Source organism: Oncorhynchus masou, chromosome 21, assembly GCF_036934945.1.
Source record: "Oncorhynchus masou masou isolate Uvic2021 chromosome 21, UVic_Omas_1.1, whole genome shotgun sequence".
In the NCBI taxonomy this organism is placed as follows: domain Eukaryota; kingdom Metazoa; phylum Chordata; class Actinopteri; order Salmoniformes; family Salmonidae; genus Oncorhynchus; species Oncorhynchus masou.
This window is the reverse complement of record NC_088232.1, coordinates 22,430,380-22,502,468: the sequence shown is the minus strand read 5'-3', so window position 1 is coordinate 22,502,468 and position 72,089 is coordinate 22,430,380.

Genomic DNA, 72,089 nt, shown 5'->3' with positions numbered 1-72,089 from the left:
TTATGAGATGCTGGGCTGTACAAAGGACTGAGCCTGCCAGCTGGCCCAATCTGGCTGTTTGGACTCCCCCCCCTCTACTCAACCCCCTCTATAATGCCAGCCAGCCCCCCCCCCCCCAGTCAATACACACACACACACACACACACACACACACACACACACACACACACACACACACACACACACACACACACACACACACACACACACACACACACACACACACACACACACACACACACACACACACAGACTTATTTATACAGCATATTTCAGACATGGAATGCATCACAATAATGCTTTTTTACAGGAAAAAAGAACGAAAACAATGAAATTAAAGCTGAAATATTTACTAAACAAAAAACATAAGATAAAAAACTAAAGAATGACAAAAACTGAACAACTAAAAAGCACCTTAAGGAAAAGCAAAGCTAAACAGATGTTTTAAGATCTCTTTTAAATATGTCCACAGTTTCGGCCTGCCTCAGGTTCTCTGGCAGGGTATTCCAGAGGCTGGGGGCATAATGAGTAAAGGCTGCCTCTCCATGCCTCTTGGTCCTAGGCTTCAGGATAGTTAAAAGGCCAGAGGACCTGAGGGACCTACTGGGTACAGAACTTAAAAGCATGTCTGACATGTATTGGGGTGCACTATCGTGGATTGATTTACAAACCAATTGAAGATTCTTAAAATAAATTCTAAAACTCACAGCAGACAGGTGAGTGCAGAGACCTTAAAACCGATGTAATGTGTTCTCTCCATCTGGTCTTGGTCAATACCCATGTTGCAGCATTCTGTATGTTTTCCAGTTGACCAATGGCTTTCCTGGATAGAGCAGACAGGTGAGCATTACAATAGTCAATTACAATAGTCAAGCCTGCTTATAATAAAATCATGGGTGAGCCTCTCTGTATCAGCCTGAGGGAGAAACGGCCGCACCTTGGCAATGTTCCTCAGGTGCTAAAAAGCTATTTTGGTGACATTCCTAACGTGTGATACGAAACTGAGTTCAGAATCTAAAAAATCACCTAGGTTTTTTGTTTTATCTTTATTGCCCGTGAATTAAAATGTGCGGCTAGATTCTCTCGCTGTGCTTTGGCTCCAACAATAAGTACCTTGGTCTTGTCATGATTTAGCTGGAGGAAGGTTGTGAGCTATCCAAGTATTTATCATCACTAATACAGTCCAATTATCTATCTGCGGCGCTAAAATCCTCTAGTGACACAGAAATGCTGTGGTTTCTGATAACGCTGCCAAGGGGTAACGTCTATAGGAATATACTGTAAATTAACCTTGTCAATGAGACACAATGGGAAGATTCTTCCTTCTCGCTAAAAGCACACACAAGCACAGAGAGAGATAGCCTTGGGCCTTTCCAGTGACGTGACATGGTCACCTGGCCAATGCGCGCCTACTTCATCTGAAGGAGGAAGACTGAGCAGTGTTTGTCTGCGCGCGTCTTTGTGTGCACGTGTATCTCTTTCCGTGTGTTTGTCTGTGTGTGAGAAAGAGAGATGGAAAGAGGGAGAAGAGAGGAGGGATTTTCACCAACCAGCCTCCCTCCCTCCCTCCCTCCAGCCCCCTGGTGAGAAAACAAATTGGTCTCTGTTCCTGTTCACATCAATTGATGTTCTATTAGAACCAGATGGCCTTGATAGGCACAAACCTGTCTTGCAGAAAATACATACACAATGTCCATCTCCTTTCATTCTCTCTCTCTTTCTCTCTCTTTACTCACGGGGGCCATTTTGCCATAGGCTGATGGCAAGCGCCCAAAAAGTATGACTTTAGATCTTCTAGGACGGGTCTTCTTTTACTCCCGTCAAGGTTTTTTTTTCTCTCTCTCATCCTATTGCTCTCTTTCAAAGTCATATTTCTGTCTGTCCCTTTCTATTATACACACATAGCCATATGCGCACACACACACACACACACCGCACGCATGCCCACACACACACACACACACACACACACACACACACACACACACACACACACACACACACACACACACACACACACACACACACACACACACACACCGCACGCACGCCCACACGCACGCCCACACAAACGCACGCCCACACACACACGCACACACACACACACACACACACACACACACACACACACACACACACACACACACACACACACACACACACACACACACACACACACACACACACACACACACACACACACACCGCACGCACGCCCCCACACACACACGCACACGCACACGCACACGCACACGCACACACCCTATTCCCCATCTAGTGCACTACTTTTGACCAAAGCTTAACGGGACCTGGTTAAAAGTATAGTGAACTAAATAGGAAATTGAATGCCATTGAAGACGCATCCCTATAGCTATGAGAAGGAGCGAGCTATCGTCCAGAGGTATTTGCCAGTGACTAGACAGAGACACCTGTGATGTGAGTAGAGCAGCAGTGGATTATACACCATACAACTAATCCTCTTCAGAGACCTAGAGCAGCACTGCCCCCTCATGATTCTGAGCCTGCTTGGCAGGGTTGGTCCTGCAAAGCCAAAGCCCCCGAAAGAGAGAGCATAGTATACAAGGAAATTCTCAAACTGTTAATGAGAACCTTGACGACCTTGTACCTAGCCGGTGAGGATTCCGGTGGGGTGCCCCCACCTAGGCAGTGGCAGTGCTAGCAACACTAGCTGTAGTAACCCATAGGGAGGGGGTCATACTCGGACATTCAGAGAGGGGGCATATTATTGTGGCCCTGGTGGCACAAAATCAAAAGTCTGACTGCATGGAGATGCTTGGGAACATGGTCAATACGGGGGACCGTGTTCTGGGTGTTTCAGGGGAAAGGGATCTGACCTCCATCATCTAGGATGTTTTTTTGCACTGTTTTTCAGGCCTTCTCATACAGCTGCAGCTGTATATGCATTCGTAAATCAAGACCTTTCTTGTATTGGGCTCTGGAATGGTGCAACTGTTGAGAATGTGAGCCTATGGTTGTGGGGTTGAGTGTGTATGAGTGTGTATGAGTGTGTGGGTGTGTGTGTATCCCACAACTGTAAAAGAAGTTGGGGACAATATAGGATGATTCCCAATAATTGTTTGCTAAAATAATAATTGCTTGTAATAATGTAATTTTGGTAATGGCGAGACTGGTGAGAGGTTAATCATTTGCATAAATTGCCTACATTACTACAAATAATAATAGCTAATTATGGAAAATAAGATAAACAGGATTTTAAAAATATGTATATATATATATTTTGATGGTTATATATAGTACAAATAGAGGTGAGGGTGATGGAAATGCATTTGGTGGTCGATCTACTTCTGTTCTGTGAGTGGTACTGTGTGCTCTTTTTTTGAAGGTTGGATCCCAGTCTCTTCAGGGCTCTGGGAAATGGGGGGTCGGGGGTGGTCTGCCAGGCATTGGGATGGCAACCCGACTCGGGATGAGGAGGGCTTTTAGCGGGTGGAATAGTGGGGACCAACGGGAGGTTTACTTAGTAGCAAGGCAAATATCACGGTACAGCAATAGAGACACTCAATCATCATGCTACTTTTTGATGGTACGTTTCCAAACATATATTTTGATACAGTGCCTTCCAAAAGTATTCGGCCCCCTTGAACTTTGCGACCTTTTGCCACATTTCAGGCTTTAAACATAAAGATATAAAACTGTATTTTTTTTGTGAAGAATCAACAACAAGTGGGACACAATCATGAAGTGGAACGACATTTATTGGATATTTCACACTTTTTTAACAAATCAAACACTGAAAAATTGGGCGTGCAAAATTATTCAGCCCCCTTAAGTTAATACTTTGTCGCGCCACCTTTTGCTGCGATTACAGCTGTAAGTCGCTTGGGGTATGTCTCTATCAGTTTTGCACATCGAGAGACTGAAATTATTTCCCATTCCTCCTTGCAAAACAGCTCGAGCTCAGTGAGGTTGGATGGAGAGCATTTGTGAACAGCAGTTTTCAGTTCTTTCCACAGATTCTCGATTGGATTCAGGTCTGGACTTTGACTTGGCCATTCTAACACCTGGATATATTTATTTTTGAACCATTCCTTTGAAGATTTTGCTTTATGTTTTGGATCATTGTCTTGTTCGAAGACAAATCTCCGTCCCAGTCTCAGGTCTTTTGCAGACTCCTTCAGGTTTTCTTCCAGAATGGTCCTGTATTTGGCTCCATCCATCTTCCCATCAATTTTAACAATCTTCCCTGTCCCTGCTGAAGAAAAGCAGGCCCAAACCATGATGCTGCCACCACCATGTTTGACAGTGGGGATGGTGTGTTCATTGTGATGAGCTGTGTTGCTTTTACGCCAAACATAACGTTTTGCATTGTTGCCAAAAAGTTCAATTTTGGTTTCATCTGACCAGAGCACCTTCTTCCACATGTTTGGTGTGTCTCCCAGGTGGCTTGTGGCAAACTTTAAACAACACTTTTTATGGATATCTTTAAGAAATGCCTTTCTTCTTGCCACTCTTCCATAAAGGCCAGATTTGTGCAATATACGACTGATTGTTGTCCTATGGACAGAGTCTCCCACCTCAGCTGTAGATCTCTGCAGTTCATCCAGAGTGATCATGGGCCTCTTGGCTGCATCTCTGATCAGTCTTCTCCTTGTATGAGCTGAAAGTTTAGAGGGACGGCCAGGTCTTGGTAGATTTGCAGTGGTCTGATACTCCTTCCATTATAATATTATCGCTTGCACAGTGCTCCTTGGTATGTTTAAAGCTTGGGAAATCTTTTTGTATCCAAATCCGGCTTTAAACTTCTTCACAACAGTATTTCGGACCTGCCTGGTGTGTTCCTTGTTCTTCATGATGCTCTCTGCGCTTTTAACGGACCTCTGAGACTATCACAGTGCAGGTGCATTTATACGGAGACTTGATTACACACAGGTGGATTGTATTTATCATCATTAGTCATTTAGGTCAACATTGGATCATTCAGAGATCCTCACTGAACTTCTAGAGAGAGTTTGCTGCACTGAAAGTAAAGGGGCTGAATAATTTTGCACGCCCATTTTTTCAGTTTTTGATTTGTTAAAAAAGTTTGAAATATCCAATAAATGTCGTTCCACGTCATGATTGTGTCCCACTTGTTGTTGATTCTTCACAAAAAATACAGTTTTATATCTTTATGTTTGAAGCCTGAAATGTGGCAAAAGGTCGCAAAGTTCAAGGGGTGCCGAATACTTTTGCAAGGCACTGTAAATAGAATTGAAAGTTGTGTCTCATTATAAGTTTATTTTATTTTACCTTTATTTAACATGCATGTCAGTTAAGAACAAATTCTTATTTTCAATGACGGCCTAGGAACAGTGGGTTAACTGCCTGTTCAGGGGCAGTACGACAGATTTGACCCATCTGTAGAGGATGCCTGGTTGTTCTTTAAAAGTGCTTTCCTCACCATCTTAACAAACCTCTAAACGAGCTTCAATACCGTACAACACTCCTTCCGTGGCCTCCAACTGCTCTTAAATGCTAGTAAAACGAAAGCATGCTCTTCAACCGATTGCTGCCCGCACCCGCCCGTCCGACTAGCATCACTGGACGGTTCTGACTTATGTGGACAACTATAAATAACAAGGTGTCTGGCTAGACTGTAAACTCTCCTTCCAGACTGATATTAAGCATATCCAATCCAAAATTATATCTATAATCAGCTTATTTCACAACAAAGCCTACTTCACTCATGCTGCCAAATATATCCTCGTAAAACTGGCTATCCTACCGATCCCTGACTTCCGCAATGTGATTTACAAAATAGCCTCCAACACTCTACTCAGCAAATTGGATGCAATCTATCACAGTGCCATCCCTTTTGTCACCAAAGCCCCATATACTACCCACCACTGCGACCTGTATGCTCTCCCACTACATATTCGTCGCCAAACCCACTGGCTCCAGGTCATCTATAAGTCTTTGCTAGGTAAAGCCCCGCCTTATCTCAGCTCACTGGTCACCATAGCAACACCCACCCGTAGCACGCGCTCCAGCACGTATATTTCACTGGTCATCCCCAAAGCCAACACCTCTTTGGCCATCTTTCCTTCCAGTTCTCTGCTGCCAATGACTGGAAAGAATTGCAAAAATCACTGAAGTTGTAGTCTTATATCTCCCTCACTAACTTTAAGCATCAGCTGTCAGTGCAGCTCACAGATCACTGCACCTGTACATAGCCCATCTGTAAATAGCCCATCCAACCACCTACCTCCTCCCCGTATTTGTTTTTGTCTTCCTACTCTTTTGCAATACCGGTATTCCGACTTGCACATCTTGATCTGCACATCCATCACTCCAGTGTTAATTCCTAAATTGTATTAATTCGCCTCTATGGCCTATTTATTTTCTTACCTCCTTACTTCATTTGCACACACTGTATACAGATGTTCTATTATGTTATTGACTGTACATATGTTTATCCCATATTTAACTCTGTGTTGTTGTTTTACTCACACTGCTTTGCTTTATCTTGGCCAGGTCGCAGTTGTAAATAAAGGTGACATTTTTTTGACTGAAACAGGACCCAAATGGTACTGCTCTGGCCCCCCAATGGTGGAACAAACTCCCTCACGACGCCAGGACAGCAGAGTCAATCACCACCTTCCGGAGACACCTGAAACCCCACCTCTTCGCGGAATACCTAGGATAGGATAAGTAATCCTTCTCACCCCCCCCCTTAAATGATTCAGATGCACTATTGTAAAGTGGCTGTTCCACTGGATGTCAGAAGGTGAATTCACCAATTTGTAAGTCGCTCTGGATAAGAGCGTCTGCTAAATGACTTAAATGTAAATGTAAATGTATAAAGATCCAGTCCATTTAAAAAATTGGAGGCCTCTTGCACTTCAGTGTTGTGGTGCAAAAAAAATAGCTAAATGCTTGGCGCATAGAATTATAAAAGTATTATCAGATATTATTCATACTACTCAGACAGTTTTTTTTTACATGGACGATAAATTGGAGATAATATAAGAAAAGTTCTGTAAACAATAGATTACTATGAAATATCGGGAACACAAGGCCTGGTTTTCATAGATGAACCTATTGACTGGTAGCCTATTGACTAGTAGTTTATTGACTGGTTGTGTATTGACTGGTAGTTTATTGACTGGTAGTGTATTGACTGGTAGCCTATTGACTAGTAGTTTATTGACTGGTAGACTATTGCCTAGTAGTTTATTGACTGGTAGTGTATTGACTGGTAGTTTATTGACTGGTAGCCTATTGACTAGTAGCCTATTGACTAGTAGTTTATTGACTGGTAGACTATTGCCTAGTAGTTTATTGACTGGTAGTGTATTGACTGGTAACGTATTGACTGGTAACCTATTGACTGGTAGTCTATTGACTGGCAGTTTATTGACTGGTAACCTATTGACGGTTAGCTCATTAACTGGTAGCTCATTGGCTGGTAGCCTATTGACTAGTAGCCTATTGACTGGTAGCTTATTGCCTGATAGTTTATTGACAGGTAGCCTATTGACTAGTAACCTATTGAATGGTAGCCTATTGACTAGTAGTTTATTGACTGGTAGTTTATTGACTGGTAACCTATTGACTGGTAGTTTATTGCCTGATAGTTTATTGACTGGTAGTTTATTGACTAGTTGTTTATTCACTGGTAGCTTACTGACTAGTAGTTTATTGACTGGTAGCCTATTGACAAGTAGTTTATTGACTGGTAGCCTATTGACTGGAAGTTTATTGACTGGTAGCCTATTGACTGATAGCCTATTGACTAGTAGTTTATTGACTGGTAACCTATTGACTGGTAACCTATTGACTGGTATTTTATTGACTGGTAGTTTATTGACTGGTAGCCTATTGACTACTTGTTTATTGACTGGTAGTTTATTGACTGGTAACCTATTGACTGGCAGCCTATTGACTGGTTGCGTATTGACTGGTAGGCTATTGACTGGCAGCCTATCGACTGGTAGCTTATTGACTGGTATCTCATTGACTGGAAGCCTATTGACTGGCAGCCTATTGACTGGTAGCCTATTGACTAGTAGTTTATTGACTGGTAGTTTATTGACTAGTAGCTTATTGACTGGTAGCCTATTGACTGGTAGCCTATTGACTAGTAGTTTATTGACTGGTAGCTTATTGGCTGGAAGTTTATTGACTGGTAGTTTATTGACTGGTAACCTATTGACTGGTAGTTTTTTGACTGGTAGTTTATTGAATGGTAGCCTATTGACTGGTAGCCTATTGACTAGTAGTTTATTGACTGGTAGTTTATTGACTGGTAGTCTATTGACTATTAGTTGATTGACTGTTAGTTTATTGACTGGTAGCCTATTGAGTGGTGGTCTATTGACTGGTAGTTTATTGACTGGTAGCCATTTGACTAGTAGTTTATTGACTAGTAGCTTATTGACTGGTAGCCTATTGAATAGTAGTTTATTGACTGGTAGCTTATTGACTGGTAGTTTATTGACTAGTAACCTATTGACTGGTAGCCTATTTACTAGTAGTTTATTGACTGGTAGCTTATTGACTGGTAGTTTATTGACTGGTAGTTTATTGACTGGTAGCCTATTGACTAGTTGTTTATTGACTGGTAGTCTATTGACTAGTAGTTTATTGACTGGTAGCCTATTGACTGGTAGTCTATTGACTGGTAGTTTATTGACTGGTAGCCTATTGACTGGTAGCCTATTGACTAGTAGTTTATTGACTAGTAGCTTATTGACTGGTAGCCTATTGAATAGTAGTTTATTGACTGGTAGCTTATTGACTGGTAGTTTATTGACTGGTAACCTATTGACTAGTAGTTTATTGATTGGAAGCTTATTGACTGGTAGTTTATTGACTGGTAGTTTATTGACTGGTAGTTTATTGACTGGTAGTTTATTGACTGGTAGTCTATTGACTATTAGTTGATTGACTGTTAGTTTATTGACTGGTAGCCTATTGACTGGTAGTCTATTGACTTGTAGTTTATTGACTGGCAGCCTATTGACTGGTAGCCTATTGACTAGTAGTTTATTGACTGGTAGCTTATTGGCAGGAAGTTTATTGACTGGTAGTTTATTGACTGGTAGTCTATTGACTGGTAGCCTATTGACTAGTAGTTTATTGACTGGTAGTTTATTGACTGGTAGCCTATTGACTGGTAGCCTATTGACTGGTAGCCTATTGACTGGTAGCTCATTGACTGGTAGCTCATTGACTGGTAGCCTATTTACTGGCAGCCTATTGACTGGTAGCTTATTGACTGGTAGATTATAGACTAGTTACCTATTGACTGGAAGCCTATTGACTAGTAGTTTATTGACGGGTAGTTTATTGACTGGTAACCTATTGACTGGTAGCTCATTGACTGGTAACCTATTGACTGGTAGCCTATTGACTGGTAGCCTATTGACTGGTAGCCTCTTGACTCGTAGGTAATTGACTAGTAGTTTATTGACTGGTAACCTAATGACTGGTACTTTATTGACTGGTAGTTTATTGACTGGTAGTTTATTGAATGGTAGCATATTGACTGGTAGCCTATTGACTAGTAGTGTATTGACTGGTAAGCTATTGACTGGTAGCCTATTTACTAGTAGTTTATTGACTGGTAGCTTATTGACTGGTAGTTTATTGACTGGTAGTTTATTGACTGGTAGTTTATTGAATGGTAGCATATTGACTGGTAGCCTATTGACTAGTAGTGTATTGACTGGTAAGCTATTGACTGGTAGCCTATTTACTAGTAGTTTATTGACTGGTAGCTTATTGACTGGCAGCTTATTGACTGGTAGCCTATTGACTAGTAACCTATTGACTGGTAGCCTATTGACTAGTAGTTTATTGACTAGTAGCTTATTGACTGGTATTTTTTTGACTGGTAGTTTATTGACTGGTAGCTTATTGACTGGTAGCCTATTGACTAGTCATTTATTGACTGGTAGTTTATTGACTGGTAGCCTATTGACTGGTAGTCTATTGACTGGTAGTTTATTGACTGTTAGCCTATTGACTGGTAGCCTATTGACTAGTAGTTTATTGACTAGTAGCTTATTGACTGGTAGCCTATTGAATAGTAGTTTATTGACTGGTAGCTTATTGACTGGTAGTTTATTGACTGGTAACCTATTGACTGGTAGCCTATTTACTAGTAGCTTATTGACTGGTAGCTGATTGACTGGTAACCTATTGACTGGTAGTTTATTGACTGGTAGTTTTTTGACTGGTATCCTATTGACTGGTAACCTATTGACTGGTAGTTTATTGACTGGTATTCTATTGACTGGTAGCCTATTGACTGGTAGTCTATTGACTGGTAGTTTATTGACTGGTAGTTTATTGACTGGTAGTTTCTTGACTGGAAGCTTATTGACTGGTAGCCTATTGACTCGTAGTTTATTGACTGGTAACCTATTGACTGGTATTTTATTGACTGGTAGCCTATTGACTAGCATTTTATTGACTGGTAACCTATTGACTGGTATTTTATTGACTGGTAGTTTATTGACTGGCAGCCTATTGACTGGTTGCGTGTTGACTGGTAGGCTATTGACTGGCAGACTATCGACTGGTAGCTTATTGACTGGTATCTCATTGACTGGAAGCCTATTGACTGGCAGCCTATTGACTGGTAGCCTATTGACTAGTAGTTTATTGACTGGTAGTTTATTGACTAGTAGCTTATTGACTGGTAGCCTATTGACTGGTAGCCTAGTTACTTGTAGTTTATTGACTGGTAGCTTATTGACTAGTAGTTTATTGACTTGTAGCTTATTCACTGGTAGTTTATTGATGGGTAGCTCATTGACTGGTAGCCTATTGACTGGTAGCCTCTTGACTCATAGTTTATTGACTGGTAACCTATTGACTGATAACCTATTGACTGGTACTTTATTGACTGGTAGTTTATTGACTGGTAGCCTATTGACTGGTAGCCTATTGACTAGTAGTTTATTGACTGGTAGTTTACTGACTGGTAACCTATTGACTAGTAGTTCATTGACTGGTAGCTTATTGACTGGTAGTTTTTTGACTGGTAACCTATTGACTGGTAACCTGTTGAGTGGTAGTTTATTGACTGGTAGTTTATTGACTGGTAGTTTTTTGACTGGTATCCTATTGACTGGTAACCTATTGACTGGTAGTTTATTGACTGGTATTCTATTGACTGGTAGCCTATTGACTGTTAGTATATTGACAGGTAGTTTATTGAGTGGTAGTTTATTGACTGGTAGTTTCTTGACTGGAAGCTTATTGACTGGTAGCCTATTGACTCGTAGTTTATTGACTGGTAACCTATTGACTGGTAACCTATTGACTGGTATTTTATTGACTGGTAGCCTATTGACTAGCATTTTATTGACTGGTAACCTATTGACTGGTAACCTATTGACTGGTATTTTATTGACTGGTAGTTTATTGACTGGTAGCCTATTGACTGATAGTTTATTGACTGGTAACCTATTGACTGGCAGCCTATTGACTGGTTGCGTATTGACTGGTAGGCTATTGACTGGCATTTTATTGACTGGTAACCTATTGACTGGTATTTTATTGACTGGTAGTTTATTGACTGGTAGCCTATTGACTACTTGTTTATTGAATGATAGTTTATTGACTGGTAACCTATTGACTGGCAGCCTATTGACTGGTTGCGTATTGACTGGTAGGCTATTGACTGGCAGCCTATCGACTGGTAGCTTATTGACTGGTATCTCATTGACTGGAAGCCTATTGACTGGCAGCCTATTGACTGGTAGCCTATTGACTAGTCATTTATTGACACGTAGTTTATTGACTGGTAGCCTATTGACTGGTAGTCTATTGACTGTTAGTTTATTGACTGGTAGCCTATTGACTGGTAGCCTATTGACTAGTAGTTTATTGACTAGTAGCTTATTGACTGGTAGCCTATTGAATAGTAGTTTATTGACTGGTAGCTTATTGACTGGTAGTTTATTGTCTGGTAACCTATCGACTGGTAGCCTATTTACTAGTAGTTTATTGACTGGTAGCTTATTGACTGGTAACCTATCGACTGGTAGTTTATTGGCTGGTAGTCTATTGACTGGTAGCCTATTGACTGGTAGCCTATTTAATGGCAGCCTATTGACTGGTAGCTTATTGACTGGTAGCCTATTGACTTGTAGTTTATTGACTTGTAGTTTATTGACTAGTAGCTTATTGACTAGTAGTTTATTGACTGGTAGCCTATTGACTAGTAGTTTATTGACGGGTAGCTTATTGACTGGTAACCTATTGACTAGTAGTTTATTTATTGGAAGCTTATTGACTGGTAGTTTATTGACTGGTAGTTTATTGAATGGTAGCCTATTGACTGGTAGCCTATTGACTAGTAGTTTATTGACTGGTAGCTTATTGACTGGTAGTTTATTGACTAGTAACTTATTGACTGGTAGCCTATTTACTAGTAGTTTATTGACTGGTAGCTTATTGACTGGTAGTTTATTGACTGGTAGTTTATTGACTGTTAGCCTATTGACTAGTCGTTTATTGACTGGTAGTCTATTGACTAGTATTTTATTGACTGGTAGCCTATTGACTGGTAGTCTATTGACTGGTAGTTTATTGACTGGTAGCCTATTGACTGGTAGACTATTGACTAGTAGTTTATTGACTAGTAGCTTATTGACTGGTAGCCTATTGAATAGTAGTTTATTGACTGGTAGCTTATTGACTGGTAGTTTATTGACTGGTAACCTATTGACTAGTAGTTTATTGATTGGAAGCTTATTGACTGGTAGTTTATTGACTGGTAGTTTATTGACTGGTAGTCTATTGACTATTAGTTGATTGACTGTTAGTTTATTGACTGGTAGCCTATTGACTGGTAGTCTATTGACTTGTAGTTTATTGACTGGCAGCCTATTGACTGGTAGCCTTTTGACTAGTAGTTTATTGACTAGTAGCTTATTGACTGGTAGCCTATTGAATAGTAGTTTATTGACTGGTAGCTTATTGACTGGTAGTTTATTGACTGGAAAACCTATTGACTGGTAGCCTATTTACTAGTAGTTTATTGACTGGTAGCTTATTGACCGGTAGTTTATTGACTGGTAGTTTATTGACTGGTAACCTATTGACTGGTAGTTTATTGGCTGGTAGTCTATTGACTGGTAGCCTATTTACTAGTAGTTTATTGACTGGTAGCTTATTGACTGGTAACCTATCGACTGGTAGTTTATTGGCTGGTAGTCTATTGACTGGTAGCCTATTGACTGGTAGCCTATTTAATGGCAGCCTATTGACTGGTAGCTTATTGACTGGTAGCCTATTGACTTGTAGTTTATTGACTTGTAGTTTATTGACTAGTAGCTTATTGACTAGTAGTTTATTGACTGGTAGCCTATTGACTAGTAGTTTATTGACGGGTAGCTTATTGACTGGTAACCTATTGACTAGTAGTTTATTGATTGGAAGCTTATTGACTGGTAGTTTATTGACTGGTAGTTTATTGAATGGTAGCCTATTGACTGGTAGCCTATTGACTAGTAGTTTATTGACTGGTAGTTTATTGACTGGTAGTTTATTGACTGGTAGTCTATTGACTATTAGTTGATTGACTGTTAGTTTATTGACTGGTAGCCTATTGACTGGTGGTCTATTGACTGGTAGTTTATTGACTGGCAGCCTATTGACTGGTAGCCATTTGACTAGTAGTTTATTGACTAGTAGCTTATTGACTGGTAGCCTATTGAATAGTAGTTTATTGACTGGTAGCTTATTGACTGGTAGTTTATTGACTGGTAGTTTATTGACTGGTAGCCTATTGACTAGTCGTTTATTGACTGGTAGTCTATTGACTAGTAGCTTATTGACTGGTAGCCTATTGAATAGTAGTTTATTGACTGGTAGCTTATTGACTGGTAGTTTATTGACTGGTAACCTATTGACTAGTAGTTTATTGATTGGAAGCTTATTGACTGGTAGTTTATTGACTGGTAGTTTATTGACTGGTAGTTTATTGACTGGTAGTCTATTGACTATTAGTTGATTGACTGTTAGTTTATTGACTGGTAGCCTATTGACTGGTAGTCTATTGACTTGTAGTTTATTGACTGGCAGCCTATTGACTGGTAGCCTTTTGACTAGTAGTTTATTGACTAGTAGCTTATTGACTGGTAGCCTATTGAATAGTAGTTTATTGACTGGTAGCTTATTGACTGGTAGTTTATTGACTGGTAACCTATTGACTGGTAGCCTATTTACTAGTAGTTTATTGACTGGTAGCTTATTGACTGGTAGTTTATTGACTGGTAGTTTATTGACTGGTAACCTATTGACTGGTAGTTTATTGGCTGGTAGTCTATTGACTGGTAGCCTATTTACTAGTAGTTTATTGACTGGTAGCTTATTGACTGGTAACCTATCGACTGGTAGTTTATTGACTGGTAGCCTATTGACTGGTAGCCTATTTAATGGCAGCCTATTGACTGGTAGCTTATTGACTGGTAGCCTATTGACTTGTAGTTTATTGACTTGTAGTTTATTGACTAGTAGCTTATTGACTAGTAGTTTATTGACTGGTAGCCTATTGACTAGTAGTTTATTGACGGGTAGCTTATTGACTGGTAACCTATTGACTAGTAGTTTATTGATTGGAAGCTTATTGACTGGTAGTTTATTGACTGGTAGTTTATTGAATGGTAGCCTATTGACTGGTAGCCTATTGACTAGTAGTTTATTGACTGGTAGTTTATTGACTGGTAGTTTATTGACTGGTAGTCTATTGACTATTAGTTGATTGACTGTTAGTTTATTGACTGGTAGCCTATTGACTGGTGGTCTATTGACTGGTAGTTTATTGACTGGCAGCCTATTGACTGGTAGCCATTTGACTAGTAGTTTATTGACTAGTAGCTTATTGACTGGTAGCCTATTGAATAGTAGTTTATTGACTGGTAGCTTATTGACTGGTAGTTTATTGACTGGTAGTTTATTGACTGGTAGCCTATTGACTAGTCGTTTATTGACTGGTAGTCTATTGACTAGTAGTTTATTGACTGGTAGCCTATTGACTGGTAGTCTATTGACTGGTAGTTTATTGACTGGTAGCCTATTGACTGGTAGCCTATTGACTAGTAGTTTATTGACTAGTAGCTTATTGACTGGTAGCCTATTGAATAGTAGTTTATTGACTGGTAGCTTATTGACTGGTAGTTTATTGACTGGTAACCTATTGACCAGTAGTTTATTGATTGGAAGCTTATTGACTGGTAGTTTATTGACTGGTAGTTTATTGACTGGTAGTTTATTGACTGGTAGTCTATTGACTATTAGTTGATTGACTGTTAGTTTATTGACTGGTAGCCTATTGACTGGTAGTCTATTGACTTGTAGTTAATTGACTGGCAGCCTATTGACTGGTAGCCTTTTGACTAGTAGTTTATTGACTAGTAGCTTATTGACTGGTAGCCTATTGAATAGTAGTTTATTGACTGGTAGCTTATTGACTGGTAGTTTATTGACTGGTAACCTATTGACTGGTAGCCTATTTACTAGTAGTTTATTGACTGGTAGCTTATTGACTGGTAGTTTATTGACTGGTAGTTTATTGACTGGTAACCTATTGACTGGTAGTTTATTGGCTGGTAGTCTATTGACTGGTAGCCTATTGACTAGTAGTTTATTGACTGGTAGTCTATTGACTGGTAGCCTATTGACTAAAAGCCCATTGACTGGTAGCCTATTGACTGGTTGCTCATTGACTGGTAGCTCATTGACTGGTAGCCTATTTACTGGCAGCCTATTGACTGGTAGCTTATTGACTGGTAGCCTATAGACTAGTAACCTATTGACTGGTAGCCTATTGCCTAGTAGTTTATTGACTAGTTCCTTATTGACTAGTAGTTTATTGACTTGTAGCTTATTCACTGGTAGTTTATTGATGGGTAGCTCAGTGACTGGTAGCCTATTGAGCGGTAGCCTATTGACTGGTAGCCTCTTGACTCATAGTTTATTGACTAGTAGTTTATTGACTGGTAACCTATTGACTGATAACCTAATGACTGGTACTTTATTGACTGGTAGCTTATTGACTGGTAGTTTATTGACTGGTAACCTATTGACTGGTAACCTATTGAGTGATAGTTTATTGACTGGTAGTTTATTGACTGGTAGTTTTTTGACTGGTATCCTATTGACTGGTAACCTATTGACTGGTAGTTTATTGACTGGTATTCTATTGACTGGTAGCCTATTGACTGGTAGTCTATTGACTGGTAGTTTATTGACTGGTAGTTTATTGACTGGTAGTTTCTTGACTGGAAGCTTATTGACTGGTAGCCTATTGACTGGTAGTTTATTGACTGGTAACCTATTGACTGGTAACCTATTGACTGGTAGCCTATTGACTAGCATTTTATTGACTGGTAACCTATTGACTGGTATTTTATTGACTGGTAGTTTATTGACTGGTAGCCTATTGACTACTTGTTTATTGACTGATAGTTTATTGACTGGTAACCTATTGACTGGCAGCCTATTGACTGTTTGCGTATTGACTGGTAGGCTATTGACTGGCAGACTATCGACTGGTAGCTTATTGACTGGTATCTCATTGACTGGAAGCCTATTGACTGGCAGCCTATTCACTGGTAGCCTATTGACTAGTAGTTTATTGACTGGTAGTTTATTGACTAGTAGCTTATTGACTGGTAGCCTATTGACTGGTAGCCTAGTTACTTGTAGTTTATTGACTGGTAGCTTTTTGACTAGTAGTTTATTGACTTGTAGCTTATTCACTGGTAGTTTATTGATGGGTAGCTCATTGACTGGTAACCTATTCAGCGGTAGCCTATTGACTGGTAGCCTCTTGACTCATAGTTTATTGACTAGTAGTTTATTGACTGGTAGTTTATTGACTGGTAACCTATTGACTGGTAGGCTATTGACTAGTAGTTTATTGATGGGTAGTTTACTGACTGGTAACCTATTGACTGGCAGCCTATTGACTGGTAGTTTACTGACTGGTAACCTATTGACTGGTAGCCTATTGACTGGTAGCCTATTGACTAGTAGTTCATTGACTGGTAGCTTATTGACTGGTAGTTTATTGACTGGTAACCTATTGACTGGTAAATTGTTGAGTGGTAGTTTATTGACTGGTAGTTTATTGACTGGTAGTTTTTTGACTGGTATCCTATTGACTGGTAACCTATTGACTGGTAGTTTATTGACTGGTATTCTATTGACTGGTAGCCTATTGACTGGTAGTCTATTGACTGGTATTTTATTGACTGGTAGCCTATTGACTAGCATTTTATTGACTGGTAACCTATTGACTGGTAACCTATTGACTGGTATTTTATTGACTTGTAGTTTATTGACTGGTAGCCTATTGACTACTTGTTTATTGACTGATAGTTTATTGACTGGTAACCTACTGACTGGCAGCCTATTGACTGGTTGCGTATTGACTGGTAGGCTATTGACTGGCATTTTATTGACTGGTAACCTATTGACTGGTAAACTATTGACTAGTAGTTTATTGATTGGAAGCTTATTGACTGGTAGTTTATTGACTGGTAGTTTATTGACTGGTAGCCTATTGACTGGTAGCCTATTGACTGGTAGTTTATTGACTGGTAGTTTATTGACTGGTAGTCTATTGACTATTAGTTGATTGACTGTTAGTTTATTGACTGGTAGCCTATTGACTGGTAGCCTATTGAATAGTAGTTTATTGACTGGTAGCTTATTGACTGGTAGTTTTTTGACTGGTAGTTTATTGACTGGTAACCTATTGACTGGTAGTTTATTGGCTGGTAGTCTATTGACTGGTAGCCAATTGACTAGTAGTTTATTGACTGGTAGTTTATTGACTGGTAGCCTATTGACTGGTTGCTCATTGACTGTTAGCTCATTGACTGGTAGCCTATTTACTGGCAGCCTATTGACTGGAAGCTTATTGACTGGTAGCCTATAGACTAGTAACCTATTGACTGGTAGCCTATTGACTAGTAGTTTATTGACAAGTTGCTTATTGACTGGTAGCTGATTGACTGGTAACCTATTGACTGGTAATTTATTGACTGGTAGTTTTTTGACTGGTATCCTATTGACTGGTAACCTATTGACTGGTAGTTTATTGACTGGTATTCTATTGACTGGTAGCCTATTGACTGGTAGTCTATTGACTGGTAGTTTATTGACTGGTAGTTTATTGACTGGTAGTTTCTTGACTGGAAGCTTATTGACTGGTAGCCTATTGACTCGTAGTTTATTGACTGGTAACCTATTGACTGGTAACCTATTGACTGGTATATTATTGACTGGTAGCCTATTGACTGGCAGCCTATTGACTGGTAGCCTATTGACCAGTAGTTTATTGACTGGTAGTTTATTGACTAGTAGCTTATTGACTGGTAGCCTATTGACTGGTAGCCTAGTTACTTGTAGTTTATTGACTGGTAGCTTATTGACTAGTAGTTTATTGACTTGTAGCTTATTCACTGGTAGTTTATTGATGGGTAGCTCATTGACTGGTAGCCTATTGACTGGTAGCCTCTTGACTCATAGTTTATTGACTAGTATTTTATTGACTGGTAACCTATTGACTGATAACCTATTGACTGGTACTTTATTGACTGGTAGTTTATTGACTGGTAGCCTATTGACTGGTAGCCTATTGACTAGTAGTTTATTGATGGGTAGTTTATTGACTGGTAACCTATTGACTGGCAGCCTATTGACTGGTAGTTTACTGACTGGTAACCTATTGACTGGTAGCCTATTGACTTGTAGCCAATTGACTAGTAGTTCATTGACTGGTAGCTTATTGACTGGTAGTTTATTGACTGGTAACCTATTGACTGGTAACCTGTTGAGTGGTAGTTTATTGACTGGTAGTTTATTGACTGGTAGGCTATTGACTGGCAGCCTATCGACTGGTAGCTTATTGACTGGTATCTCATTGACTGGAAGCCTATTGACTGGCAGCCTATTGACTGGCAGCCTATTGACTGGTAGCCTATTGACTAGTAGTTTATTGACTGGTAGTTTATTGACTGGTAGCCTAGTTACTTGTAGTTTATTGACTGGTAGCTTATTGACTGGTAGTTTATTGACTGGTAACCTATTGACTGGTAGTTTTTTGACTGGTAGTTTATTGACTGGTAGTCTATTGACCGGTTAGCCTATTGACTAGTAGTTTATTGACTGGTAGTTTATTGACTGGTAGCCTATTGACTTGTAGCCTATTGACTGGTAGTCTATTGACTGGTAGTTTATTGAGTGGTAGTTTATTGACTGGTAGTTTCTTGACTGGAAGCTTATTGACTGGTAGCCTATTGACTCATAGTTTATTGACTGGTAACCTATTGACTGGTAGCCTATTGACTGGTATTTTATCGACTGGTAGCCTATTGACTAGCATTTTATTGACTGGTAACCTATTGACTGGTAACCTATTGACTGGTAGCCTAATGACTGTTAGCTCATTGACTGGTAGCCTATTTACTTTCAGCCTATTGACTGGTAGCTTATTGACTGGTAGATTATAGACTAGTTACCTATTGACTGGAAGCCTTTTCACTAGTAGTTTATTGACTAGTAGCTTATTGACTAGTAGCCTATTGACTAGTAGTTTATTGACTGGTAGTTTATTGACTAGTAGCTTATTGACTGGTAGCCTATTGACTGGTAGCCTAGTTACTTGTAGTTTATTGACTGGTAGCTTATTGACTGGTAGTTTATTGACTGGTAGTTTATTGACTTGTAACCTATTGACTGGTAGTTTTTTGAATGGTAGTTTATTGACTGGTAGTCTATTGACTGGTAGCCTATTGACTAGTAGTTTATTGACTGGTAGTTTATTGACTGGTAGCCTATTGACTGGTAGCCTATTGACTGGTAGCCTATTGACTAGTAGTTTATTGATGGGTAGTTTATTGACTGGTAACCTATTGACTGGCAGCCTATTGACTGGTAGTTTAATGACTGGTAACCTATTGACTGGTAGCCTATTGACTGGTAGCCTATTGACTAGTAGTTCATTGACTGGTAGCTTATTGACTGGTAGTTTATTGACTGGTAGTTTATTGACTGGTAACCTATTGACTGGTAGTTTTTTGGAATGGTAGTTTATTGACTGGTAGTCTATTGACTGGTAGCCTATTGACTAGTAGTTTATTGACTGGTAGTTTATTGACTGGTAGCCTATTGACTGGTAGCCTATTGACTGGTAGCTCATTGACTGGTAGCCTATTTACTTTCAGCCTATTGACTGGTAGCTTATTGACTGGTAGATAGACTAGTTACCTATTGACTGGAAGCCTTTTGACTAGTAGTTTATTGACTAGTAGCTTATTGAGTAGTAGTTTATTGACTGGTAGCCTATTGACTAGTAGTTTATTGACTGGTAGTTTCTTGACTGGAAGCTTATTGACTGGTAGCCTATTGGCTCGTAGTTTATTGACTGGTAACCTATTGACTGGTAACCTATTGACTGGTATTTTATTGACTGGTAACCTATTGACTGGTATTTTATTGACTGGTAGCCTGTTGACTAGCATTTTATTGACTGGTAACCTATTGACTGGTATTTTATTGACTGGTAGTTTATTAACTGGTAGCCTATTGACTACTTGTTTATTGACTGGTAACCTATTGACTGGCAGCCTATCGACTGGTAGCTTATTGACTGGTATCTCATTGACTGGAAGCCTATTGACTGGCAGCCTATTGACTGATAGCTCATTGACTGTTAGCCTATTTACTTTCAGCCTATTGACTGGTAGCCTATTGACTGGTAGATTATAGAGTAGTTACCTATTGACTGGAAGCCTTTTCACTAGTAGTTTATTGACTAGTAGCTTATTGACTAGTAGCCTATTGACTAGTAGTTTATTGACTGGTAGTTTATTGACTAGTAGCTTATTGACTGGTAGCCTATTGACTGGTAGTTTATTGACTGGTAGCTTATTGACTGGTAGTTTATTGACTGGTAGTTTATTGACTGGTAAAATATTGACTGGTAGTTTTTTGAATGGTAGTTTATTGATGGGTAGTTTATTGACTGGTAACCTATTGACTGGCAGCCTATTGACTGGTAGTTTAATGACTGGTAACCTATTGACTGGTAGCCTATTGACTGGTAGCCTATTGACTAGTAGTTCATTGACTGGTAGCTTATTGACTGGTAGTTTATTGACTGGTAGTTTATTGACTGGTAACCTATTGACTGGTAGTTTTTTGGAATGGTAGTTTATTGACTGGTAGTCTATTGACTGGTAGCCTATTGACTAGTAGTTTATTGACTGGTAGTTTATTGACTGGTAGCCTATTGACTGGTAGCCTATTGACTGGTAGCTCATTGACTGGTAGCCTATTTACTTTCAGCCTATTGACTGGTAGCTTATTGACTGGTAGATAGACTAGTTACCTATTGACTGGAAGCCTTTTGACTAGTAGTTTATTGACTAGTAACTTATTGAGTAGTAGTTTATTGACTGGTAGCCTATTGACTAGTAGTTTATTGACTGGTAGTTTCTTGACTGGAAGCTTATTGACTGGTAGCCTATTGACTCGTAGTTTATTGACTGGTAACCTATTGACTGGTAACCTATTGACTGGTATTTTATTGACTGGTAACCTATTGACTGGTATTTTATTGACTGGTAGCCTGTTGACTAGCATTTTATTGACTGGTAACCTATTGAGTGGTATTTTATTGACTGGTAGTTTATTAACTGGTAGCCTATTGACTACTTGTTTATTGACTGGTAACCTATTGACTGGCAGCCTATCGACTGGTAGCTTATTGACTGGTATCTCATTGACTGGAAGCCTATTGACTGGCAGCCTATTGACTGATAGCTCATTGACTGTTAGCCTATTTACTTTCAGCCTATTGACTGGTAGCCTATTGACTGGTAGCTCATTGACTGGTAGCCTATTTACTTTCAGCCTATTGACTGGTAGCTTATTGACTGGTAGATTATAGAGTAGTTACCTATTGACTGGAAGCCTTTTCACTAGTAGTTTATTGACTAGTAGCTTATTGACTAGTAGCCTATTGACTAGTAGTTTATTGACTGGTAGTTTATTGACTAGTAGCTTATTGACTGGTAGCCTATTGACTGGTAGTTTATTGACTGGTAGCTTATTGACTGGTAGTTTATTGACTGGTAGTTTATTGACTGGTAAAATATTGACTGGTAGTTTTTTGAATGGTAGTTTATTGACTGGTAGTTTATTGACTGGTAGCCTATTGACTAGTAGTTTATTGACTGGTAGTTTATTGACTGGTAGCCTATTGACTGGTAGCCTATTGACTGGAAGCTCATTGACTGTTAGCCTATTTACTTTCAGCCTATTGACTGGTAGCTTATTGACTGGTAGATAGACTAGTTACCTATTGACTGGAAGCCTTTTGACTAGTAGTTTATTGACTAGTAGCTTATTGAGTAGTAGTTTATTGACTGGTAGCCTATTGACTAGTAGTTTATTGACGGGTAGTTTATTGACTGGTAGTTTATTGATGGGTAGTTTATTGACTGGTAACCTATTGACTGGTAGCTCATTGCCTGGTAACCTATTGACTGGTAGCCTATTGACTGGTAGCCTATTGACTGGTAGCTTCTTGACTCGTAGGTAATTGACTAGTAGTTTATTGACTGGTAAACTATTGACTGCTACTTTATTGACTGGTAGTTTATTGACTGGTAGTTTATTGACTGGTAGCCTATTGACTGGTAGTCTATTGACTGGTAGTTTATTGACTGGTAGCCTATTGACTGGTAGTTTATTGACTGGTAGCATTGACTGGTAGCCTATTGAATAGTAGTTTATTGACTGGTAGTTTATTGACTGGTAGCCTATTGACTGGTAGCCCATTGCCTGGTAGCCTATTGACTGGTAGCTCATTGACTGGTAGCTCATTTACTGGTAGCCTATTTACTGGCAGCCCATTGACTGGTAGCTCATTGACTGGTAGCCTATAGACTAGTAACCCATTGACTGGTAGCTCATTGACTGGTAGTTTTTTGACTAGTTGCTTATTGACTGGTAGCCTATTGACTGGTAGCCCATTGCCTGGTAGCCTATTGACTGGTAGCTCATTGACTGGTAGCTCATTTACTGGTAGCCTATTTACTGGCAGCCCATTGACTGGTAGCTCATTGACTGGTAGCTCATTGACTGGTAGCCTATAGACTAGTAACCCATTGACTGGTAGCTCATTGACTGGTAGTTTTTTGACTAGTTGCTTATTGACTAGTAGTTTATTGACTGGTAGCCTATTGACTAGTAGTTTATTGACTTGTAGTTTATTGACTGGTAGTTTATTGACTGGTAGCCTATTGACTGGTAGCCTATTGACTAGTAGTTTATTGACTGGTAGTTTATTGACTGGTAACCTATTGACTGGCAGCCTATTGACTGGTAGTTTATTGACTGGTAACCTATTGACTGGTAGCCTATTGACTGGTAGCTCATTGACTGGTAGCTCATTGACTGGTAGCCTATTGACTAGTAGTTTATTGACTAGTAGCTTATTGACTGGTAGCCTATTGACTGGTAGCCCATTGCCTGGTAGCCTATTGACTGGTAGCTCATTGACTGGTAGCTCATTTACTGGTAGCCTATTTACTGGCAGCCCATTGACTGGTAGCTCATTGACTGGTAGCCTATAGACTAGTAACCCATTGACTGGTAGCTCATTGACTGGTAGTTTTTTGACTAGTTGCTTATTGACTAGTAGTTTATTGACTGGTAGCCTATTGACTAGTAGTTTATTGACTTGTAGTTTATTGACTGGTAGTTTATTGACTGGTAGCCTATTGACTGGTAGCCTATTGACTAGTAGTTTATTGACTGGTAGTTTATTGACTGGTAACCTATTGACTGGCAGCCTATTGACTGGTAGTTTATTGACTGGTAACCTATTGACTGGTAGCCTATTGACTGGTAGCTCATTGACTGGTAACCTATTGACTGGTAGCCTATTGACTGGTAGCTCATTGACTGGTAGCTCATTGACTGGTAGCCTATTGACTAGTAGTTTATTGACTAGTAGCTTATTGACTGGTAGCCTATTGACTGGTAGCCTATTGACTAGTAGTTTATTGACTGGTAGCTTATTGACTGGTAGTTTATTGACTGGTAGCCTATTGACTAGTAGTTTATTGACTAGTAGCTTATTGACTGGTAGCCTATTGACTGGTAGCCTATTGACTAGTAGTTTATTGACTGGTAGCTTATTGACTGGTAGTTTATTGACTGGTAGCCTATTGACTGGTAGTTTATTGACTGGTAGTTTATTGAATGGTAGTTTATTGACTGGTAGCTTATTGACTGGAAGCTTATTGACTGGAAGCCTATTGACTGGTAGTTTATTGACTGGTAGTTTATTGACTGGTAGACTATTGACTGGTAGTTTATTGAATGGTAGTTTATTGACCGGTAACCTATTGACAGGTAGCTCATTGACTGGTAACCTATTGACTGGCAGCCTATTGACTGGTAGCCTTTTGACTGGTAGTCTATTGACTGGGAGCTTATTGACTGGTAGTTTATTGACCTGTAGTTTATTGACTGGTAGCATACTGAAGGGTAGTTTATTGACTGGTAGCTTATTGACTGGTAGCTCATTGACTGGTAGCTCATTGACTGCTAGCTCATTGACTAGTAACCTATTGACTGGTAGCTTATTTACTGGTAGCTTATTTACTGGTAGATTATTGACTGGTAGCCTATTGACTGGTAGTTTATTGACTGGTAGTTTTTGACTGGTAACCTATTGACTGGTAGTTTATTGAGTTTATTGACTGGTAGTTTATTGACTGGTAGCATATTGACTGGTAGTTTATTGACTGGGAGCATATTGACTCGTAGCATATTGACTGGTAGCCTATTGACTGGTAACCTATTGAGTGGTAGTTTATTGACTGGTAGTTTACTGACTGGTAGTTTATTGACTGGTAACCTATTGACTGGTAACCTATTGAGTGGTAGTTTATTGACTGGTAGTTTATTGACTGGTAGTGTATTGACTTGTAGCCTATTAACTTGTAGTTTATTGACTGGTAGCTTATTGACTGGTAGCTTATTGACTGGTAGTCTATTGACTAGTAACCCAATTGACTGGTAGCCTATTGACTAGTAGTTTATTGACTTGTTGCTTATTGACTCGTAGTTTATTGACTGGTAGCCTATTGACTAGTAGTTTATTGACTTGTAGTTTATTGACTGGTAGTTTATTGACTGGTAGCCTATTGACTGGTAGCCTCTTGACTCGTAGGTAATTGACTAGTAGTTTATTGAATGGTAACCTATTGACTGCTACTTTATTGACTGGTAGTTTATTGACTCGTAGTTTATTGACTGGTAGCCTATTGACTAGTAGTTTATTGACTGGTAGTTTATTGACTGGTAGCCCATTGACTTGTAGTTTATTGACTGGTAGTTTATTGACTGGTAGCCTATTGACTGGTAGCCTATTGACTAGTAGTTTATTGACTGGTAGTTTATTGACTGGTAACCTATTGACTGGCAGCCTATTGACTGGTAGTTTATTGACTGGTAACCTATTGACTGGTAGCCTATTGACTGGTAGCTCATTGACTGGTAGCTCATTGACTGGTAGCCTATTGACTAGTAGTTTATTGACTAGTAGCTTATTGACTGGTAGCCTATTGACTGGTAGCCCATTGCCTGGTAGCCTATTGACTGGTAGCTCATTGACTGGTAGCTCATTTACTGGTAGCCTATTTACTGGCAGCCCATTGACTGGTAGCTCATTGACTGGTAGCCTATAGACTAGTAACCCATTGACTGGTAGCTCATTGACTGGTAGTTTTTTGACTAGTTGCTTATTGACTAGTAGTTTATTGACTGGTAGCCTATTGACTAGTAGTTTATTGACTTGTAGTTTATTGACTGGTAGTTTATTGACTGGTAGCCTATTGACTGGTAGCCTATTGACTAGTAGTTTATTGACTGGTAGTTTATTGACTGGTAACCTATTGACTGGCAGCCTATTGACTGGTAGTTTATTGACTGGTAACCTATTGACTGGTAGCCTATTGACTGGTAGCTCATTGACTGGTAACCTATTGACTGGTAGCCTATTGACTGGTAGCTCATTGACTGGTAGCTCATTGACTGGTAGCCTATTGACTAGTAGTTTATTGACTAGTAGCTTATTGACTGGTAGCCTATTGACTGGTAGCCTATTGACTAGTAGTTTATTGACTGGTAGCTTATTGACTGGTAGTTTATTGACTGGTAGCCTATTGACTAGTAGTTTATTGACTAGTAGCTTATTGACTGGTAGCCTATTGACTGGTAGCCTATTGACTAGTAGTTTATTGACTGGTAGCTTATTGACTGGTAGTTTATTGACTGGTAGCCTATTGACTGGTAGTTTATTGACTGGTAGTTTATTGAATGGTAGTTTATTGACTGGTAGCTTATTGACTGGAAGCTTATTGACTGGAAGCCTATTGACTGGTAGTTTATTGACTGGTAGTTTATTGACTGGTAGACTATTGACTGGTAGTTTATTGAATGGTAGTTTATTGACCGGTAACCTATTGACAGGTAGCTCATTGACTGGTAACCTATTGACTGGCAGCCTATTGACTGGTAGCCTTTTGACTGGTAGTCTATTGACTGGGAGCTTATTGACTGGTAGTTTATTGACCTGTAGTTTATTGACTGGTAGCATACTGAAGGGTAGTTTATTGACTGGTAGCTTATTGACTGGTAGCTCATTGACTGGTAGCTCATTGACTGCTAGCTCATTGACTAGTAACCTATTGACTGGTAGCTTATTTACTGGTAGCTTATTTACTGGTAGATTATTGACTGGTAGCCTATTGACTGGTAGTTTATTGACTGGTAGTTTTTGACTGGTAACCTATTGACTGGTAGTTTATTGAGTTTATTGACTGGTAGTTTATTGACTGGTAGCATATTGACTGGTAGTTTATTGACTGGGAGCATATTGACTCGTAGCATATTGACTGGTAGCCTATTGACTGGTAACCTATTGAGTGGTAGTTTATTGACTGGTAGTTTACTGACTGGTAGTTTATTGACTGGTAACCTATTGACTGGTAACCTATTGAGTGGTAGTTTATTGACTGGTAGTTTATTGACTGGTAGTGTATTGACTTGTAGCCTATTAACTTGTAGTTTATTGACTGGTAGCTTATTGACTGGTAGCTTATTGACTGGTAGTCTATTGACTAGTAACCCAATTGACTGGTAGCCTATTGACTAGTAGTTTATTGACTTGTTGCTTATTGACTCGTAGTTTATTGACTGGTAGCCTATTGACTAGTAGTTTATTGACTTGTAGTTTATTGACTGGTAGTTTATTGACTGGTAGCCTATTGACTGGTAGCCTCTTGACTCGTAGGTAATTGACTAGTAGTTTATTGAATGGTAACCTATTGACTGCTACTTTATTGACTGGTAGTTTATTGACTCGTAGTTTATTGACTGGTAGCCTATTGACTAGTAGTTTATTGACTGGTAGTTTATTGACTGGTAGCCCATTGCCTGGTAGCCTATTGACTGGTAGCTCATTGACTGGTAGCTCATTGACTGGTAGCCTATTTCCTGGCAGCCTATTGACTGGTAGCTTATTGACTGGTAGCCTATAGACTAGTAACCTATTGACTGGTAGCCTATTGACTAGTAGTTTATTGACTAGTTGCTTATTGACTAGTAGTTTATTGACTGGTAGCCTATTGACTAGTAGTTTATTGACTGGTAGTTTATTGACTGGTAGCCTATTGACTGGTAGACTATTGACTGGTAGTTTATTGACTGGTAGACTATTGTCTGGTAGTTTATTGACTGGTAGCCTATTGACTGGTAACCTATTGAGTGGTAGTTTATTGACTGGTAGTTTATTGACTGGTAACCTATTGACTGGTAACCTATTGAGTGGTAGTTTATTGACTGGTAGTTTATTGACTGGTAGTGTATTGACTGGTAGCCTATTGACTTGTAGTTTATGGACTGGTAGCTTATTGACTGGTAGCTTATTGACTGGTAGCCTATTGACTAGTAACCTATTGACTGGTAGCGTATTGACTAGTAGTTTATTGACTAGTTGCTTATTGACTAGTAGTTTATTGACTGGTAGCCTATTGACTAGTAGTTTATTGACTTGTAGTTTATTGACTGGTAGTTTATTGACTGGTAGCCTATTGACTGGTAGACTATTGACTGGTAGACTATTCACTGGTAGTTTATTGACTGGTAGCTTATTGACTGGTAACCTATTGAGTGGTAGTTTATTGACTGGTAGTTTATCGACTGGTAGTTTATCGACTGGTAACCTATTGACTGGTAACCTATTGAGTGGTAGTTTATTGACTGGTAGTTTATTGACTGGTAGTGTATTGACTGGTAGCCTATTGACTTGTAGTTTATTGACTGGTAGCTTATTGACTGGTAGCTTATTGACTGGTAGCCTATTGACTAGTAACCTATTGACTGGTAGCCTCATGACTAGTAGTTTATTGACTAGTTGCTTATTGACTAGTAGTTTATTGACTGGTAGCCTATTGACTAGTAGTTTATTGACTTGTAGTTTATTGACTGGTTGTTTATTGACTGGTAGCCTATTGACTGGTAGCCTATTGACTGGTAGCCTCTTGACTCGTAGGTAATTGACTAGTAGTTTATTGACTGGTAACCTATTTGACTGCTACTTTATTGACTGGTAGTTTATTGACTGGTAGTTTATTGACATGGTAGCCTATTGACTGGTAGTCTATTGACTGGTAGTTTATTGACTGGTAGACTATTGACTGGTAGTTTATTGACTGGTAGCATTGACTGGTAGCCTATTGAATAGTAGTTTATTGACTGGTAGCTTATTGACTGGTGGTTTATTGACTGGTAACCTATTGACTGGTAGCCTATTTACTAGTAGTTTATTGACTGGTAGCTTAGTGACTGGTAGTTTATTGACTGGTAGTTTATTGACTGGTAACCTATTGACTGGTAGTTTATTGGCTGGTAGTCTATTGACTGGTAGCCTATTGACTAGTAGTTTATTGACTGGTAGTTTATTGACTGGTAGCCTATTGACTGGTAGCCCATTGCCTGGTAGCCTATTGACTGGTAGCTCATTGACTGCTAGCTCATTGACTGGTATCCTATTTACTGGCAGCCTATTGACTGGTAGCTTATTGACTGGTAGCCTATAGACTAGTGACCTATTGACTGGTAGCCTATTGACTAGTAGTTTATTGACTAGTTGCTTATTGACTAGTAGTTTATTGACTGGTAGCCTATTGACTAGTAGTTTATTGACTTGTAGTTTATTGACTGGTAGTTTATTGACTGGTAGCCTATTGACTGGTAGCCTATTGACTAGTAGTTTATTGACTGGTAGTTTATTGACTGGTAACCTATTGACTGGCAGCCTATTGACTGGTAGTTTATTGACTGGTAACCTATTGACTGGTAGCTTATTGACTGGTAGCTCATTGACTGGTAGCTCATTGACTGGTAGCCTATTGACTAGTAGTTTATTGACTAGTAGCTTATTGACTGGTAGCCTATTGACTGGTAGCCTATTGACTAGTAGTTTATTGACTGGTAGCTTATTGACTGGTAACTTATTGACTGGCAGCCTATTGACTGGTAGTTTATTGACTGGTAACCTATTGACTGGTAGCCTATTGACTGGTAGCTCATTGACTGGTAGCTCATTGACTGGTAGCCTATTGACTAGTAGTTTATTGACTAGTAGCTAATTGACTGGTAGCCTATTGACTGGTAGCCTATTGACTAGTAGTTTATTGACTGGTAGCTTATTGACTAGTAGTTTATTGACTGGTAGCCTATTGACTAGTAGTTTATTGACTAGTAGCTTATTGACTGGTAGCCTATTGACTGGTAGCCTATTGACTAGTAGTTTATTAACTGGTAGCTTATTGACTGGTAGTTTATTGACTGGTAACCTATTGACTGGTAACCTATTGAGTGGTAGTTTATTGACTGGTAGTTTATTGACTGGTTGTGTATTGACTGGTAGCCTATTGACTTGTAGTTTATTGATTGGTAGCTTATTGACTGGTAGCTTATTGACTGGTAGCCTATTGACTAGTAGTTTATTGACTTGTTGCTTATTGACTGGTAGTTTATTGACTGGTAACCTATTGACTGGTAACCTATTGACTGGTAGTTTATTGACTGGTAGTTTATTGACTGGTAGCCTATTGACTGGTAGCCCATTGCCTGGTAGCCTATTGACTGGTAGCTCATTGACTGCTAGCTCATTGACTGGTAGCCTATTTACTGGCAGCCTATTGACTGGTAGCTTATTGACTGGTAGCCTATAGACTAGTAACCTATTGAATGGTAGCCTATTGACTTGTAGTTTATTGACTGGTAGTTTATTGACAGGTAGTTTATTGACTGGTAGCCTATTGACTGGTAGCCTATTGACTAGTAGTTTATTGACTGGTAGTATATTGACTGGTAACCTATTGACTGGCAGCCTATTGACTGGTAGTTTATTGACTGGTAACCTATTGACTGGTAGCTTTTTGACTGGTAGCTCATTGACTGGTAGCTCATTGACTGGTAGCCTATTGACTAGTAGTTTATTGACTAGTAGCTTATTGACTGGTAGCTCATTGACTGGTAGCTCATTGACTAGTAGCCTATTGACTAGTAGTTTATTGACTAGTAGCTTATTGACTGGTAGCCTATTGACTGGTAGCCTATTGACTAGTAGTTTATTGACTTGTAGTTTATTGACTGGTAGTTTATTGACTGGTAGCCTATTGACTGGTAGCCTATTGACTAGTAGTTTATTGACTGGTAGTTTATTGACTGGTAACCTATTGACTGGCAGCCTATTGACTGGTAGTTTATTGACTGGTAACCTATTGACTGGTAGCTTATTGACTGGTAGCTCATTGACTGGTAGCTCATTGACTGGTAGCCTATTGACTAGTAGTTTATTGACTAGTAGCTTATTGACTGGTAGCCTATTGACTGGTAGCCTATTGACTAGTAGTTTATTGACTTTTAGCTTATTGACTGGTAACTTATTGACTGGCAGCCTATTGACTGGTAGTTTATTGACTGGAAACCTATTGACTGGTAGCTTATTTACTGGTAGCTCATTGACTGGTAGCTCATTGACTGGTAGCCTATTGACTAGTAGTTTATTGACTAGTAGCTAATTGACTGGTAGCCTATTGACTGGTAGCCTATTGACTAGTAGTTTATTGACTGGTAGCTTATTGACTGGTAGTTTATTGACTGGTAGCCTATTGACTAGTAGTTTATTGACTAGTAGCTTATTGACTGGTAGCCTATTGACTGGTAGCCTATTGATTAGTAGTTTATTAACTGGTAGCGTATTGACTGGTAGTTTATTGACTGGTAACCTATTGACTGGTAACCTATTGAGTGGTAGTTTATTGACTGGTAGTTTATTGACTGGTTGTGTATTGACTGGTAGCCTATTGACTTGTAGTTTATTGATTGGTAGCTTATTGACTGGTAGCTTATTGACTGGTAGCCTATTGACTAGTAGTTTATTGACTTGTAGCTTATTGACTGGTAGTTTATTGACTGGTAACCTATTGACTGGTAACCTATTGACTGGTAGTTTATTGACTGGTAGTCTATTGACTGGTAGCCTATTGACTAGTAGTTTATTGACTGGTAGTTTATTGACTGGTAGCCTATTGACTGGTAGCCCATTGCCTGGTAGCCTATTGACTGCTAGCTCATTGACTGCTAGCTCATTGACTGGTAGCCTATTTACTGGCAGCCTATTGACTGGTAGCTTATTGACTGGTAGCCTATAGACTAGTAACCTATTGACTGGTAGCCTATTGACTAGTAGTTTATTGACTAGTTGCTTATTGACTAGTAGTTTATTGACTGGTAGCCTATTGACTAGTCGTTTATTGACTTGTAGTTTATTGACTGGTAGTTTATTGACTGGTAGCCTATTGACTAGTAGTTTATTGACTGGTAGTTTATTGACTGGTAACCTATTGACTGGCAGCCTATTGACTGGTAGTTTATTGACTGGTAACCTATTGACTGGTAGCTTTTTGACTGGTAGCTCATTGACTGGTAGCTCATTGACTGGTAGCCTATTGACTAGTAGTTTATTGACTAGTAGCTTATTGACTGGTAGCTCATTGACTGGTAGCTCATTGACTGGTAGCCTATTGACTAGTAGTATATTGACTAGTAGCTTATTGACTGGTAGCCTATTGACTGGTAGCCTATTGACTAGTAGTTTATTGACTTGTAGTTTATTGACTGGTAGTTTATTGACTGGTAGCCTATTGACTGGTAGCCTATTGACTAGTAGTTTATTGACTAGTTGCTTATTGACTAGTAGTTTATTGACTGGTAGCCTATTGACTAGTAGTTTATTTACTGGTAGATTATTGACTGGTAGCTTATTGACTGGTGGTTTATTGACTGGTAACCTATTGACTGGTAGCCTATTTACTAGTAGCTTATTCACTGGTAGCTTATTGACTGGTAGCCTATTGACTAGTAGTTTATTGACTTGTAGCTTATTGACTGGTAGTTTATTGACTGGTAACCTATTGACTGGTAACCTATTGACTGGTAGTTTATTGACTGGTAGTTTATTGACTGGTAACCTATTGACTGGTAGTTTATTGACTGGTAGCATTGACTGGTAGCCTATTGAATAGTAGTTTATTGACTGGTAGCTTATTGACTGGTGGTTTATTGACTGGTAACCTATTGACTGGTAGCCTATTTACTAGTAGTTTATTGACTGGTAGCTTATTGACTGGTAGTTTATTGACTGGTAGTTTATTGACTGGTAACCTATTGACTGGTAGTTTATTGGCTGGTAGTCTATTGACTGGTAGCCTATTGACTAGTAGTTTATTGACTGGTAGTTTATTGACTGGTAGCCTATTGACTGGTAGCCCATTGCCTGGTGGCCTATTGACTGGTAGCTCATTGACTGCTAGCTCATTGACTGGTAGCCTATTTACTGGCAGCCTATTGACTGGTAGCGTATTGACTGGTAGCCTATAGACTAGTGACCTATTGACTGGTAGCCTGTTGACTAGTAGTTTATTGACTAGTAGTTTATTGACTGGTAGCCTATTGACTAGTAGTTTATTGACTTGTAGTTTATTGACTGGTAGTTTATTGACTGGTAGCCTATTGACTGGTAGCCTATTGACTAGTAGTTTATTGACTGGTAGTTTATTGACTGGTAACCTATTGACTGGTAGCTTATTGACTGGTAGCTCATTGACTGGTAGCTCATTGACTGGTAGCCTATTGACTAGTAGTTTATTGACTAGTAGCTTATTGACTGGTAGCCTATTGACTGGTAGCCTATTGACTAGTAGTTTATTGACTGGTAGCTTATTGACTGGTAACTTATTGACTGGCAGCCAATTGACTGGTAGTTTATTGACTGGTAACCTATTGACTGGTAGCCTATTGACTGGTAGCTCATTGACTGGTAGCTCATTGACTGGTAGCCTATTGACTAGTAGTTTATTGACTAGGAGCTAATTGACTGGTAGCCTATTGACTGGTAACCTATTGAGTGGTAGTTTATTGACTGGTAGTTTATTGACTGGTAGTGTATTGACTGGTAGCCTATTGACTTGTAGTTTATTGACTTGTAGTTTATTGACTGGTAGTTTATTGACTGGTAGCCTATTGACTAGTAGTTTATTGACTGGTTGCTTATTGACTAGTAGTTTATTGACTGGTAGCCTATTGACTAGTAGTTTATTGACTTGTAGTTTATTGACTGGTAGTTTATTGACTGGTAGCCTATTGACTTGTAGCCTATTGACTTGTAGTTTATTGATTGGTAGCTTATTGACTGGTAGCTTATTGACTGGTAGCCTATTCACTAGTAGTTTATTGACTTGTAGCTTATTGACTGGTAGTTTATTGACTGGTAACCTATTGACTGGTAACCTATTGACTGGTAACCTATTGACTGGTAGTTTATTGACTTGTAGTTTATTGACTGGTAGCCTATTGACTAGTAGTTTATTGACTGGTAGCCTATTGACTAGTAGTTTATTGACTGGTAGTTTATTGACTGGTAGCCTATTGACTGGTAGCCCATTGCCTGGTAGCCTATTGACTGGTAGCTCATTGACTGCTAGCTCATTGACTGGTAGCCTATTTACTGGCAGCCTATTGACTGGTAGCTTATTGACTGGTAGCCTATAGACTAGTAACCTATTGACTGGTAGCCTATTGACTAGTAGTTTATTGACTAGTTGCTTATTGACTAGTAGTTTATTGACTGGTAGCCTATTGACTAGTAGTTTATTGACTTGTAGTTTATTGACTGGTAGTTTATTGACTGGTAGCCTATTGACTGGTAGCCTATTGACTAGTAGTTTATTGACTGGTAGTTTATTGACTGGTAACCTATTGACTGGCAGCCTATTGACTGGTAGTTTATTGACTGGTAACCTATTGACTGGTAGCTTATTGCCTGGTAGCTCATTGACTGGTAGCTCATTGACTGGTAGCCTATTGACTAGTAGTTTTTTGACTAGTAGCTTATTGACTGGTAGCCTATTGACTAGTAGTTTGTTGACTGGTAGCTTATTGACTGGTAACTTATTGACTGGCAGCCTATTGACTGGTAGTTTATTGACTGGTAACCTATTGACTGGTAGCCTATTGACTGGTAGCTCATTGTCTGGTAGCTCATTGACTGGTAGCCTATTGACTAGTAGTTTATTGACTAGTAGCTACTTGACTGGTAGCCTATTGACTGGTAGCCTATTGACTAGTAGTTTATTGACTGGTAGCTTATTGACTGGTAGTTTATTGACTGGTAGCCTATTGACTAGTAGTTTATTGACTAGTAGCTTATTGACTGGTAGCCTATTGACTGGTAGCCTATTGACTAGTAGTTTATTAACTGGTAGCTTATTGACTGGTAGTTTATTGACTGGTAACCTATTGACTGGTAACCTATTGAGTGGTAGTTTATTGACTGGTAGTTTATTGACTGGTTGTGTATTGACTGGTAGCCTATTGACTTGTAGTTTATTGATTGGTAGCTTATTGACTGGTAGCTTATTGACTGGTAGCCTATTGACTAGTAGTTTATTGACTTGTAGCTTATTGACTCGTAGTTTATTGACGGGTAGTTTATTGACTGGTAACCTATTGACTGGTAACCTATTGACTGGTAGTTTATTGACTGGTAGTTTATTGACTGGTAGACTATTGACTGGTAGTTTATTGAATGGTAGTTTATTGACCGGTAACCTATTGACAGGTAGCTCATTGACTGGTAACCTATTGACTGGCAGCCTATTGACTGGTAGCCTTTTGACTGGTAGTCTATTGACTGGGAGCTTATTGACTGGTAGTTTATTGACCTGTAGTTTATTGACTGGTAGCATATTGACGGGTAGTTTATTGACTGGTAGTTTATTAACTGGTAGCTTATTGACTGGTAGCTCATTGACTGGTAGCTCATTGACTAGTAGCCTATTGACTGGTAGCTTATTTACTGGTAGCTTATTTACTGGTAGATTATTGACTGGTAGCCTATTGACTGGTAGTTTATTGACTGGTAGTTTATTGACTGGTAACCTATTGACTGGTAGTTTATTGACTGGTAACCTATTGACTGGTAGTTTATTGAGTTTATTGACTGGTAGTTTATTGACTGGTAGCATATTGACTGGTAGTTTATTGACTGGTAGCATATTGACTCATAGCATATTGACTGGTCGTTTATTCACTGGTAGACCATTGATCGGTAGACTATTGACTGGTAGTTTATTGACTGGTAGACTATTGACTGCTAGTTTATTGACTGGTAGCTTATTGACTGGTAGCCTATTTGCGGATACTCCAGTGAGTGTAATTGGTTCCAATGAGTGTAATTTGCTCAATTATAGGAGTGGAGAAATAAATTGTGTGTAGATTGATGAGTAAAAAAACCCTGATTTATACTGTTTTAGAACAAGGCTGTAACGTAACAAAATGTGGAAAAAGTCAATGGGTCTGAACACTTTCCAAATGCGCCGTATATATTTTTACAGATCCCCAGTTGAATAGCCCTGGGCTAAGAGGAGAAAACAGCAAACTAAATATAACACTGTATTTGTTGTCCCCCGCCTCTCTTCTGTGTAAACTGTAGCCATGTGTTCCTGTCCATGTCTTCCAAATTAAATCAAATCTAATTTTTTGTTGTCACATGCTTCGTAAACACCAGGTGTGGATGAACAGTGAAATGCTTACTTACGGGTCCTTCACAACCATGCAGAGAGAAGGAAAATAGTGACATAATGGGAAAGTAAAACACCTAATGATAAAAGTCATAATTGATACATAATGAGTAACGATAACTTGGCTATATCCAAGGGGTACCAGTAACGAGTTGATGTGCAGTGGTACAACAAAGCAATTAAGGTAGATATGTACATATAACTAGGAATAAAGTGACAGATAAATAACATTATCAGCAGCGTATGTGATGAGTCAAAAATGTTTAGCCAAAAAGAGTCAATCAGATAGCCCAGGTAGCTATATTTGGTTAACTATTTACCTATGGGGGTAGAAGCTGTTCAGAATCCTATTGGTTCCAGACTTGGTGCATTGGTACTGCTTGCCGTGCGGTAGTAGAGAGAAAAGTTTATGACTTGGGTGGCTGGACCCTTTGACCATTTTTAGGGCTTTCCTCTGACACCGCCTGGTATAGAGGGCCGTCATACCAAGTGGTGATGCAACCAGTCCAGATGCTCTCAATGGTGCAGCTGTATAACTCATGCTAAAACTTTTCAGCCTCCTGAGGAGGAAGAGGCATTGCTGTGCCCTTTTAACAACTGTGTTGGTGTGCTTTGACCATGATAGACACTGAGTGATGTGGACACCGAGGAAATCAGCGTGATAGAGTTAAAATGATGAGCACGAATGTGTGTGTGCGTCTAAGTCTACGATGGTGTTAAGATAATGAGCCCATTTGAATTAGTCTCTAATTTACAGCTGGATGAGTATGTGTCCGAGAGGTTCATGCTGTGGATTCCACAGGAGTCGATTGGCCTGCAGTATGTAAGCTAGCCAAGTGACAGAGGTATTGCATTCTTCCTCAAGGAGAAATCCAAACATTTGTAATTACGTAGCGCACTAAAGGGGTACATTTCCTCAGACCTTTTTATTAAGTTCGCAAATTGAGGTCAGGGATTGGAATGCTTCTAGGTATGCCACCAGGTCGGCACAGTGTTATTGAGGGGGGAAAGCGTCTCAGCCTCTGCTTTAAAATGCATGCAGCTTACGCCTTCCGCAAACGTAAATCCATCTCAATTAAAATATAAAACGTCTTATTTATTTTTGTTCTCCTTTTCAAATCTCACTCAGACACATTCATTTTTTTATGGTAGAACCCTGCAATTATCTTGGGAGCTCCCGGGGGTGGAGATCGGTGACGCTATCACTTGCCCTGATGGGCAACTCTTGCTGTATCCCAAATGGCACCCTATTCCCCCTATAGTGCACTACTTTTAACCAGAGCCCCATGTGATTCTCCCTCCCTGAGCCTAGCAGACCCCTTTTTCTCCCACGTACCCCTGCATAGATACAGTAAGAACAAGAAACGGAACCAGCTATGTTACTATAAAGAAAAAGCATCTACTTTTTAAAATCCCCCCCTAAAATACATAATCAATAGTTTGCTCTGAGCGGAGCGACTGCATGGATTTAGACCAAAATGACAGGGCAGGGTAAAAACCAGGCCCCTGATGAACAGGATGCTCTATGGGCTCTGCGGTGTGATGCCGGCCACACACCACCTCTACTTAGCTTCATACAGCCCTCTGCTGTTTCATCTGGCTGCAGGGAAAAGTCCTGCTAGGCCCCAGAGAAAACCTGTATCCTGTTACTAAACACCAGCTAAGTGACCACTGGCTCTGACCAGAGAGACTTCAGGGTAAATGACCAGGGAGCTGGGGATCTATTGACTCTCTGGGGGAAGATGAATGGACTGATTCAGACAGACCTGGGGAAATTGAGTGCTGGTTGGATATGGATCGTGAGTTAATATTTGAGGGGGAAGGGTGGGGGTGGGGGGGTGGGGGGGGACAAAGAGTGGATTGACATAAGTATCTTTGGAAATACAGTATATCACATTATTCCTGGTTCAGATGAACCCCCTAAATATAATATTATGTCTGTTGTTCTCACTTTCGCCCCCATTTACTCTTTTCATTCCACTCCGCTTTTACAATAAGTGCTTCTCGTAAGGTTTGCTCACCTTTTCAAACCTTAATAATTCAAAAGGCTGTAGAGCAGCACATCATTTCAAAACAGAGGTCAATAGTCACCACCCAAGAGTCTCTTCGCCCATTCCACGGTCACCTTGTGCTCACATGCCAAGGACCAGACTGCACTTCACCATTGGTTCTTTTGTTGAGGGAGACAGGAGGAAGAATCGTGCACTCCTCTGGCCCACTGTTGTCTGACTGGTTCTCTCTCTGTCTCTGACATAGACTATCATTCTCTCAACCCTTTCTGACTCTCTCTGGTTCTCTCTGTCTCTGACCTTCTCTCAACCTCTCTATCTTTTTCTCCGTCTAGCTGTTCTCTCATCTGGCCTCCCCTTAGACCTCCCTTTGTTCTCCATCGCCCTTCTGTGGCTCCTCTCTGACTTTGCTCTGGCCATTATATCTGTGTTTTTTCCCCCTACCTCTCCACTGTCTCCGGCCCGGCACTATTGCAGTGCCCCCAATTGGCCCATATTTGTCACTTCCTCGGCTGCTATCTGGCCCAACCTTGGATTCTCTCTGCGCTTCTCTCTATTTTCTTTCCCTCATCTCTATTTTGCTGTCTCTTCTCTCAATCTTATCTGATTACCCTTTCGGCCCTGCGTAAAGCCCTTCTCACTGGCCTTGCCCTGACATTTCCTATATACTGGCTGTCTTATTCACCATCTCTTCTTGTGTCTCTGGCATTCATTTTGGCCGTCATATAGCCTTCCTTTCGATCTCTCCTCTCTGGCTGTTCCATGGTTCCCTCCTGGCTGGTCCAGATCAACTGGTACAGAAACTCAGAGGTTAAAGCAGCCAGCTTGTCCTATTTGTCAGAACTACTCAGACCTGTTCTGGAGGGTTTTATACTTCATAATTCATGGTGGCATACAGCTAGACCAGCACAGGGCCTTAGAGAGAGCGACTGAAACATTATATCCTTCCCTCTCACCATCAAGAGAGGCGAGGCGGGGACTTGTGGTGTTGTCCTAAGCCTGTGGTCAATGGCAAGTCCTTCAGCTCTTAAAGCAGCCACCCCCTCCTTCCCTCAACCCCCTTGCCCACTCCACCCTCCATCAATCGCCCACACCACCCTCACTCAACCCCCCACCCCCTCAGACCTTCATTACTCTCAGAGAAAAGTGGAGCCCTTTTACATTTAGATTTTGACCTTAGATGAGGGGGGGAGAGAGAGAGAGACAGAGAGAGAGACAGAGAGAGAGAGATAAAGAGAGAGAGAGAGAGAGATACAGAGAGGGGGAGAGAGAGAGATACAGAGAGAGATACAGAGAGGGGGAGAGAGAGAGAGATACAGAGAGAGAGAGATACAGAGAGAGGGAGAGGGAGAGGGAGAGAGAGAGATACGGAGAGGGGGAGAGAGTGAGAGATACAGAGAGGGGGAGAGAGAGAGATACAGAACTTACAGACATTCTAACTCCATTTGAACAAGGTTCAGACTAACATAGTGAGGGGGGGGGGGGGGCACCCAGGCCCAGAATTGGGTGTTTCAATCTTGCCCATTGTATTTGATAAGCAAAAGCTCTTACCATTTGCCAGAGAGAGTCTAGCAAAAACCTGTCCCAATATGTATATATTTTATTTAATGATAACATCTTTTCTTCCCTTTCATTGTCTGAGCAGTGAATTATCATTACATATTTTTTCTTCTCTCTCCCTCCATCGCTTGGGCTTGCATATCTGCAATCTGGGCTTGCATATGTGCGTCAGCGAGATAAGTTGACCTTTTGAAAATCTGGGCTTGCGATCAGATTGAACGGTTATTGCAATATTCCCATGTAGCAAGATTAAAAGAAAAAGGGCAGTTTGCGAATGCTTTGTGGTATTTGTACATACTTTACATGCTATCAAATGGAGAGTTCCCTCCAGCTTTTCTCTCTTTCTTTCTCCTTACTTCCCTCTCTCTCTCTCTCTCTTTCTCACCGTCTCTCTTTCTCTCTCTATCCCCTCTCTTTCTCTCCCCCTCTCGATCTCTCCCCCTCTCCCTCTCCCTCTCCCTCGTTCCCCTCTGTGCATGCCATTTGGTCTGGTAGAAGCAACCACATTCCAGCGGAACAAGACCCGACAATGGTACCATGATTTACAGGAGACTTTCTGAAGGGGGAAATATTTGCTAGACAGGTTGGACACATTTCACAGGGATCTCTCTTTGTGTCTCAGTCTCTGTACTGTAAACTTATGGATGTCTCCCAAATGGCAGCATATTCCCTATATAGTGCACTACTTTTGACCCGGGCCGTGCACTCTTAGAAAAAAGGGTTCCAAAAGGGTTCTTCGTCTGTCCCCATAGGAGAACCCTTTTGGATCCAGGTAGGACCCCTTTTGGTTCCAGGTAGAACCCTTTTGCGTTTCATGTACTGTAGAACCCTCTGTGGAAAAGTTTTTACATGGAACCCAAAACGGTTCTTCCTCGAACCAAAAAGGGTCCTACCTGAAAAAGGGTCCTACCTTTTAGATTCTAGATAACCACTTTCTTCTAAAGGGGGAATGGGCAGTGTTCAAAAGGAGTGCACTGCAAAGGGAATATGGTGCCATTTGGGACACAGTTTATGTCTTCTTGTTGGTTGAGAACAAACCGTTTCCGGTGCTACTAAAGGATTAATAAATAAGCTATTTACTGTAATGCTTGAGAGACTCTTCGGCTATTTGAAGGACCTACACACGTTCGCAAGTACTCATTCAATTGTTGCTAGTGGCTTCACTAACATTGCCCAAGTTGCTTTTGTTTACATTGTCACCGTGGCGAGCAAGCTAGAGTTTCAGCAAGCTAGAGTTTCTGCAAGCTAGAGTTTCTGCAAGCTAGAGTTTCAGCAAGCTAGAGTTTCTGCAAGCTAGAGTTTCTGCAAGCTAGAGTTTCAGCAAGCTAGAGTTTCAGCAAGCTAGAGTTTCAGCAAGCTAGAGTTTCTGCAAGCTAGAGTTTCTGCAAGCTAGAGTTTCTGCAAGCTAGAGTTTCAGCAAGCTAGAGTTTCTGCAAGCTAGAGTTTCAGCAAGCTAGAGTTTCAGCAAGCTAGAGTTTCAGCAAGCTAGAGTTTCAGCAAGCTAGAGTTTCTGCAAGCTAGAGTTTCAGCAAGCTAGAGTTTCTGCAAGCTAGAGTTTCTGCAAGCTAGAGTTTCAGCAAGCTAGCTTACTGACTTCATGAAGTAAAATAACCAGTGGTGTATAGTCTATACGCAACCAGAATCAACACTATTTTCGATTATTTCAGTTCAGAAGAGAGAATGGACAGGTGGGTCAGCTGTAGAGAATTGAAGCGAGGCGATCCTTGAGCCTGGACGCTGCCATTGGACGTGACACAACGCAAGCACACGTGGGCAGTATAGCAGCTTTCATTGATTTCAAAGGAAGTATTCTCTCAATGGCTGATGGCAATGCCGGGTGGCTATAGTGCAGCAGGGCCGTTAGCCCAGTATCTTTCAGAAGACACCTTCACTGGCTAGTGCCATAGATAACATGTAATGGTATAACACAACACATTCGATAAAGTGGAACAACACTCTCACTATTGGTTGCACGATAAGAGCCGTGCTCAAACTACGCCCCCAAAATATTTGAATGAGCCACCGCCCCAACAATAACACGTTTTTTTTAATTTTTACTGCAAACAACCATTAAAGGGCTTAAAGGGTTCTTTGGGTCACCCTTTCCAGAAACCCTTGAGAAACCCTCATTGTTTCGTGTGTACACCACAAAGAGAAAGTACAGTTAGTCAACCTTGAAGTATTGTCTGAGTATGAGGACGGATGATGTTCTGGAGATTGTATTCGCTTAAAACATATATGTCAATTATCCTATAAACAAACATGTTTTTATGAACCGGAAGTACATTGAAAGAGCTTACACAATCCCGGGCCTGATGCACAGTTCACTCCTGAGACACAGCACAGTCTCTTGTACACAGTAGAGTCCTGGGCATGTGAGGAGTTAACGCTGCAGCATCATGCCTGGCAGTGTGCAATATTAGGATCGGAATTATCTGACCTACCCACGTCCACATCTGACAGGCATTCTATTCAAAACAGGCCACAAAAAAAGAGAGGAAGACAGAAAGAGAGAGAGCGAGAGTGAAAGAGAGAGGTCAGAGCAACAGCCCAGATATTGGAAAGGAGGTTTACTCAAGTGCATCATTAGCCTCGCTAATAAAAGGCATCCCCTTGTCCACACCTCGCCTCCCTCTCTCTCATCCCTCCATCCCTCTATTAATATTCAGCCAGGCTGGCTGGCTGGGCTGCGACCTCCTTAGGAGACGTTTCCATGAGTCAGACCATCCCACAACGCACCAGGGTTCTGATCTTTCTCACGTAATTAGAGTGATAAATAGGCCTCCCTCCTCTACTCATTCTCTCCCGTTCTCCTCTCTCTCTCTCTCTCTCTCTCTCTCTCTCTCTCTCTCTCTCTCTCTCTCTCTCTCATTTACTTCTCCTTTCAGTGCTGGGATCTACCTCTTTGAATCATCATATGATCATGAAATTTGACACATGCTTGCATGTATATATATATATATATACTGTATATATATATATATACTGTATATATATATATATATATATAGTACCAGTCAAAAGTTTGGACACACCTAGTCCTAGTGTATATTCAAGGGTTTTTCTTTATTTTTTACTATTTTCTACATTGTAGAATAACAGCGAAGACATCAAAACTATGAAATAACATATATGGAATGATGTAGTAACCAGTGTTACGAAGTGTTAAAAAAAAATCAAAATCTATGTTAGTAGCCAACCTTTGTAGTAGCCATCCTTTGCCTTGACTGGGAGACTAGTCAGGATCGAGGGCAAGATAAACAGAGCAAAGTACAGAGAGATCCTTGATGAAAACCTGCTCCATTGTGCTCAGAACCTCAGACTGGGGCGAAGGTTCACCTTCCAACAGGACAACAACCCTAAGCACACAGCCAAGACAAAGCAGGAGTGGCTTTTGGACAAGTCTCTGTATGTCCTTGAGTGGCCCAGCCAGAGCCCAGACTTGAACCCAATCAAACATCTCTGAAGAGACTTGAAAATAGCTATGCAACAACACTCCCCATTCATCCTGACAGAGCTTGAGAGAATATACAGCGAAGAATGAGAGAAACTCCCCAAATACATGTGTGCCAAGCTTTTAGCGTCCCAAGAAGACTCAAGGCTGTAGTCGCTGCCAAAGGTACTTCAACAAAGCACTGAGTAAAGGATCTGAATACTTTTGTAAATGTTATATTTCTGTTTTTTATTACAAATTAGCAAAAATGTATAAAACCTGTTTTTGCTTTGTCATTAGGGGGTATTGTGTGTAGATTGCTGAGGAAAAACAAAAAAAGGATCCATTTTAGAATAAGGCTGTAACGTAACAAAATGTGTAAAAAGTCTGAATACTCTCCGAAGGCACTGTATCTTTTGGTATATAGTTTTTGTTTAAAATGATTTAATTGTTATAATTATTTAATTGTTATAATTATTAGACAGTAGTTTCCATATTCTTCTTGTTACTAAGTATTATTTGTTTGTTTTAATTTTTACATTTGGACACTCTTGAAAAAGAAAATCTGAAGAGGTTTCAACCCACGAAATGTCAAAATGTGTTTATTACGTCCTGTTTTATAAAATGTCATAAAAGAGCCAAATTGTTGGGATAGGGTAATGAGACCCCTGAAATCTGGAATCTGCTCTCATCAAGTGTAGACTTGTTCAATTATGACTTTACTCCTTAACCTGATCTCTCTGCACGCCACAGCATTGTTTTTGGCAAGTGTATGATGGTGTGTGTGTGTGTGTGTGTGTTTGTGGTATTATCGCCTGAGAGGTTTCAAACTCATGTGTTAGACATGCAAAAGAAGTGGTATTATAATTTGAATGCATAGTAATAAATCCTGCAAGCCATGTCCCTGAGAGAACTCTGCCAGATAGAGAGACAGGGAGGGAGAGTGAGATAGTGTACAAAAGGTTTCTGTCTCTCAAGCTGTTCTCACTCTAGATGTGAGTTCACTCCTTGCACCTTCTAGTCATGCTCCTGGTGCATGTTCGGACAAGTTCTCAGTCATGGTCAAGTAGTCAAGAATAAAACAGCCCTTTAGCCTTCCACTACAGGTAGAGACAGAGAGAGAGAGAGGGGGTGACAGAGAGACAGACAGAGATACAGAGACAGAGCGAAAGAGAAACACAGAGAGAGAGAGAGAGAGACACACACAGACAGAGGGAGACAGAGAGAGAGGGGGGGGGGGCAGAGAGACAGACAGAGATACAGAGACAGAGCGAAAGAGAAACACAGAGAGAGAGAGAGAGAGAGACACACACAGACAGAAGGAGACAGAGACAGACAGAGACAAATATGACATGGACAGGGAGGATTTCATAGCATTATTGTTGCATTTGTCTTTGTCCTCTTCTCGTTGTCCTGGAAGTTACTCTAAGAGGTTTTTGTTCCTCGCCAGCTCTCTTTTTGGGAAGCCACACATCCTCCGAGGCAGATCTGATATCGCTGTCTGTGGAGGATAACATCTAGGAGCAGTATGTCTGTCTGTACCAAGCCCTTCCCTCCCTGGGGTGGAACTGCCTGCCTGCCAGTGCCAAACTCAGCATTAAAATATGATTTTGATGGCCATTATTAAGATAATGATCCTGTGCATCTGGCAGCAGATTACATTGATACCACGGAACACTAGGGCTGCATCCCAAATGGCACCATATTCCCTATGTAGTGCACTACTTTTGACCAGAAAAAGTAGTGAACTATATGAGGAATAGGGTGCCATTTGCGATGCAACCTGGGAACAACTGTCCTTTCTAGTGACTCTCCACACATTCAACGTGACTGATTAAAAGAGTTGCTCTTGCCCAGGCAAGTGTTATGATCCGGCGGGCATGGTTGTATTCCAAGTGGTACTCTGTTCCCTATATAGTGCACTACTTTTGACCAGGGCCCATAGTGTTTGGTCAAAAGTAGTGCACTATGTAGGGAATACAGTTCTATTTGCAGTCCCGGCACCTGGATAAAGTGACTAAGGGGGCAGTTGAAATCAGCGAGGGGGCTACATCAGCAAGGGGGCTCCTGCTTTGGAATTGTATCGAATTCTGCTTATATCACGCGATACCACAATACACATGAAGTTGGAGTGCAGAGACACCGAGATCATTGAGAACTTTTGAAGTGAAAGGTTGGGAGAAATCTGTAGCCTATCTCAGCTCCCCTCCCTGTATCCTGTGCTTGACTTGGCCCGGAGCTGTCCAGGGATTGCGGAGATTGAAAATGTGTCTGCCTGAACGCGCGTGATGCGTAATTCCAAATTGTCAAATTTGGGGTTATAGGGTAATTAAAAACAAAGCAATTCATGAAGGCACATTTTTTAACCATTATCAATCACTTACAAATCTACATTATAGACATAATCAGAATGACACTTCAGTGTGTGCATGTGTGTGCTTCGTATGTGCTAGTGCTGGGTGGGCAGTTGCTGAGTGGGCTATTCCAGAGTGGGCCATTCCCGAGTGGGCCGTTGCCCAAAGAGAGCGTGCGCGATATTTCAGCAGCAGGTATAAAAGAATGACAGATTAACTAGATAGCCAACTCCAAACATAACTCGCTAGTTAACTACAGTTAACTAAGTGTTCATGTTGCTGCTGCCTTGCCACCGGTACTGTAGACAGCCTAAATAAATCTGCACCTTTGGGAAGCTGGGATTCCCCTCTATTAAACACTAGCCATGTCATTGCATAATCGACAAATCACTTGCCCTGCATAGATGGCCACTGAAACATTAATATTACAGCCTTAAATTTAAACATGTCTAGTTTGATACCTTGCTTTGAAAAGCCTACCTTATCCATTTCATCCCTGATCCATTTTTATAAAGACAAGAGTATTTGGTTGTAATCTTTTGGTGACAACCATCCTCCAGGATAGCTACTGGTCTCACCACATTGTAGCCTAAACATCAGCTGCTCAACAGGAACTTGATAAGCAGACTTGGGTGTTTCAGGGCTGTATAAAAAGCAACGCCTGCACACCCAGGAGCTCTCCGGATGGAGGGTACACCACATGATCATATCATGTGACTAACAGTGTAGTTCTGCTTTGTGTGTGTGTGTGTGTGTGTGTGTGTGTGTGTGTGTGTGTGTGTGTGTGTGTGTGTGTGTGTGTGTGTGTGTGTGTGTGTGTGTGTGTGTGTGTGTGTGTGGCCTATAATACTAGTCATGAAAATGTTGTTAAAAGTCAGTCTTAAGGACCAAGATTGAGAGGCAAAGGTTGAGAGCCATGCGTCCTCCGAAACACGACCCTGCCAAGCCGCACTGTATCTTGACACAATGTGTCGGAGAAACACCATCCAACTGGCAACCGGGGTCAGCTTGCAGGCACCCAGCCCATCACAAGGAGTCGCTAGAAAAAAAATAATCTGTGCGATGGGACAAGGAAATCCAGGCCGGCCAAACCCTCCCCTAACCCAGACAATGCTGGGATAATTGTGCATCACCTCATGGGTCTCCCAGTCACGGCCGGCAGTGACACAGCCCGGATCTGACCTCCACAATTCTGGTTCATCAAGTCTGGTTCATCCTTGGGAGCAATATCCAAACGCCTGAAGGTACCATATCTGTACAAACAATATTATGCAAGTATAAACACCATGGGATCACACAGCCATCACACCGTCACTCATACTCAGGAAGGAGAAGCATTCTGTCTCCTAGAGATGAATGTACTTTGGTGCTAAAAGTGCAACAGCAAAGGACCTTGTGAAGATGCTGGAGGAAACAGGAACAAAAGTATCTATATCCACAGTAAAACGAGCCATATATCGATATAACCTGAAAGGCTGCTCGGCAAGGAAGACGCCACTGCTCCAAAATTGACATAAAAAAGACAGACTGCGGTTTGCAACTGTACATTGGGACAAAGATCGTACTTTTTGGAGAAATGTCCTCTGGTCTGATGAAACAAAAATAGAACTGTTTGGCCATACTAACCATCGTTATGTTTGGAGAAAAAGAGGGAGGCTTCCAAGCCGAAGAACACCATCCTAACCGTGAAGCACGGGGTGGCAGCATCATGTTGTGGGGGTGCTTTTCTGCAGGAGGGACTGGTGCACTCCAAATAATATGCAGGAGGGACTGGTGCATCATGAGGTAGGGAAATTATGTGGATATATTGAAGCAACATCTCAAGACATCAATCAGGAAGTTAATGATTGGTCACAAATGGGTCTTCCAACTGGACAATGACCCCAAGCATACTTCCAAAGTTGTGGTAAAATGGCTTAAGGACAACAAAGTCAAGGTATTGGAGTGGCCATCACAAAGCCCTGACCTCATCCTATAGAAAATGTGTGGACAGAACTGAAAAAGTGTGTGTGAGAAAGGAGGCCTACAAACCTGACTCCGTTACACCAGCTCTGTCAGTAGGAATGGGCCAAAATTCACCCAACTTGTTGTGGGAAGCTTGTGGAAGGCTACCTGAAACGTGTGACCCATGTTAAACAATTTAAAGGCAATGCTATCAAATACTAATTGAGTGTATGTAAACATCTGACCCACTGAGTATGTGATGAAAGAAATAAAAGCAGAAATAAATCATTCTCTCTACTATTATTCTGACATTTCACATTCTTAAAATGAAGTGGTGATCCTAACTGATTTAAGACAGGGATTTTCATCTAGGATTAAATGTCAGGAATTGTGAAAACTGAGTTTAAATATATTTAGCTAAGGTGTATGTAAACTTCCAACTTCAACTGTGTGTGTTTCAAAGAGCTGTTAGTCTAGGTGAGCTCATGAATTTAAGCTTCCCGCAGACTCAGCCTGTCTTTTCAAACTTCCTGGTAGTTAGCCATGAGAGAAATAAAAAAGTATTTATCCCCCAAAAATGTTATGGGTGGTATTTGAATCACTCAAAAGGCTATTTTATAGGGGAATCAGAATGACTGTTTGGGACCTTTAACTGGACTCAAGCTCTCCAGACAAAGACAATGAAGAAATTGACAGTAAACTGGTAAATGTAATTAAATAAATCAAAGGTTTGTGAGCAGTTTGTGAGATCTCCAAACAACGTTTCCACTTGGAGAATGAGATTGGTTTGAATTGTATTTAATGAATGATCAAAATGTCCATAACCAAACATCCTAAATTATTATGGGAATATGTTGGGGTTAACAGTAAATTCACTGATGAACATATATTTCATGGGGCACTGATAAACACCGACAAACAATTGCCACAATTGACACATGTGCAAAAGTCCCCTTATTCTGGTCTCAACATTTTAAAAAGAGCCCGAGACGCTTTCCTCACACACAAGCAGTAATCACAATTATTCTCAGGACGTAGCGGTGGTCATTTTCCCTTCAACTGAAATCATTATGGTTCAGTATTTCTAACCATCCCCTTTAAAAAATGGCACATTCCAAACGAGCACTGGGTACATGATACATATTGACCGACATGGTGTGTTCATTGGGGCGGCAGGGTAGCCTAGTGGTTAGAGCATTGGACTACTAACCAAATCAAATCAAATCAAATGTATTTATATAGCCCTTCGTACATCAGCTGATATCTCAAAGTGCTGTACAGAAACCCAGCCTAAAACCCCAAACAGCAAGCAATGCAGGTGTAGAAGCACGGTGGTTAGGAAAAACTCCCTAGAAAGGCCAAAACCTAGGAAGAAACCTAGAGAGGAACCAGGCTATGTGGGGTGGCCAGTCCTCTTCTGGCTGTGCCGGGTAGAGATTATAACAGAACATGGCCAAGATGTTCAAATGTTCATAAATGACCAGCATGGTCGAATAATAATAAGGCAGAACAGTTGAAACTGGAGCAGCAGCACAGCCAGGTGGACTGGGGACAGCAAGGAGTCATCATGTCAGGTAGTCCTGGGGCATGGTCCTAGGGCTCAGGTCCTCCGAGAGAGAGAAAGAAAGAGAATTAGAGAGAGCATATGTGGGGTGGCCAGTCCTCTTCCGGCTGTGCCGGGTGGAGATTATAACAGAACATGGCCAAGATGTTCAAATGTTCATAAATGACCAGCATGATCGAATAATAATAAGGCAGAACAGTTGGAACTGGAGCAGCAGCACGGCCAGGTGGACTGGGGACAGCAAGGAGTCATCATGTCAGGTAGTCCTGGGGTGTGGTCCTAGGGCTCAGGTCCTCAGAGAGAGAGAAAGAGAGAGAGAAGGAGAGAATTAGAGAACACACACTTAGATTCACACAGGACACCAAATTGGACAGGAGAAGTACTCCAGATATAACAAACTGACCCCAGCCCCCCGACACATAAACTACTGCAGCATAAATACTGGAGGCTGAGACAGGAGGGGTCAGGAGACACTGTGGCCCCATCCGAGGACACCCCCGGACAGGGCCAAACAGGAAGGATATAACCCCACCCACTTTGCCAAATCACAGCCCCCACACCACTAGAGGGATATCTTCAACCACCAACTTACCATCCTGAGACAAAGCTGAGTATAGCCCACAAAGATCTCCGCCATGGCACAACCCAAGGGGGGGGTGCCAACCCAGACAGTATGACCACATCATTGAATCAACCCACTCAGGTGACGCACCCCTTCCAGGGACGGCATGAGAGAGCCCCAGTAAGCCAGTGACTCAGCCACTGTAATAGGGTTAGAGGCAGAGAATCCCAGTGGAAAGAGGGGAACCGGCCAGGCAGAGACAGCAAGGGTGGTTTGTTGCTCCAGAGCCTTTCCGTTCACCTTCCCACTCCTGGGCCAGACTACACTCAATCATATGACCCACTGAAGAGATGAGTCTTCAGTAAAGACTTAAAGGTTGAGACCGAGTTTGCGTCTCTGACATGGGTAGGCAGACCGTTCCATAAAAATGGAGCTCTATAGGAGAAAGCCCTGCCTCCAGCTGTTTGCTTAGAAATTCTAGGGACAATTAGGAGGCCTGCGTCTTGTGACCGTAGCGTACGTGTAGGTATGTACGGCAGGACCAAATCAGAGAGATAGGTAGGAGCAAGCCCATGTAATGCTTTGTAGGTTAGCAGTAAAACCTTGAAATCAGCCCTTGCTTTGACAGGAAGCCAGTGTAGGGAGGCTAGCACTGGAGTAATATGATCAATTTTTTTGGTTCTAGTCAGGATTCTAGCAGCCGTATTTAGCACTAACTGAAGTTTATTTAGTGCTTTATCCGGGTAGCCGGAAAGTAGAGCATTGCAGTAGTCTAACCTAGAAGTGACAAAAGCATGGATTCATTTTTCTGTATCATTTTTGGACAGAAAGTTTCTGATTTTTGCTATGTTACGTAGATGGAAAAAAGCTGTCCTTGAAATGGTCTTGATATGTTCTTCAAAAGAGAGATCAGGGTCCAGAGTAACGCCGAGGTCCTTCACAGTTTTATTTGAGACGACTGTACAACCATTAAGATTAATTGTCAGATTCAACAGAAGATCTCTTTGTTTCTTGGGACCTAGAACAAGCATCTCTGTTTTGTCCGAGTTTAAAAGTAGAAAGTTTGCAGCCATCCACTTCCTTATGTCTGAAACACATGCTTCTAGCAAGGGCAATTTTGGGGCTTCACCATGTTTCATTGAAATGTACAGCTGTGTGTCATCTGCATAGCAGTGAAAGTTAACATTATGTTTTCGAATAACATCCCCAAGAGGTAAAATATATAGTGAAAACAATAGTGGTCCTAAAACGGAACCTTGAGGAACACCGAAATTTACAGTTGATTTGTCAGAGGACAAACCATTCACAGAGACAAACTGATATCTTTCCGACAGATAAGATCTAAACCAGGCCAGAACTTGTCCGTGTAGACCAATTTGGGTTTCCAATCTCTCTAAAAGAATGTGGTGATCAATGGTATCAAAAGCACTAAGGTCACTAAGGTCTAGGAGCACGAGGATAGATGCAGGATAGATGCAGAGCCTCGGTCCGATGCCATTAAAATGTCATTTACCACCTTCACAAGTGCCGTCTCAGTGCTATGATGGGGTCTAAAACCAGACTGAAGCAATGGAAGATTCGATATAGACCGATAGTTTTTTATATTTTCTGGGTCAAGGTTTGGCTTTTTCAAGAGAGGCTTTATTACTGCCACTTTTAGTGAGTTTGGTACACATCCGGTGGATAGAGAGCCGTTTATTATGTTCAACATAGGAGGGCCAAGCACAGGAAGCAGCTTTTTCAGTAGTTTAGTTGGAATAGGGTCCAGTATGCAGCTTGAAGGTTTAGAGGCCATGATTATTTTCATCATTGTGTCAAGAGATATACTACTAAAACACTTGAGCATCTCTATTGATCCTAGGTCCTGGCAGAGTTGTGCAGACTCAGGACAACTGAGCTTTGAAGGAATACGCAGATTTAAAGAGGAGTCTGTAATTTGCTTTCTAATAATCATAATTTTTTCCTCAAAGAAGTTCATGAATTTATCACTGCTAAAATGAAAGTCATCCTCTCTTGGGGGATGCTGCTTTTTAGTTAGCTTTGCGACAGTATCAAAAAGGAATTTCGTATTGTTCTTATTTTCCTCAATTAAGGTTGCAAGTTCAAATCCCCGAGCTGACAAGGTACAAAATCTGTCGTTCTGCCCCTGAACAGGCAGTTAACCCACTGTTCCTAAGAATTTGTTCTTAACTGACTTGCCTAGTAAAATAAAGATAAAATAAAAAAAAATTGGGGAATGTAGATTGGCGGAGCAAATAAAGGAACAACCATAGCAGTTGTCCCGAGGCAGATGAACACTTTGACCAGGCCATAAACACTGTCCACTAACGTTCTGGCGATGCGGGGGCACACACATCTCCGTAGGGGCCTTTGTTGAAGCAGGGAAGGGAGCATTCCCTCCTGAACATTGCACAGTGGACACTGTGGTTGTCTCTTGACCCCCCAGCAGAGACACAACTACCGTGCCACACCCTGGAACATTTTTGCACAGTCATTTTCTCTCCAAGCCCTGCGAAAGGATCAGTGTAACGGTTGTCTTCCTCTGGACAGGCGGGAGACTCTGGCACAGCTGGTCAGGCGGGAGCACCTGTAGGGAGGAGATGGAGAGACAGCCTGGTGCGGGGGGCTGCCACCGGAGGCCTGGTGTGTGGAGGAGGCACTGGATAGACCTGACCGTGGAGGTGCACTGGAGTTCTCGAGCACCGAGCCTGCACAACCCTACCTGGCTGGATGCTCCCCGTAGCCAGGCCAGTGCGGCGAGATGGAATAGCCCGCACTGGGCTGTGCTGGCGAACCTGGGGCACCATGCGTAGGGCTGGTGCCATGTACCCCGGCCCGAGGAGACGCATTGGAGACCAGATGCGCTGAGCCGGCTTCATGGCACCTGGCTCGATGCCCACTCTAGCCCGGCCGATACGAGGCGCTGCTATGTAACGAGGCGCTGCTATGCCTGTGCACCGGGGACACCGTGCGCCTCACTGCATAACACGGTGCCTTCCCAGTCCAGCTCTCTCCACGGTAAGCATGGGGAGTTGGCTCAGGTCTCCTACCTGACTCCCCGTGTGCCCCTCTCTGACGAGGAAGAGTAGTAGGAAGGATCGGAGGACCAATGCGCAGCGTGGTAAGTGTTCATGATATTTATTATAACTCAGAACACTAAAGAATAAAACAACAAAGAGAATGAAATGAACTCAAACAGTTCTGTCTGGTGCAGACACAAAACAGAAAACAATCACCCACAACTCAAGGGTGAAAACAGGCTACCAAAGTATTGTTCTCAATCAGGGACAACGATTGACAGCTGCCTCTGATTGAGAACCATACCAGGCCAAACAAAGAAATTCCAAATCATAGAAAAAATAAAATAGGCTGCCCACCCCAACTCACGCCCTGACCATACTAAAACAAATACAAAACAAAGGAACTAAGGTCAGAACGTGACAATCAGAGCACACCCTCTCTTGTCTCCAGGCTTTGAAGAGAGTTCGGTCATAATCAATTAAGAGTCCGTCAATGTCGGGATGAAAGCCTCACACACCCTATCATAGGGCAGACACTCCTGCAAAGTCCCTCCCAAAGGAACAGCAGAGGAGCAGGAAGGAAACAGTTTGGCCTCCAACACATCGTCCTCACCATGGCTCCGACCCCAACCTTATAAATCAAAATAAAATATTACAGGCGGAGGACGTTATTGTGCCACAGAGATGAAGTGGTTTTTTTTCTTGCACTTTTTAAAACCAAAAGAGTCATAACCACCCCAGTGGCTTTCCATAACCACCCCCCTAAACACACCGCCGTGCGCTCTGTCCATTGTGCTGACACAGTGCAGAGGAGATACCGATTTTTTGGTGCCAAACTGTCACTCAAGCCTTTTACATAAAACTAAAACTCAGGGGGCATAGATTTAAACTGAGGGTGCTATGCCCCCTTTAGCCCCCTCGTGGAACCAGGTACCGTCATTGGCACACAACCCATGTGTAGCCACAGCTAACATCCGTGCATGTGGCAATAGTTATCGGTGCATTCAATGTGACGCGTCACACAGAAGTATAAGTAATATAGTGTAATAGGAGATCACATAACATAGTCACACACAAACATATTAACAATATGATGATATAAGAATAGTATAATTATATCTGTTCCAGATTACTCCTCCGAGGTGACTGTTCCTAGGTGTATCAAAATCAAATCAAATTTATTTGTCACATACACATGGTTAGCAGATGTTAATGCGAGTGTAGCGAAATGCTTGTGCTTCTAGTTCCGACAATGCAGTAATAACCAACAAGTAATCTAACTAACAATTCCTAAACTACTGTCTTATACACAGTGTAAGGGGATAAAGAATATGTACATAAGGATATATGAATGAGTGATGGTACAGAGCAGCATAGGCAAGATACAGTAGATGGTATCGAGTACAGTATATACATATGAGATGAGTATGTAAACAAAGTGGCATAGTTAAAGTGGCTAGTGATACATGTATTACATAAGGATGCAGTCGATGATATAGAGTACAGTATATACGTATACATATGAGATGAATAATGTAGGGTAAGTAACATTATATAAGGTAGCATTGTTTAAAGTGGCTAGTGATATATTTACATCATTTCCCATCAATTCCCATTATTAAAGTGGCTGGAGTTGAGTCAGTGTCAGTGTGTTGGCAGCAGCCACTCAATGTTAGTGGTTGCTGTTTAACAGTCTGATGGCCTTGAGATAGAAGCTGTTTTTCAGTCTCTCGGTCCCAGCTTTGATGCACCTGTACTGACCTCGCCTTCTGGATGATAGCGGGGTGAACAGGCAGTGGCTCATTAAACTATTTTCAAAATAGAACAAAAAGAACAGGAAACTATCACGTGGAAAAGGCACGTTACTTAGCAATTTCGTCACTTGAAAACGGGCGCACTGGCATTTTCCACCGCTACTGTCACGGCTTTCGTCTGTAGAAGGAGAGGTGGACCAAAATGCAGCGTGGTTGTTATTCATTGTACTTTAATAAAGAAAACTGTACACGAATAAACTAACAAAACAACAAATGTGCAAAAAACTAAAACAGTCCTATCTGGTGCAAAACACAGAGACAGGAACAATCACCCACAAACACACAGTGAAACCCAGGCTACCTAAATATGGTTCCCAATCAGAGACAATGACTAACACCTGCCTCTGATTGAGAACCATATCAGGCCAGACATAGAAATAGACAAACAAGACATCCAACATAGAATGCCCACTCACATCACACCCTGACCAACCAAAACATAGAAACATACAAAGTAAACTATGGTCAGGGTGTGACAGCTACGCCAGGTTTGGCAATTTGCCTGTCGAACATCAGCTCGCTTGACCTGAAGGGCAGGGTTGGCTATATTTGAGGTGTGTCCTTAAAAACAAACGCAAAAGTGACAATTTCATGCAGCGCCTATGGGAAGTTTTAAGACCCACCAAAAGCAGGTCTTAAAGGTAATGGCATGAATTTGGAGAGCGGAAGCGCAGCTGAGGTGCACCTTTTTATTCTGGCCGCAATTTAGACATATTGTCATTGTTTTCAAAAACAGATTGCTTGTTTTTTGTTTCATTTGATTAAAAAAAAAAACTTCACCGTCCTTGCGAATGCTGCTTAACAATATATTTCCATATTGAAGCCACACTGTAAAAAAAATAAGTTGATTCAACGTACAATTGTAAGGTAACCAGCTGCAATAGGATTGTGAGTTCGCTCAACATATAGCTGAACCAACATACAGTCCATTCGGAAGTTGAATTGTACTTTCACTCCAATTAGAATTTTAGGTTAAGTGAACATCCAATTTGCATATTTGCCTGTGTTATTAAACTCTTGATGATAATGCATTACATATATCCTAATGCCTTTCTTTGAGGGATTAGTTCAACTGTAATGCAGTGGTCTGGAACTCCTGGATTACTGAACATACAATTGTAAGGTAACCAGCTGCAATAGGATTGTGAGTTTATTCAAAATTTGGGCATAAAGCTGAACCAACATATGGTGTGGCCTTCCAAAGGCAAACATGAATTTGTAATTTTAAGCTTTTTCAAATTCAGCTCACTTCGAGCAGAGTTTTGTTGAGTGAACAAACTTTAACACATTAGCTCAAATTCTTATCCATTTTAAGTCCACCAAACTCACACTGATTAAAGAACGACTGAACTTCCTGATTTGGCCTTGTTATAAAGCTTGGTAATTAAGAAATGCTAGAGGCCATGACTGAAGCAATACGAGAGTTGTCTTGGGTGTGTGGTTTGATGTGGGTGTTTCTTGGGTGTTTCTTTGCCATTCAATCACATCAAACTATGGCAGTAGTGAGTACAGCCAGGTAAGCTAAGCTAACGTTGCTATGGAGAGAACAACGTTTTGAAGTTGAGGACTCCTTCCTTTGACTGACTCGCCATCTCAAGATGGTCAGCTAATTCAGTTCTGTTTAGGTCAAGCTGAAACCCGCTAGCTAGCATAGCTTGAGGATAGCTGCAGCAGGCTAGACTAGCGGATATTTATCTGTCAAACCAGTTATGGCAAGATATCATGAGCCAGTGTCTGTTTCATAAGACACCTGTTCTGAAACACTTTGCTATGAAAGTAGCTTACAACTTATTTTCAAAGTTTCATTACCTCATGTGAAGACATGTTACCGTAGAAACAGTATCAACTGCGAGTTGAAAACACAATATTCTATAACTGGCTAGTTTTGTCTCTTCTCGTTTCTCCTTATGTCCATTATTACATCTTTCCCGGGGGACAAATCCCAGAACTACTAATCTCCCTACAGGTGTTGGATACATGTTACCATTGCACAAACATTGCCCAGCTTGAATGTAGATACATTTATCAACTAAAAATGGATGTGTGTTTGTGTTAAAAAGACAAAACATTTTATGCTGTAAATATCATGTTCATGTGCTTATTAGTATGCCTACACGTCACTAGCAAATACAAATAATTTGCGAGTAGAGTACAATTCCAGCTGTCTAACCAGAACAAGAATGGGGTTATATTTGTCTATATGGCCAAATTCAAAGATTTGGCTGTCTAACCACACACTAACATGCACAGCTCTCTGGGTGAGGTTTTGTCTTCAAGTTTCCAGTGGTTGATGAAGTCCCTTCCATCTATGTTATGTATTTCAGGTTATGGACCGGTGCAGTCAGATGTCAGGAGGGGTGGAGTGCATGACACTCCATCCTGGAAATGACAGGGTTTGCTTCAACCCAGGCAGAGTTCAATAACTACAGGCAGATGTGAGATGCAGGAGGATGGCACTCTTCCTATACCACTCTGTAGGCTACTCCAGGAGGAAGCTTTGCATCGGTCAGTAGCCCACAGAGTAATATGAGAAGAGTGCAATTGCTGGACTTATGTAGATATCAAAACACTTTGTTTGGCCTAATGTTCAAGCGTAACAGCTCCATGAACAATAAACCACACTTCACATAATACTGTAGAACCAGTGTTCTGCTAATATAACAATGTGCAAATGTAACACTTCCCATGTATGGTGTCCCATATAAGACAGGAGTACACTGACGTGTTTGAAGAATACACAGCCCCCCCCCAACACCCAATTGATAGTACCAATTGATAGTACCTAATTTATAGTACCAATTGATAGTACCTAATTGATAGTACCTTGTACGGGTGATATTATTAAGCTGTGTTATTAGTAATCACCTTTGGTCCCTTCTGAGGTGTTGGCCAATGCCTGATGAGCATGGCAGCATAGACCAGTTCCATGACCCTCTAATCTCAGATACTGGTCATGAAGGAGCCCGACTTCCGCTTCTACAGTATATCTGACCCAGCTCCTATATCACAGGGAGGAACGAGAGAGAGAAATACTGTCACCATACAGTTATGGAAGCCAACAGTAAATACACGGTTGAACATAGCCAATCACAGATCCTGATTCACAGCTAATTCACAAGGGAAATGTGCCAGCTTGGCACTGACTGGTTGGCATTATTCACTCCGCCAGGGGTAGTCCATTGGCAAAGTGGAAAGGGGCACCTTTTTAGAACATAAAAGACACACAGCATTGATTACATTTTCAATGGTGGTTAGATCAATTCCATGAGAGATAGTATTTGGACCATTAACTAGATCAAATGTGATCAGTCTGTTTCAAGTGTCCCCCATTACCGTGATGCAGGACTGGTGTCTGGCCACTGCCTCAGCCTTCTATAACAGCTCCTGATATAGCTCCCATGATGCTGCTGAACAACAAATCCACCAGGTTTTGTATGCAGCCTGTGAACGAAATAAAATATCATCACTCAATAAACATATAGCGAGAAAAACTACTTTCTATAGTTTGGAAGTAATGTATATGATAATAGAGGGACTGTAACTACAGAATAGATTCAGGCTGGTGATGCTGTTACTATGGAACAAGCTGTGTACATTGTTGAATGCTTGCTGATACCTTTTGCTTTTTGCTGCTGGAGCCATAGCTATCTATATTTGTAATAGACAAGCACGATCCTTCATTTATATTTGCCCTAGAAAATACACAATAAACCTTTATGAGAACAGGCATGTTGTTTTGGGTTAGCAGACGAAGCCACCAAATGCTAGCTGGTTAAGTTAACTAACCCGGATTAGCAAATTAGATAGCTATCAAAATCTTTGTCAAAGTTGAAATGAGTTGGCTAGGTAGTTAGCCAGTTCGAGTTATAACATTATTGAAAGCAAGCTGCAAGCTAGCTAGCAAGCTAGTATCCAATGCCTGCCCTGTATTGACCCTAAATGCAAAAAGGGATTCAGTTAGTGGTTGTTAGCAAGGTAGCTAGCTAATCCTACTTGTTTGTGCAAAAGAACCCCAGGGTTGGTGTAAATAACTAGTGATGGGAAAACAATGCTTTCCGATGGCTTCGGAGCTTTCACCAAATTGTGCCGGTTCACAATGGACATTAATGACATCTGCTGGTCAGCAATAAATAGCAGTGTTTGATTGTCAGCATTTTTGTTCTCCAATGTTTTCAGCAAAACTCTGTAGTGCCGCGGTAAGTCGTTGGCTTTAGTAGTCAACAATTAGTTGGAATATCAGGATTGCATCTTACATCATGCATTCCTTTTTCGCCTTCAACAATTAAAAAAAAACTGTTAATCTATGGCATTATTTGGGATGCTTAAGACAAATGATTATACTATAATTAATTAAATGAATTATTTGAACAACAATGTGCAGAAAGTGCGATTTCACATTAAACTATTTTCAAAATAGAACAAAAAGAACAAGAAACTGTTCTATGAAACAAAGATAAATGATAAAGAAAAAAGCTTGGGTGCAACTTAAATGCAATTTTGGGCAAAAAGGCAAACTTGGCCCCTTCATTCATTAAAACAGATGGCTCATTCATCACAAAACCCACTGATATTGCCGACTACTTTAGTGAAATTTAGGCATGACATGCCAACAACCAGTAAAGTGTATTCATGGTCGATAAGGGAAGTCAGGCTTCCACAAATATTTGACCAAAAATACATTTACAGTACCAGTCAAATGTTTGGACACACCTACTCATTCAAGGGTTTTTCTTTATTTTGACTTGTGGTTTTGACTTAATTCTCTGTACAGGCCAATGATTATGACAACAATTCTGATCTAACCATAAATTAATATGTTGTGCCACTGGCCTGAGACAATTAAAGTTCAATATGTAGCCTAGCAGGCTCACGTTAGCTAGCTAGCTAACTTAGCTGGTTCATTATTGCCCATGCAAAAAAGTTAGGTTAGCAAGCATTTTAGCTAGGTAGCCTATGACAAACTAAAAGTGTACTGTATGACAGTGTCATAGACCGTTTTCCAACATGAAAGGGAAGAGGATGGCATTGGTGTTCAACTAGTCCACACGCACACACGCACTCACACACGACAGACAGAAATCAGTACCATGGACAGCCACATGGTATTTAGCAACATTGATTGGACTAAATAGCTTTTGGTATCTTTAAGTTTGTTTTCAGTGTACTAAACTAGCATATATAGCCTTGTTGATTTAATGACGTTTAAATGTTTATGTTGAAATGGTGCTTGGAGTAGCAGAGGCAGTGCTCCTGTTGTCTTTGTGCTGACTTGCGGTAACTATATGGTTCTAAAATCAGTAGTAGTTCAGTAAACTGTCAAAAACCTTAACTTGCTCGCTCATGCTGCAGGTTACTGAACTGTTTGTTACATGCAATATGTGACCCGTTTCAGGAAACTAGCCATATGTCGCGGGTCACTACTTCACAGGAGAGCCGCTTGAACAAAAACTTTGGTTGGTTAGCTACCTGCAGATTCATGCTGGGTAGTAATGTCATGAGTTGTGCTTATGGTTGATTGTTTACCTTGCTAACTAGCTAACGTTAGCTGGCTGAATCGCTAGCTAACGTGATGTGTATGACCTTATTATTCGTATCTCAGAGCCGTTTGCTTAGCTAGCTGTAGCCTAATGTTAGCTAGTTAACATTGAAGCGGGTTGGTTAGCTACCTGCATATCCGTGCAGGGTAGTAACTTCATGAGTTGGGATTATGCTTCATTATTTACCTAGCTAGCTAGCTAGCTACATGTCTAAACAAAATACTCCACTATGCAAGTAACCATTTCAGGTTTGTTTGTAAATTCAGTCTGGCCATCTACTCCGATTTCAGAGCACTCTCATCTGAGTGTGCCAGAGAGCAAAGAATAACTGATGAATTTAGGAACGCTCAACACCCGTTGAATATGGCCGGTGTCGGTAAATGTCAGCAAAAAAAAATCGTAATTAAATTGTTTCCAGCAGCACAGTTACAGTCACCAATGCTCTAGATAACATGAAAACAGCCTAACCAGCTCTGCTAAGGCGAGTAAAATGGTCTGAGTGGGGTGTTCTCTCATTATGTGTCTGGAAGTAGCTAGCAAGTTAGCCAGTAAGCTTGGGTGCTTGACTGCCGTGTGGAGGTTAGAACGTTCATATCAACCCTACTCATCGGACAGAGCGTCCAGTGTGCGCTCTGAATGCGAAACACTCTGAATTTACAAATGGACAAACTTACAGCACAGTTGCGGTCACCAACGCTCTGAATAACATAACAGCCCAACCTGCTCTGCTAGGGCGAGTAATGTTCAGTGAGCTGTTCTCTCTCACTTAGATGTCTGGAAGTAGCTAGCAAGTTAGCTTGGGTGCTGTTAGTATATTCGGATCAACCCTTAAAGAGATGGCTGGGGCTAAAGCATAAGAGGGTGTGAACGATGCTGAATGGGTGTAGACAAAGAAGGGCTCTCCAGTAGTAGTACCAAAACATTCAAAAGCCATTTTCTCAAAAGTGAATTTTCAAGTTGACTTTCAAAGCAACATTCCTTTCCCATTGTTCCTCAACTGTAGTGTAAGATCTACCATTTTGCAGCTCTGAGTCTCTACTTTTATCCAATGTAAAAAACAAACATTTAAAATCTTGAGCCAGTCGGTCACATATGGACTGAAATCATGTTCAACAAACAGTATTTAGCAAAGATGGGATATGCCTACATTCATTTAGTTTCTGTTGGCTATTTAACAAATTAGGTTTACAACAGACTAACAGTTGAATTGGATTTGACGACAATGTAATATATAAAATACTGTAAATGCACAACTTGAAGCAACCACATATTTAGCCAAGGAGCACGTTCAGATTGGCCAGTGAGGGGTCAAGCCTCAACACACCTTCAACTTTATTCATCAAAACCCAGTCATTTAGCGCCACCACCAACTACTGCGCCCATAATTCCGGTTGTGAAAATAGCAAAACTATTTCAGACACACCCACAAAACTATAGCGCTACCACCAGTGCTAAGATTTACAATTGCATTCGGTTTGTTAAAATAGAACCCACAGAGTTCAAATCACCTGCATCGTATGTGGTTGTTTGCACTAAAAGCTCTCACAGTCTCACGTCAGAAATAGACGTTTCTCCATGTTTCTCAAATGTTTAATTTCGAAGTTGTTCCAAATGTAAAATCTCAAAGTGTTTAATGTTACATTTAGGCATTAACTCCAAATGTTTAAGGTTAGGTTAAGTTTAGGCATTAACCCCTAGTTATTAAGGTTAGAAATGAACTCTGAATGGTTAAGGTAAGGGTTAAGGTTTGGCATAGGCTTAAAACAGAAATATGACAAACAAACTTTCGCCAGTAGTGGGCGTGGATACAATCATTGGGGAAGCCAAGCCAGGAAAAAGATGCCATATTACTAACTAAGTGTTTTGATAATTGCTTTGTTTGCTCTGTAACCTATCAGTTCATATGCCCTGCCACCGTGATATGGAGTCCACAAAGCATACTGCATGTTACAAACACTTACATGACCTACAGCATGGTTCATTTACTAAACAACTATTAATTTAGAGCACCGGAGTGTTACCACAAGTCACAAAGAAAACAGGAGCTGCCTCCACTATTCCAGCGACATTTCAATTTCAGCGTGTCAACATCAAATCACCTATGCTTAGTCTAACACAGTGACCAATAAATATTCCAAAAACAATTTAGTCCAATCAACGTAAGTTAAATATTATGTAGCTGTCTCCTCTCTTTCATGTTGCCGAAACGATCTATAACTATGTCATACAGTATGCTTGTTCGCTAGCCTAACTTCCTTTCATAGGCAATGATTAGCCAGCTAGCTAATGGTTAGCAATGATCAGCCTACTACATCTAGCAGCATATTTAACTTCCATCCTCTCAGGCCAGAGGCACAATGTATGAATTTATGATAGGAATTTGGATAACAGCGATTCTGATCCAATCTCCATCCATGGCTAATTTAAAAAAGGGACAATTTTAGCTAGCCATCGGATGACAACACAACAATTCAATATGTTTTCTGTCAAATGAAGTTTGGCTTGATGTCATGTGGTATGGTGTGAACCCAAATCCAAACTGTCTTTCCTTGGCATTTTTTTTGTTGGTGCGCGAGGACCATTCACAGTTGAGCTCACTCAATTTAGCTCAACGCTGATGGGCTATTATTGTGGTTTTTTTTTATCAAGGGAGGCCAAATGTTCACTGGCTTCCCTTTGCGTTTCTTGCTATGGGGCGGCAACAATACCATACTATTTTTGACCAGACAGCATCAGATAGATACACATACTAAGACAGAGAGGCGCTGTTTCGCTTGCTCGGATGCTTCCTCCGGTGAGATACATTCAACCTCTTGCGAACTGAAGGAAAATTATCAAATGCTGAGAGACGAAAGAAACATTATTCAATATATTTTTTTTGGGGGGGGGGGTAACTTTTTGGGGAAGCCTGGCTTCTCTTGGCATCCATGAATATACACCACTACCTATCGCTGGATTCAAACCTGCAACCTTTGGAATCAGATGCTTATGCCCATCTGCCATCCCTGTCCACAACATTTGATTTGATTTGATTTGGATCTCTTTTAGTCCCCATTTGGACTAATCTTCCAAGAGTCCTTAAACATTCAAATACAATTTATAATACAAACACACGTTCACATATAACACACTATTACAAACATACATAATATACGAACATAATGACCCAATAAATACTCAATCTAAAAAATATTGATTCTTCATCTACTATGGTCCCACAACATTTCTATATACTACATTTAAATTGTTTTAAAATAATGTTTAAATGTATATATTGAAAGGTTTCTAGTTTGCTCAGTTAATTTATTCCATTTCTTTATTGCTCTAAATCGAAATGTTATTTTGCCTATTTCTCTTTTCTGCCTGGATAACGCCATAGATGGTGGATAATCTATTCCTAGTATTTATGGAATGTCTGTCTCTTACCAACTGAATAGCGTTGTATTAACATGGACACCTACTTGAACGTAACGGCCCTCACTGGTTTCCACGCCATCTCCCAACGTCCTCAGACAGGGATGGATGTCCAATACTGACTTGTATCACAGGTGACCTGCTCGTGTTTGCAAATCTTGTGTCTGTCACCACAGCAGATCTCACCAGTCCTGATAGCAGCAAAGTTGTTAAAGTCACAAAGAAACTGCTGTTTTCTGGCACATAAACTGTTGCCATGATGCCGTTGTTGTGAGGTGTTGATTGACTTGGTACGAAATGTCAGGAAGGAAGGGACAAAGACTTATAGAGGAAGGTGAAAACAAAGCTACACACACGTCTACGTCCCAAATAACACCCTATTCCCTATATAGTGCACTACTTTTGACCAGATCCCTTAATAGGGAACAGGGTGCCATTTGAAACGCAGACACCGTTGCTCATTAAGCAGGTAGAAATGTACTATGAGACACAGAGTTCTTAACCAGACCTACTACAGTGGTTTTCCTCTTTTGGATACAGAAAGTGAGTTTTAGTGTGAAAATTAACATAAAGGATTTGGAACTGCTAAAGATGTTATTGAAATGTCCTGTTTAATGCAACACAACATACAAAGCTAAAAGTCACATCAGCTCTTCTTATTTTCCTTATTTACTGGTTTGTTAATTGTGGTCTCTACACGGGGCGGCAGGCAGCCTAGTGGTTAGATTGTTGGGCTGTTAGCCGAAAGGTTGCTGGATCAAATCCCGGAGCAGACAAGGTACAAATCTGTCGTTCTGCCCCTGAACAAGGCACTGTTCCCCGGTTGACCGCCATTGTAGATAAGAATTTGTTCTTAACTGACTTGCCTCGTTAAATTTAAAATACCCCTATCATTGAACTCCAAGACTGTAGTGTTAACTATATTGTTGCTTCTTTTCAAACCCAATGAAATGTATTACCAAGATTTACACACAATAAGACTAAATACAGAGGGATTGTAAAGTCTTGTGCCTCCATAGAATTACATTATTGTTACGTGAACTCCATGACATTTTGTTCACGCTATTTGCTCACTCAACCCTATTAGCTGACTGGGTAATGTAAACCCATTCACTGTGAATCCACATCTCCCCAAAAATCGCTTTTAATACATGTTAACACACCATAGAGAAGTAATAGTCGAGGACAGCATTATCCAAATCTAACCTCATGAATAATGCAAATACACGTAGGACGCTTGCTTTGTCGTTGCCATGCTAAAAGGTCCTTTTGAACGGCGAACTCTCTCCTCTCCTACAGATGAATCTAGAACGCATTTGAATGAGCATGGATGTAAATCATGTAAATATTCTGTCTCTTTCTGTCGTTGTGCAGAAGAAAAAAAAGGAAAAAAAAGGTAAAGTCGGAACGAACAAACGGGTCATTTGAAAATCACGGATACCTGATGACATGCTGTTATGGCTTTTAAATTGCTTAAGTAAACACACCTTATGGAGGCTAGAATTAATTCACGGATATAGCAATTATTCCCCGAGGCATATCCTGCTTCCGCTCTACAGTCATAATAATCGTTAATGGACCCCTGCATTTGTCAGATGCAAATTAGTAATCTGTTCATGACAGCACATGTCTTTCTGTTAGCGTGATGTTTGTGTGTTCATGTGTTCAACTACACAATAAGGTCCACAGGTCTCTTAAAACATGTGAATTTACAGGTTTCACATGATCACCATATCTATATAGGATAAAGGGTTGTAAGGGTGGGTGGTTTGAACTGTCTGGCTGGTATTGGTGAATAAGGAGTGTCAGGAAGCAGAAGATCCAGTGCAAGGTTTTTATTTTAAGGCTCTTGGAGCAGGTGCAGGTATTTACAAAATATACAAATCATCCAACAAAATGCTGGACCAAGCTCAAAGTAAATAATAAACTAATTTAAAAAAACGAGTCAAATCAATATAAAAACTGAAGATCAGTCTGACTAGCCCCTAGAGCTTAGAACAAGCCTAACTAACACCTGCAGACACAGGCGGCCATTTTCCTTTCCCATAAATCTCTACACCTGAGCATTCATAATGTGACAGAGAACAAGTGACAGGAAACAGGAAACACTTTTAATTGAAAGCAATTTGTCAAACGAAGCCAATTAACACTTAACAAAGTAAACAACTACAGTTGAAATACAATAACAGTTGAAATACTGTAACCTGTACAATACAGAAATATATATGATACTTTAAAAGAGCTGGACTAGAGCAGAAACTCTTTACCCTCAATTAGTAATGGAGTGTCCTAATGAGCAGACCACGGTCACCTGTGTGCTTGGTGTCCACGCCCCTCCGCATGCTACAAGACAGATCACACACACACAAACCTTTTTAAGTACTGCTTTAGACTAGCAACATAACTAACAAAGTTATCTGAGTCATTGCTCATGTCCTCTGTCATTTATATTCACTGTTTAGAAAGGATTTAAAATGCATCAAACACAGGTAACACACTCAACCAAAATGAATCATTTGTGACGTGATCAAGCAATTATATCCGCATGTATACTGTGAAAGGGGACTAGTGAGGAAACCGGGTTTGATTTCTCAGAAGGGATATTTAGGATGAGATAGATATGTGGTATATAAATTAGAAGGATATTACTATTACATTCATACCTTATAATGCATTTAAGCCGTGGTACGGTGTGTCAAAGGGTGAAGATTGGCTGTTGTCCATAAGGTTCTCCATATGGACCTCTCTCTGTATTTGTGTGTGTGTGTGTGTGTGTGTGTGTGTGCTTGCTCTCGTGTGAGAAAAAGGAGGTCAGCCTCCTCGTCCATCCTTTCACCTGCACATTCTGACAGATGGACAGAGAGAGAAAGGGGATCAAGAGAGAAGGAGAGAGAGAAAGAAGGAAGGGGGGGGGGACTTTAGCACTAATTGCCCTTTCATGCTTTGTGTGGCGCTCTGGTCCTCAGGTTCACTCTAATTAGTGGGCTCCGAGTGTGATCTCCGGGCATCTGGCCACTGCCTCCACCATTGCAGCGCCAAACAACACCAGGGTTGGGGAGACAATGATAGCCACTTATCCCCTTTATTCACAAAGAGGGAGCCTTAGCGGGTAATCATTAACGTGGATGATGGACGGAGGACAGGAGGGAGGGATGGATGGGTGGAGGGAGGTGGCAGTGTCTGACGGAGCAGTCTAGAATGGTGGGGTCTGTGTGGGGGAATGCCAGGCAGGGTTTGGGCCTAGGAAAGGTAAAGGGGACAGTTGCAGTAGGCAGTATTAGTGAGGAGAGAGCACGGGGAGTCGTGTGTGTGTGTGTGTGTGTTAGGGGTTCAGTATGGTCTGAAACCCCAGATGAAAGAGACTGCTGTTGTGAATTAGCATGCACTATCGTCCAGGCATCATGGTGCATTCAATTGCTCTGTATGTATGGTGTGGATTTTTAAATGTATTTACACATGCAAAGGCTTCTGAATTGCGGGAGGGACTAAGGAACCATGTACAGAATGTGTCTGGGATAAGTTAAGAAACCTTAGTAAAACCTTGTGACCTTGAATGGGGAAGTAAACTCAATGTACCTCCGAGCGAGCGCACAAAACATGGCCACCAAGAATCCACACGGGTGTCACCCACATGTCTCAGAACAAAGACACTAGAGGGAAAATATTTTCTCTGAAAACAGTAAAAAAAACTCTCCTTTTCTGTCTCTCATCACTCTCTCTATCCTTCCTCACCCTCTCTTTTTCTCTCCTCTCTCTCTCATTGCTCAGGGCTCATCGTTCGGCAGGCAGGCAGGCTGAGAGCGATAATCTTTTTCTTCTTATTTTAACCATGATCAAGGCCCTGTGTTTGCTTATGTAATACACAGGCAAATGTTAATCTGGTTTAAAGGTGCCCTCCATCCTGGCCCGTCTCTGATAACAAAATTAAAGTAGTGGCACTGTCATGGCGGCAAGCCTGGCAGTGATTAACAGGCAGGGCTATGCCAGCTGAGGATAGGGCAACACTTTCAAATGAAATATACACTCACGCACACACACACACAACCTTCATATTTTAGGAACATTTTCTGAACCACCACGTTTCCTCCCCAACACAAGCCATATCCGCTTCCCACCAACACCAATGGAAGACAAACAATGTATCTAGCCAATGTTGTTTACCATGCGGTTGTTTGTTCATGGTCCTGCTGCAACAACAGTGGGTACAAGGTGGTTAATCAATAAATGAGCAGAGGGGTCTCTCTCTCTCTCTCTCTCTGTGTGTGTGTGTGTGTGGGGGGGGGGGGAGGGAGGGAGGGAAAGAGAGGGAAAGAGATAACAGTCACTGGAGATGAGAACCGTTGACCTCCTGTGATAGATTGGCATTAAGAGAGTGAGAAAGAGAGCGAGAGAGGATAAAAAACAGCCCGTTTTAGAGTCGGCAAGGTCATCATGGTGACCCGGGTTGCGTTCCAAATGACACCCCATGAGCCCTGATCAAAAATAGGTCACTATATACTGAATAGGGTGCCATTTGAGATGCAAACCAGAAAGTAGGGATAGACATGGCGACAGTCGCCCAAGGAGCACACAAGGGCTTATTTGATGAATGAGTCACTGAATCATCTCCGAGGCAAAACTGTAAAACACAGCAACAGTCAGGCAGGCACTATGGCCTGGAGCACCTGAGGCCTGCAGGTTGGATCCCTTCTGACATGACACACCTGTTGGAGCAGGTGAGCCCTGCAGGTGAAACTGTATCTGCTTGGACTGCCACCAGCATCCTATGACCGTAGGGTTGAAGGGAACCAGCTGTTACTGTATGAATATGCCCAAATATGTGTCACACCCAAGATCCCATAGATCAGTGATGGGCAACTTTGATGGAGTTGTGGGCCACAAAATGCCGAAACTCATCATAAGGGGCAGTACTGGCTTGTGGGTCTGTGTAACTCATTTCATGTAATTCTACTCATTTTGACATATAGGGCAGTGAGAAAATATGGCAGTTTGACAGCTAATTTCCTGCTATTCTACACATTCTGCCATAGGGTAGAGGCAAATGTTTGCAGTTTTCAATATGATAACTGATGATCAATGGGCCACACCCTGGTTGGTAATCCACCCATGCTTACTACAAGTTGAGATAGCTGGCCACCTAGACTAACGTATCAATCAACAACAACAAAAAGCTCACATGGGCTAATTGAGTGACTGCTGATGCACAAACAAATTTCGAAATTGCCCCTCGTGTATTCTATTATTCGAACTCTCAGCAGTAAGCTGAGACCCTGACTGAGTCCACAACCCCCCCCCCCCTCCACCAAAATAATAGGATTCGCAGGTCTACAAAAGGTCCCCAGTTGCCCCTCCCTGCCATACATAGATAACAGCCATGGTGGATTTTATTAAGTAAATATATCTCAGTGGTAATCTGCTGCCATCAAGATAGCGTAACGTGTATGACATATTGATTGATAGAATGCTCGATTTTGATCTGTGGACGTTGAGTTGTACAACTGGCTAGAAAAATGTCTCTGGCCTTCAACCAGTAAGTAGTAAAGTCTTCACTAATCTAACGATACTGAACATCTCACTGATTACATGATAATACTATGCTATATCTGCCATTTAGAAAACACTTTTATCCAAAGTGATTTCAGTCACACGTGCATACGTTTCGTTTTTTATCAAGTTTCTACAACCGCTAACTCAACTCTCTCCAAGATACGGCAAGTGTTGGTTGGTTGCGAGAATGTTGGCTGTTGATGGATATCATGATTAAGAAGGGCTAATCTTCCATTCCAATCACACTCACAGTAGGACGTGTTTTATATTTCTATACTTAGGTGACCTGTTCACTTTCTTCCTGCATGTTCAGTTCCAGCAGATCATTGGCAAATCAGAGGAGATGTACTGTATGTATGCAGCAGCTCAGATTGGATTGAATGTCTTCTTAAACGAAAGCAAGTCATTTCATGGCTAATGCGCTTAATTTGAGAAAATAATTCAAGATTTTCACAGTTGTTACTTGCCATATAATTTATACAGTGGGGTTGCCACTTTTAAGCAGGATTTCTTAAAAAAAAATGTTTTGCTGTTCATCAAATTTACCCAATGTAAAATTAGAAAGCAGATAAATATTTGTCTGTTTCAACGTTGGACTACAAAGCGGGTTACGTTTTTTTTAGCCTTTTTTTGGAATGTGTCCAAGTGACAAGTTGTATGGCACTTTACTTTGACCAAATGTTCTTTGTAGTTACTAAAACAGAGCATTTACACTTTCAAATTGAGATAGTTCTGATTATACTTCATCCGAGAACAAAAAAACATCTAAACTTAACTCAAGTTATTTCCCCCAAAGCTATCTACATGAGCAACAAAACACGCCGACCGACGTGCACAACAGCAATTTGATTGCAAGCAATGTACGATTAAGCGGGCGCACGTAACACAAAGTGCATAGACTTCAATTGTTAAATAACTAAATAAATAAATAAATAGTTATGTATATAATTAAATAATGAATAAATAAATCAGGACTATAAAAGCTGATTGATGTCCAGGAAGGGCTCGTCTCTAATGGAAGCTGGTTGACAGTGATTGCGAAGGCCCATTTAACAGCTGATGTTTTGTTATGATTGGACATGTCACTCTTCTTCTGCTGATTAAAAAGGGAACAGAAAAAAGCTCAAATGCACCCCTGCCTGTGTCCTCTCCTTTATGTTCCTTTTTTTTCCTCTCAGGCAAAAGCGATGGGTGCATATTATTTTGTCAGTTAGAACGTACGTGTGACATTCAGGGGGTTGCGACGACACAGACTGCCCTTTCCTTTCTCGCTTGGAAAAGAAAGTCACTTCTCTTCCAAGAAGTTAGTCACTAAATAGATGTTTGTGGTCTCCAGTGGGATACAAGTCAGTGGATTTGAAATGGTTTCTTCAGTGTCACTCTACTTAGAAATACTTGCAAACTGGAGTACTGAAGTACTCACCTCTCTCTGTGCTATGTACTTGAGGACATCCGTAATTTGAGGTGTTATCTCCCTATGAAGTAAGACATTGTGTGTTGTGACTTTACACCTCTGAAGTTGGAAAAGTAACAATAAGCCAGCCATATTTCACATCCTGACATACTTAACCAATTTTTGATTGAAGAAAATACAACACATACGATTGCACCGTTTGCTAACAAAATTTTGAAGACATTATGGCGAACTTCAGAGTAAGCATCGTTCTGCTTAGATGTGTGTCTTTCCTTAGCATGGGAAGAACCCAACAGGGATTTGAGACAAAGCTTCCACAGTAGTTACCGTCCCCACAGAGCCTCTGCCAAGTGGTGCCTGCCGGTGGACGCTCTGTGTCGGCAGACAAACACCAGCGAGTGACTCCTCCCCTACCTGCCATATGGGTGGACAGTGAGACGACAGAAACACATCAGGTTCTCTCTTTGTTCTCCCCACCTCTAACCCTCTCACAGGCTGCCGAAATGGGCTGGCGAAAGTCCCAGAAAACAAAGTTAGGGGCTTTAGCGCTAGCTTGAAGTTTTAGCGGCGCCTTCTTCGTTGACCTTTGGGTTCAGATCCTCTGTTGAGAAATATTGTAGGGAGCGCTAATGCTAAGGAAGTGTAGACGGGCGCTAACAGATGGAGGCCTGGAGGGGTCAGTTTCTCTGGAACGGCTATTAGTGTAGAGTACAGTATGGAATACACAGTGTGTTACATTCAGGCATTAGAGACTTCCATGGTGAATTAATTGATTTCACCAGACTGCTACTGTTAAAGTTCAATATGTACCAACACATGGTCAAACTATTCAAAGTTTGACAGGATGTGAGTGTTTAACATAATTTAAGTTTTAAAAAGCATTAACATACTGTACTACCCTACAAAGGCAAAACACAGTAACTACACTTTTGGTAAGAATTTAATTAACACTGAAATTAGGCTTTGTAGTATGTCTTTTATCTTGTCACAAAGTGTCCTGGTTCAATTATGTTCAGTTTCAGAGAAAATGGAGTGTGAAATCTAAAGTAACTACAAAATAAAAAGTAAAAACCAAGGCAAACAGCAGTAACTGGGGTGGCAGTTAGCCTAGTGTTTAGAGCATTGGGCCAGTAACCAAAAGGTTGCAAGATTGAATCGTCGAGCTGACAAGGTAAAAATCTGTCGTTCTGCCTCTGAACAAGGCCCGCACACTGTTCCTAGGCCATCATTGTCAATAAGAATTTGTTCTTAGCTGACTTGCCTAGTTATATAAAATAAACTGAAGTTATTGCATTTGTTTTTACTGCAACATTTCTTGTGGGTAGAGAAGTGATAGTTCACTGATCTTATTATGAAGTATTTTTTTTAATGCATATCAACCATGACCACTGATTTGACCTATGACCCCTAAGTCAAATAAATGACCATACAACGTCAAACAGAAAAAACAACAAGAGAGTTAACACATTTAGATTGTAAATACTGCACAAAGTCAAACATTTCAAAGTATAAACATTCTGCATGATGAACTAGTCTTTACCTTATGGTTAGAAAATGCTTGAGAATTACAAAAATGAAAACATTTAGAACATGAAAATATAATTATAAATTCAAGGATCGGACCCTTTTTCAAATTTTTCCTAAAATGACATACCCAAATCTAACTGTCTGTAGCTCGGGCCCTGAAGCAAGG